Genomic DNA, 68922 nt, shown 5'->3' on the forward strand with positions numbered 1-68922 from the left:
ACCATGTTCTAAGTGCCCTTCCTGCATTACTACCAATGGGACCCTCCTAGGCTCTGCCATCCCCATCAGTTGCTCAGGCATACCATCCCTGCTGACCTGGGTCTCTTGCTCCAGAAACAGGAGCCTATTCTCCCATGGCCAGGCCAGCCTATCTCCCTTGCTCCGGGTGTGATAGCGATGGTGCTGGCAGTTAAAGCTTCAGGTACAAGGATGATGACACAGAAAAGCAGAGACTTAGAGGGAATGAGAGACAGAGAGGTCATGACAAGGACCATTTCTTAGCAAGGATCAAGTGAGGGGCCCCATCTTGCCCCAGGGACAGAGGGAGGCCCAGGCCTTTTCCAGATTGCTTGACTGAGTCTTGTATTTCCTGTGGAAGGGCTTAGGGGTCTCAGGGTTCATGGCTTCTGGGTGTGATAGGAGTTGCAGGGTCAGGCTAGCCATTCTATGAACAAAGTCTCCAAACAACCAGCAGAAGAACAGCCCTGGATGGATATTGGGGATAGCAGTCTGGATACTGCCCGGTGTTACTGGTATAGGGCAGCCCTGATACTAATGGATTGCCTGACTGTGGGTCCTCACCCGCGCGCTTAAAAGGACTTATCAACGCTCTACTGCAGGCACACACGAAAGGTTAATAAAAGGTTTATTTACAAGGGAAGCGCAAATGAGGAAATGTACAGCTCAGGGAGAAAAGTGGGAGACAAAGTTTTAAATGCGTCCTACCCTATCCACGGATCTGGAATCCCAAATGGCGCTCTGAGAGCTGGCCGCGAGCCAGGAGCCATGAAGCCAGGAAGCGAGTGAGAGAGCGAGAGACCCCAAGGCCCACGTGTTTGGTTTTATACCCAACCTGGCTGCTTAACTACACCCTCAGATCCCAGCCACCTTCCCTTTGGTGGTGACAGGATTTGTCTTTCCCAATGTCTTGATGGCTTTGGTCTGGAATGGGGGTGGAGTCCACAAAGCCTGCATGGAATTAGCTGAGGACATCCTTTCCCCCTAACATTACCACTGATGGGACAGTTTGGCTGCAAACCTGGAGGAAGAGGAAAGGAAAGTACCACTTCTGGGTGGCTGCTGTGGGTCCAGCCCTGTTTGGTCATTTATATCCCATGTCATGGGAGTCCACTGAGGGCTCTTTGAAGGCTGACACCCTGTCACTTAGTGGAGTGACCATACCTATAACCCTGGCCAATGTGAGTGAATCCTCACCAGATGTCCATACTGGCTGAGACTTGACACACATCATCTCACCTAACCCTTACTCAGCCCCCTTTCACAGATAAGAACTCAGGATCAGAGAGGTGTGGTCACCTGCCCAAGGTCATACAGCTAGCATGTGACCCAGCCAAAGCATACTCCCAGGCCTCAGCAGGCTTTTCTTAGGTCAGTGACAGGCACGTTATGGAGGCACAGAGGCAAACTCATCTGGACCCTGCCCTCAGTCAGTGAGGTAGCATCCAGAAGTTCCATCATGCAGAATATCTCCAGTCCAATATGGTCCAGACTCTCTGGATCCTACACAAGCCTGTTCTCTCTGGAGCCCTTGGTCCCAGAGTCTATCTCTGGAGGAAAGTTACCTGCATCCTTCCTCTGCTCTTGTCACAGTGTGTCCTGTATAGCCTCAGCCTCTCTTCCCTTCTCTGAGTATAGTGTGCTTCCCTTGGAGTCTCCAGGGAAGGAATATCAGTTGAGGCCAAAGTGTGTTTGTAGTCTCTGAGGTCTTAAGTCAAGAGCTTTGGGCTGGGAAGGTGCCTCATGTTGTCTAACTTAAATCCTTCTTGCTCTCGTACCTGCTGTCCTCTAAAGCAGTTCTTAACAAGGGGTGATTTTGCTCCCGAGGGAACATTTAGCAGTATCTGAATATATTTTCATCTGTCACAACTTGAGGGAGAGGGTGTTAATTTAGTGGGTAGAAGCCAGGGACACTGTTAAATATCCCACAATGCATAGCACAGGCCTACAACAAAGAATTATCTGGCCCAAAGACAAGCACTACTGAGATTGAGAACCCCCAGTATAAAACAAGGTTAGGCCGACCTTGATTTGAATCCTGCCTCTGCCACTTACATCCCTGGGAAAGTGGCTTCACCTCTTTTTGAGGTCATCACCCAAAGTGACACTCAGACAAAGCATGCTCCCTTACTCAGCCAAAGCATGGCCCTCATCTTAAGGGGACTTTGAGGACTGATTGAATTGCGCAGGGCCTGGCACTGGCATCAATGATAGCCATTACTCTTTTCACTTTTCCAAGGTGAACTTTAGAGTGTGTCTGGACCTGGAGCACCCTAAGGATCAGCCTTTCCTTACCCTCCCTCCAGAAGTCCCTGGCACAGGATGGGCCTGTTGTTGATGTTGAGGGAGAGGCTGGGTTGGCCACTGTGGACCTGGAGGGAGGGGTCAGGAAGTTAGTTTGATCCCAGGTGGACAAAGGTCAACTGAAACTCACCTTGCTCACCTTTCTCTCTAGTGCCACCCCAGAGAGCCATGGGGTAGGGATGAAGGGGGCAACCATGACACAAAATGTACTAATGAATATGGTTCCTCAGTTCAGGGAAGTGAATTCACATTGGGGCATCAGAGAGGGGTGGCATAACCAAGAATTCAGGCTCAGGGAATAGCAAGTTCAAAAGTCTGGTTGTGAGGAGAGAATCATAAGGCCTGTTTCCCAAATGATGGTGCTGTGTGACCAGAGGGGTTCAGTTTGGTGGAAGGAGCTTACTTCATTGGGCTGAGGAACAATATCAGGATTAGGAACCTGGTCATTAACTGGGTTTCAAATTAGGTCCTCCTTCCTGGCTATAAGATACCAGCATACCTGCTGCCCTCCAACCCCTGTGATGGAAAAGTTAATTGTTCTCTTTCCAGCCCAGACACCCTCTACCTGTCTTTATAATGAAAACAACATTTTGGGATCCAGATCTCTACCAGGTTTCTCCATCTCTGGAGGTTTCTTTAGACAACCCCCTCTACCAGTCCTGTAACCCACCTGATCTGGCCCTTCTCCCCCAGTTATCTTCCCCAGCCCAAGTTCCTCCCACCTGAACAATGTGGCTGTCCCTCTGCCCCATCCATTCCCTCTGGATCCTGGGAGTCCTTTCTGTTTTAACAACTACCACCACCTGCTCTATGAGAAGAGCAAAGCCCTAGCCATGGCCTGTCTCTGCTGTGAATCTTTTCATCAGCTCAGGCCTCCAGAGGGATTGATCCCTTTTTCCATCCCTGAGCCTCAGCTGGGAAGATCTGATCTGACTCTCCCATCCCCTTAAGTTGGTCTCTCAGGAGGACCAGGAACTCTCTTTGTCTCCAGAAAGTTACATTTCTTTGGCTAATGGAACCAATGGTTTGTTTTTCTGAGCTCTACGTTTAGGGGAATAAACCTCTGGGGTCCCCCTCCCCTGTGGAACTCTAGGCACGGGGGCTACTTAGTGAATGAATGAATGAATTATACCTGACAACCAACTCTGAAAAGTAGCCCAGGGCCTGCCAGGGGCAATGCACGGAGATAGGACAATTGGGGGCAGGAAAGTAGAGTACAAAGGAAATTGGGAAATTGGGGGGCGGGAAAGCAGAGTACAGGGGAAACTGACCAGCCACCCAGGGCAGCTAGAACCTCCTGCCCTGGAGTTTTCCCAGCTCCGTCTCCGGGGCCGGGCCAGGACCAGCCGGCCTGGCAGCGGGCACCGAGGCCGGCCGTGTCTACACCGCAGCCAACAGGAAGAGAAAGAGCCAGGCCGGGCGCGGCGGTCCAGTTGGCTGGTGGGGAGTCCCGGGGCGTGGACGCCTAGAGCTGGGGAACCCCCAGCCGGCGCCTCCCGGCCCGCGAGTGAGAGAGGAGTGATAGGGGTGGAATGGAATGGTCGGGCTCCTCAGCGTCTTCCGCTGTGAAACGGGGCCCCTTGCGAGGGCTGGCGCGCGGGCTAAAGGCAGGCGGCGGGGCGAGGGGTGCCGGGGAAGGCTGAGAGGCCCAGACACTAAGTGCCGGGCGCCCGAGAGCGGGAAGATGGACCCCCGCGCCGGCGGGCGGGGCGGAGCCTGCGGGGGGCGGGCCCTGGCGGGGGCGGGCTCGGGCGGGGCGGGGCCGGCCGGCACCTGGGTGAGGTCGCGCCGCCCCGCCCCCTCGCACTTCCGTGTGCAGCGGCGCGGGAGCGGGAGGCGCGGCGCCCGGATCCCCCGCGCGACCCCCGGCGTCCGCCCGTCGTGCCGAGGCCGGGGAGGCACCTCCCCGCCGCCGGGCCCGTCCCGGTCGGGCGAGCGCCGAGCCCGGATCGCGCGTCCGGAGCCGTGCGGGCCACGGGACCCCGGCGGCCGCGACCCCGGGCGCCTGGCGCTTCCCCCGGAGGTGAGTGAGGGCCGGGCCCCGACGACGCGGGATCCGGGGCGCCGGAGGGCGCGCCGCCCCTCCCCCCCGCCTCGGTTCCCGTTTCCGAAACTGAGAAACTGAGCCGCTGCCAGCCCAAGTCTAGCCGCGCGCCGGGACCCGCCGGTGCCTCAGTCTCCACCCGCGCCTGTCCGGCCCGTGTTCAACGGTAAAGACCGGGGCTCTTGCTCACGTCTGCTCTCGGCCCCGCCGCTCGCCCGTGTGTGCCCCCCGGATCCTCCGAGCGCCCGCTTGTCCCTCTGGAATCTCTGGTCGGTCCATCTGTCCCCAGCCCCTCTGTGCTCCCTGGTCCTTCGCCCTCCTCTTGCCCCCACCGCCCCACTTCCACCGCACCTCCCGCCACCCCCTAGATCCTGTCCTCCAGAAGCCGAGCTCGGGGCGCGCGCTCGCCGCCCCCTGCCCGCCCTGCGCCTCTCCTGACCCCCGCTCCCGCGGGCCGGGCCTCGCCTGCAGCCTCTGCGTCCCTGCCTCGTCCGGCCCGCGCGGCGCCCGCCTCCCCTTTGCCCGATCTCTTCTTTCAGTCTCGGCTGTCTCTCTCCGTCTGTCTGTCCTTCTGTCTCCAGGCTGGGCGTGGCCCCAGCCTCCACCATCCTCTTTCCCACCCTTACCCTCCACCGAGCCCGACTTTCAAACCTGGGGTTTGGTATGAGTGGGGGGATTTCCCTTCTCTGTCGCCCACCCTGTTTGCATGGACTCTGTCTCCTGCTGAGTCGCCTGGGCATGAAGGTATGTTGTGTCTGTGTTTACTTGTGTGCTCTTTGTCACTGTGTCTGGGACTTGCCCCGTGTGTCATTTTTCACATGTATGGCTTGCTTCTGTGTATGTGTGTGTCCCTGATTGCCCCCGAAGCACTGCGTGCCCTTTGCAATTATATATGTACTTTGCCTTGGTGTGTTCTTTGTCACCACACTTCCCTCTGTAGGTGTGTTTGTGTGCCCATGTGTGTGTGTCTGGAGGATCCTGTGTTGCACACTAAGTGTGTGATGGTGGCCCAGTGGCCATAAGTACATTCAAGTTATTTATTGTGGGAGTCCATGCTGTTAGGTTGCCTGCCCACCAGGCTCAGGTGTGAGTTTCTGTGCTCATGTTCTTCCTCCCCCCTCTCCCACTGAGCTGCTGTGTCCAGGCTGAGCTGGTCACCGAGGGAGGGGACTGGTCCTTTGGGTTTCCTCGTTCCTGCTATGGACTGAACTGGAGTGTGGTGGAGAGACCAGCAGAGGGCGGCTATGGTGGTGGTGATGATGGTGTGTGTGTGTGTGTGTGTGAGAATGTGAATGACAGAGCGAGAGAATGAGAAAGAGAGAGGCATGTGTGGAGGTGTTTGGAGAGCTGTACCCGGTGTAGGGTGGTATGTGGGATCTGGTGTGTGGCAGGACTATGACTGGGGGTGAGACCGAGGTGTGAGCTATATGACTGGTGGGACACTCACAGTCTGACTGTATGAAACTGCTAGTATGTATGCTGGGGGAGTAACTGGGATTGTGGGGAACTGAGAGTGCTTGGGCGTGGGTGTGAGTAGCATAGGGGATGCAACTAGGTGTGTGGCGCCTGTGCCCTGAGGTGAAGGCACTGGGAGAGGTGAGAGCCGCAGGGTTTGTGCGTGAGCCTGTGGGAGGGTGTGGGTGGGTACAGACACACTCAAGCCTAGCTCTGGATCCTGGGGAGATAAGGGGAGGTCTCCATTTCTCACCTTCTTTACTCCCTAAAATTGACAGACACTAGAGGCTTTGTAGTGTTGTGACGAAGACCTTGGGCTCTCAACTCAGGAAAGACTTGGGCCCCAAAACTCTCTGTACCTATTAAGAACAAGAGACCAGAGGGCCTCCCCTGGTGGCGCAGGTGGTTGAGGGCAGCGCTATGAAGTTGTCCGCAACCTCTGCAGCACTGGTTCGATCCCAGTTGGCTGGCGAGGGTCCCACATGGCGCTGCAGACCTCTCTTGTGTTGCCCGCTGCTCCCCTCAACAGTGTATTTTGTCAGTCTGCCTGTTCTGTTCCCCGCTCTGTCTCTGGTGCATCTGGCCTGTAGCCTGGTTCTTGTATAAATAAATAAATAAATCTTAAAAAAAAAAAAAAAAGAACAAGAGACCAGAACTAGATCTCTCTGACACTGAGTTTCTTTATCTGCAGAATGAAGGTTATTGTGATGACTAGAGGTTCTGGGTTAGAGGTCCCTTAGCACAGCTTTGGTACCCAGTGAGAGCTTAGCACACGCTAAATCTTATTTGTATACTCTCTTCATTCTTCTGGGAGCTGGGGCTGACAAGCCCAGATGGTCTACAACCCAATTTCCTACTTGCTGTGTATCCACTGCCCTCCATCCGCTTGACCACACTCTTTACTGGGGAGAAGACAGGTGATAGAGACCCCACTAGCAGTCAACTCTGCGTAGCCCACAGGATGCCCCATCCGCCCCCACAATCTCAGCAGTAGTGTTGGGGGAGAGAGGAGTGGTGGTGGGGGTGCTTCAGAGTTGTGACTGTAGGCCACTGACACCATTTAACTGGCACAGCTAATTGGAGTTTAAATTAAAATTAGAAATAATTTAAAGCACAGACAAAAAGATAAAGCCTGAGGGTACCTCAGCCCCCAGGGAGTGGTGATGGGGGTCTTCAGCTGGAGGAAGGCTCATATCTGGGGAGGTGGATCTTTTTCTGCTCTGTAGAAAATGTGCTCAGGCTTTTTCACTAGGAGCCCCAGGGCACCTTGCTGCCTTTGCCATTCCTTCTAGGGTCCCTTGGGCCTCAGCTTTTTCACTGTGTAATGGGCACAACAATCATGTGAGAATCACCTGGGCAAGGAGGTACAAAACAAGGAACAAAAAATGTCACTATTCACTTGGCACCTCCAATTCACTTGAACTCACTTTGCCTGTGAGTTCAGGAACAGGAGCTCGTACACCACATCAGGACATATATCCTCTCCCCTTTAAAGATAAGATCAACCAAGGTTCATAGGAGTTGCCCTAGTTCACATGGTGGTGCTATTGATGGCACCTTAGGTCTCCCAAGCCCATAGGGAAACCTTCCACAGACTGGGGGATTAGAAACAGCTTTCTTGCTATGTCTCTAGGCCTCCCCACCAGTCTCAAAATGCTCTGAAGGCTGAGATACTTAGAGAGAGAGAGAGAGAGAGAGAGAGAGAGAGAGAGAACACACACAGAATAGACACAGCAGATGTCCAGGAAAGTTGGACCCACGGCCTCATTTCATAGAACAATAGCTAAGTCCAGAGAGGCTGTGGTCTCTGAGCCAGATGAGGCTGGGCCAGTCCTGTGTCAGCCATGCCAAGACTGATCGATGGGGAGAGCCTGTTTGGTGGCACCCAGCTCAGCTCTTTTCTCTTGTTCCTGCAGGTTGACTAGGAATTGTCCTGGGTGAGGGTGGTGAAGCTACTTCTCCTGTCCTGTGTGGTGGAAGGCTGCAGGAGGCAGACTACAGGCAAGGGGACCTGGCGGCCCCAGGTGAGAAGAGCCCTGTTATGCAGATGGACTTTGTCCAAGGGAGGTCTTCCTCTTTGGTCCCATCCCCTTTTTCCCAGTGTCGGGCAGGAGCGTGTAGAGCCCTTGGTCTAATTATGGAACCTGGGTTCCCAGAGGAGGCAGCAGTTGCCCTGTCTTTGAGGGTGCCTCCTTTGAGGGTGCCTTCTGCCTGAAACTGGCTTCCTACCCTCAGAAGACTGACTTTGGAGCTCAGAGGCCCGGACCCCTGGTGGTTTGGGGCTAAGGAGTGGTGACACTTTGCTGTTAGAGAGAAGGTGGTATGTGAGCCAAGATTTGAGGGTGGGTGTATCAGCTTTTCCATGGCCCCTTATCCTGCTCCTTGTTTTCCACAGGGAAGCAGGTCTACCCTGGGCCCCCAGTGGGTTGGACACAGAGTTGGCAATGGGATGAGGTCTCCCAGCTCCTGATGCAACTGTACTTTCTTTGGTTCCCCTCATTTCCTCAGCCTCTCTGAGGCCAGAGGAGGGCCTATTAATCCCCCTCCTCAGCCCCTAGATTCATAATGAGCTGGATAGTCTCTAAAGAATGCTAAGGAAGGCCCTTCATAAATCTAAACATTCTTTCCTTTGGCATGATCTTTGCCTCCTTTAGTCCCCATTGCAATGAAAACAGCCCTGTGAGGTACCCATTATATGTCCAGAGCCCACTGAGTGGGCTAGTGGAAGGGGGGATAGTGGAAGGGGTTGCTTAGGACACCTGGAACCTAGGGAGAGATGTAGGGAAGGGTGGCAAAGGTTGTCTTTCCTCCAGAAGTTCTGACCGATCAACACCACCCCCTTCCTTACTGGCTCAGATACCTACAAATCTTGGGCAATGAATCTTGCTAGGGGCTGAGCTCCCTGAACCTAATTCTGGGGGAGGAAGGGGCTAGGAGGTCAGATCCCTCACTATGGGTCTGAGAGTGGGGGTGAACAAAGGCAGGGTTTTCATTAGGTCTTCTGTTTATTCAGCCTACCCCCAAATCTAGTGGGGAGGAGGCTGACTGAGAGCCTCTGCTAACTGAGTTTGGGAGGTTATACCCTCCGAGCGCGGAGCCTCACCCCTTAAGAAGTTCAATGAGTTAGCCTTGGAGCCAGCCCACTTTCAGCTCTCCAGCATCTGCGATCTAGCCAGCATAGACATAGGCATACTCACATAAGGAGGCAGAAGCTGAGGCTGCCCTAAGCCCCCGTGCCCGCAGACTCACGAGTGCCCACGCACACACCAACCGTGTGCACACACATTCACAGGTGTCCACAGGCACGCTCAGACACGCATACACACAGTCATCTGTACACTCAGGTTCCTGTCCTTACTCACCGCATTATGCTCATTCTAGGTCAGGAAGGGGGTTCCTTGGACAGAGTCACCGCCAGCCTGCATCTGGCACAGAGGGCAAGGTTTGAGGTGTGGCTGTGACCACAGGTGTTCCAGGAGGCTGGACCTCACCTGGGCTCTGCCCAGGCATTCACCAGTTATCCAGTCTGCCTGGCCTAGGCACAAGCCTGACCAGTACTTGGCACTGGAGATAGAGGGCATGGATGTAGGGAGGTGCCAGTACTCTTTGTGGCTGTTGTCTGTGGTCAGAGGACCAAGGTGTTTCCAGGCATTGGGGAGCCTATCAGCTCCTTTGTTCTGTGCAGCATCCGTGCCTGGAAGTGGAGCTGCTGGACTCTGGCAAGCTGGCAGGATACTTCTCTTAGGGCCCTCTGTGCACATTCTAAGGCCTGGACCCAGGGGAGAGGCCTATCCATCTGAGGCGTTTCCGGAGGCTCATTTCCTCTGGGCTGCCCAGGAAGTGGTTTTGGAGTAGGACTGACCAGCCCTCTGTGACTCGCCCCGCCCCAGCCTTCCCTGCGAGGGGAGCATGTCTGGCCAGTGGATTAGGCTAACTGTCCAGGCTTTCCACAGCCAGGGCTGACCAGGTCTTGACATTAGCTCAAGATGTGGGGTGAAGGGGGCGAGGCCATGCAGTCCCCTGCAGCCCCACCACTCCAATCCGTCCCTTGCTCCAAACTAACTGTTAGCCTGGCTCAGAGTGTTAGCTCTGGCTGGCATGGCCCTGTGTGTGAGTGGAAGTAACTGGGCTGCATTGCTGTGATTAAGCGGCTCCATGCAGCTGTGTGAATAAACCTGGGCAAGTGGTTTTGGTGCCCAGTACCTCAGTTTCTCCCTCAAAGGAGACAAAAATAGCATCCACCTTGATGGGGTCTGTGGCAGAAATAACAGATCTTGTATGCAAAGTAGTTAGCACGGGACCTGGCACATTGTTAATGCTTAAAGAGTAGAAACTATAGTTATATAAAGCTTTTTATGCAAGTGTTACTGATGGATGTGGGGTTGTTACTGTCTGATGGCCTGGGCACTGGCCAGTGTCACAGGGCCAGGTGGCTACAGAGACCGCTGAGAAGCCAGTTCCTTCCCCTCCCCTCATTCTGCTGCTAGTGGCCGTGCTGCAGGTGGGGAAGTTCTGGAGGTTCAAAAGGCTCCGTGTCTTCTGAGAAGAGGAGCTCCAGGGTGGAGCAGCTGTGCCCACACATTGGCCCAGTCCCCTCCTGCTCTTCTCCCCCTCACTCCCTTTCAGAGGGAGAAAATAGATCTCATGACAAATGGATGCAGGGAAGGAAAGGCAGTTGCAGCTGACTGCTGCCCCCTCAGGCCTCCCCTGGGCCCCTTCCCCTGCTCTGGCCCCCTGCAGGACACTGGGCTTGGAGAAGCTGAAGCTGGCGATGAGGGGGTGGATGGTGAGCCCTCCTGCCAGCTTGCCTACACTTCAAGCCCCTGGAGTCAGCCTTTGGACTGGGGAAGGGGGCGGACGTCTGGGGCTGATGGAGGCTGAGGTGGGGGTGGGGGTGGAGAGCTGGAAGTCCTCACATCCATATAGATACATTCTTGACTCATAACAACTGGTGGCAGGGACCTGCCTATCCTGAGGATGCACAGGAGGTCAGTCCAGTGAGGGTTGGGCTGAGCTTTAGCCTTCACTATGCAGGATTAGGAAGCTAGGGGCTTTAGGTGTTAAAGAGTGGTAATGATGGTGGTGTAGTTTGCTGGGGCAGGGGGCTTGACAGAGCCCGGGGCTGGGAGTGTAAGGGCATCCTGAAGGATTAGGAGCAGAACTCCCACAAGCATCAGGTTTGAATCCTTGCTTGATATTAAGTGGTTGTGTATTCTTGAGCCAGGGACTAGACTGCTTTGAGCCTCCATTGCCTCATCTGTGAAATGGGCAAATTAGCAAGTGGCCATCTGAGGAGCCAGTGTGTATTTTGGGAGAGGGGGAAGATGGAACAGCAAGTGCAGAGCCCCTGAGTGGGAAGGAACTTGTCTGTTCAGGAAACTGAAAGGCACCCTTGTGCCTGGGACAGAGTTGGGAGGGAGGTCATGGGGGCAGGTTGGGTGGGGTAGCCCAGGGAGAGGAGTCTGGGGGAAAATTAGAGGGGAAAAGGGAAATGCTGGAAGCTTGGAGGTGGGGGCAAGAGGAGGAGGTGACTGCTGAGATCTGCTTTACTGTCTTAAAAGGCCATCCAGTTGCTGGGACAGAGGGACTATGTGGGGCAGAGGGACTATGTGGGCCTAAGCAGGCAGGTAGTGAGGCAGGGGAAGTGATGGGGCCAGGATGGGGCAGCGGGAGGAAAGAGAGGACTTTAAGATAGACTGTAGAGGCAGAAATGATAGCATTGCTGGATGAGGCAGAAGGTGTGGATGGAAACATACCCCCCCCCCTATTCACCCTCAGGTGTCTGACTGAGCAACTGGGTGAGCTGGTACTGCTAGGGGATGAGGGGCACTTGCCTGGGGGAACATCAGTAGGTCTGGTTTGCACATTTTTGAGCACCTCTAGAGAGTGATGAGGTTGAGGATGCAGGTGGGTCCATGAACCTGGAGTTTTGGAGGCTCTGGACTGAGAGTGGACACCGAAGAGTCAAGATCCAGCATGTAAAGCTGAATCAGCAAGGGGAGGGTTTAGCAGGCCATGCTGGGGAAGTCACAGAGGCCCTGGGTACAGGGCCAGCCTGGCTGTCCCTCGAAAGTCCCTGCCAAAGTGCCCAGGAGGGCAGGCTTGTGGTGGCTGAGCCACTGTTTTCACAACAACTCCGGAAGCTTTGGATCATGTCTATGGCTGTGTTGGGTAAACAGGCTGAGTGGAGCAGCCAGTCACCAAGGTCTAAGACTGGATCAAATGTCTGCTTGGTGTGGGCTGTGGCACTGGGGGCTGGGCTTCCAGCGGGGGTGGGGTGAAAATAGGAGGATAACCAGGTCTTCCAATATTAGAGCGCGAGAAAGCTTAGAAATCTCCATCGTCAAGGCAGGAAGACTCAGGCCTGGAGAGGGATGGCCAGTGGACTCAGGCTACCTGTGCTCAGTTCATCCTCAGTTCATCCACTCAGCAGACAGCAAAGGGCTGAATGGCTTGAGAGAGCCCTTTACCACTGATATAAAGAAGTTTGAAAGTTTCTAGTTGGCTTAGAGACAACTAGAAATTGATGATGGGGCCAGTAGGGAGAGGGCCAGGTGTGAGGATGACAGTGGTGGCTGCTTCGGTGCCAGATCCTGAACTCTGCACATCCTCCCAGGCAGGGCAGGATCCTGCCCTTTCAGAGATGAGAATGCCAGAGCACCTTGATCCAGCTTGCAGGGCACCCAGTGTGACCAGGGACGCACTCCCAGACTCCTGTTTTCCAGTTCCTCTGTTTGCTGCCTCATGTGGCCCAAGGCAAAAGCCTTAGGTGTCCATCTCACTTTCTCCCAAGCAAGGCGATTATTGTCAACAATCTGGAAAATCTTGGAGACTCTAGGAGGGAGCCTCTGCGGGTGCAGGGAGAAGGGTGAGGTGTGGACTCAGGGCCCATCTCTGTAGGGGCTGATGGAGGAGCCTTTCCCACTCCCAGGAGCTGCCCCATTGGCTCTGTGGCTTCTGGTGAACTGCTTCACCTCTTTGTCAGTTTCTGCAAGTGACTATGGAGGTCATGTGTGAGATCTTCCCAGGGCCACCCCTACCCACACAGATGCAAACGCTCCCTTCTCCAGTGCACCAGGCCTGTGACTGCCACCTGTGACCTCCAGCCTCATCCTCAGCCTCCACCGACTTCCTCCTAGACAGGTGGGCAGGGAGTCAGACTTTGTACTTTGCTCTGGGCCTGAGGAACTTTCTCCCCCTCTCTCAGTGCAGATGTCCAGCCTGCCTGACACCAGCTGCCCTTCCCCCATCCCTCCCCTGCCATTGTGCCCCAGGGTCTCATTTGAACTTTGCTCATGCCAAACCTTAGTCCGGCATATGTGGGTCCTTTCAGACTTGTGTGTTTATCTCCAAGTGGGCCTGCAGTGTCTCTGTGCCTGTGTGTTCATGGTATCCTATCGCACACACTCTCTGTGCTAGAGAATGCACATGGGTGCTATGTCCTGTGTGGTCTGTGTGGGCCCCAGAGGACTGACATGTGAGAGCCAGTGAGTGGAGGTGTTTCTCAGTGTGTGTCACTGAGTCATCTTAGGAGTATGTGTGTATCCGTGGCATGTGTCCAACTGCATGCAGTGCGCCCCGTGTGTAACTGTGTGTTTAGGTTGGTGGGTGTGCCTTAATGTGCACATGTGTGTGGTTATTCTGGGAGAAGCCCTGACGTACCCCTATCCCAACTCTGCATAGAGGCCCCCTTGTCCTCTGTTCTGCCATGAAGGAGCCTTTGTCCTCCCTCAGGTATCTGGAGCCCTCCCTCTGGCTATGCCTAGGGCGTCTCCATCCTAGGGCTAGACTCCAGACTTGTGTCTGGTGTGGGCTTTGCCCCCAAGGAGGTCCCCCCACTACATATGCTGACAAGGGTGGGTCTGAGCCCATGACAGTGAGAGTCCCAAGGTCTCTCAGACCTTGCCATGTGCTCTGACAGGATTGGCCTGTAGCACCCCTGCCTATTCACTGTGCTATCAGGCCCTCCAGCCCCCATTCTATCCCAGCCCCTCTTACTTCTTCCCATTCACTGCCCAAGTGGTATGTGCTCTTACCCTCCCCTGTAATTATGTTTATGTGTCTGTCCCTAAGCAGCCTGACATGTCTTGTCACTGTGGAGCTGCTGACTGGGTCTGAGGAGGGTTGGGGTGATTTGTGACCCAGCTGGGCCCTTGGGATCCATAGCCCTCACTCTATTGTGTGCAGAAGTATGTTGCCACATGGTTGTGTTTTTCTGGGAGGAAGCCTCACATCTTTCACTGATTCTAAGGGTATTACCATCCATTTGTAGTTGCAAAAGTTTCACTCACGCTGCCTGGACCCTATCTCTGATTCCCATTGGATTCAGTGGACTGGGCCTGGCAGTAGGATGGTTGAAAGTTCCCAGGACTGTTATATGTGCAGCCAGGACTGAGAAGACTGAACTAGAGCAGAGACACCCCACCTCCTCCCATAACAGACCCAGGTCCCAAATACCTGCACAGCGTACCTGTGGGGACAACTGGGGTAGGAGAGCAGCTGGCTTCCTGGGGTGTGGGGAAGGCTTTCCCAGGGCTGGCCCTTAGAGCTGTCTAGAAGGGTAGGTAGGAACTAGGGAGGCATTCTGGCTGCGGGAGCAGCATATGCAAAAACAGGGAGCCCGTGCTCATAGAGCCAAGACTTGGGCCAACTGAGGTGTGGAATTTCTTCAAGCAGGAGCCTAGGAGGTTCCAAACTATGGGGAGAATGGTGGGGGAGGAACAGGAGTGATCACAGGTGGGAGGGATCACTGGAGAAAGGGAGGAGAGTCCACGGTTGCGGTGGTTCTGCATGGCTACAGGAGGCGGGCAAGGAGGGACTCCAGCTGGGAGATGAGCTGCTAGTCCTAGGGAGAAGCCGATGCGAGGAGCATCCCCTGCTCTGGAACCAGACTCTGACCTGAGATCACTGCTGTCCTCCTCCCAGGACAGCTGGGCACATGAAGGCTCAGCATGGGCTCTGGTGGAGGGTTCCTGGAAGGGTCTCTTCAGCACTCCCCTCCCCCATTGCCTACCCTCTCGCTGAGCCCATTTTCTGGGTTATGAAACCCCTGTTGCCGCCTTGACTTGCTTCCATCTGGGAAGGCTGTCTGGGGAGGCCTGCTTTCCAGCCAAGGCGCCACCGCCTGCTTGCCCAGCCCATCAGCTTCTGCCACACCCAGCTCTGCTGCAACTCTGGCAGGGCCGGCCCTGCCCCCTTCTGCAGATCACACTGTCTCTCTCCTTCCCTACCCCTGCCCAGGCCTCACATGCCTTCTCCTTCATTAATCCCTCAAGTCCAGTGCAGGCTAGCCCCCAAGCTCCTGCCCAGGCAAGGTCTGCAACCCTAGGAGGACCTACGTACACACCTTGCTGCCCCTGCCACCCAGTCTTGACTAGCAGCCAACTGTACCTTTCTTGGGGAGGTGGCAGGAGCCAGCCTCCAAATGGGGCAGATGTGTGTAGGAGAGAGTTGCCTGGGAGAGTTCATCCCCACTTCCTCAGGGCCTGTTAAAGGGCACCATACCCCAGATTCACCAGGGTCCTCAGTGGAGCTCAACTCACTTTTTTTTTTTTTTGAAGATTTTATGTATTTATTTATACAAGCACTGGGTACAATCAGAAGCGCGGGAAGGTGAGAGAATTCACCAGAGCCAGAGCGGGGAGCAGAACAGACACTGCTGAGGGGAGCAGCGAGCTCGGCAGGAGAGGTCTGTGCGCCATGTGGGACCCTCGCTGGTGGCCTGGGGAAGCTGCGGGCAGCTTTGCAGCCCAGCGCTCAACCACTGCACCACCCACCGGGGAGGCCCTCAACTCACTCTTACTCTGCTCTTACCTTGGTCCACCCCCTTTGGTTTCTAAGGGAGCCTCCTTTTACCTTTGCACATACTTCCCAGGAGCCTGGCCAAGGTCTCTTCTTGTACCCCACTGTACTTCTCTGCCCAGGGGAACATCACTCTGAGGCCGCTGAGGCAGAATCAAATGCCAGAATCAATTGGGGTGGAGGGGACCAGGCTGGATCTGGGGACCAGGGACCCTCAGTGCAGGACCTAGTCCTTTATTTCCCCTCTATACAGAATGGTGGGGGGGTCCTCCCCAGTGGCGCAGCAGTTGACTGCTGGGTTGCGAAGCTGCCTGCAGCTTCTGCAACGCCAGTTCATCCCTGGCCACTGGCGAGGGTCCCACATGGCGCGCAGACCTCTCCTGCCGCCCGCTGCTCCCCTCAGCAGTGTACTTCGTCAGTCTGCCTGCTCTGCTCCCCGCTCTGGCTCTGGTGAATTCTCTCACCCTCCCGCGCTTCCGACTGTACCCAGTGCTTGTATAAATAAATAAATAAATCTTAAAAAAAAAAAAAAAAATAGAATGGTGGTGGGGATGTCAGTCTATAAAGGCCATTACTTGGAGATATTTTTGCTTGTTGGGTATATTTTTCACCTTCAACAAAGTTAAAGTCATCAAACAAGTTACACGTGATGGTTGGGGAAAAATTAGAAAATACATTCCTGTTCCTGCTGGCACCCCTTAGGCCATGTTCCCACCCCCTACCCCTGCTCCCTTTGCTGGGAAATGCTCACGTGCCCAAGTATAGATGTGCAACATGTGTACCGTCCCTGCCCTAGGAGCTGTGACCAGCAAGGTCACTGGTCACTTGGAGGTCGGGCCCCACCCACTGCCCTGGACTGGCTGGGAGCAGGTTTCTATTGCCCCGGAGGAAGGGACCCGCCTGCTCTGGCCCGGCCAGCACTGCCTTTCCTTACCCTTGGCTGCTGGTGCAGGGCAGGATGCGAAGCAGCCCACATCTCCTGGGGCTGGTATCCAATATCATCAAGTCTTTCCCAGATTTTCAGAACTGGACATTAGCCAGAGGGGCTGGGATTTAGGGAGGGGATTGTAGCCGTTCAGGGGCCTGTACCACCTTGTTATACAGAGGAGAAGGGAATCCTCAAGGTCACACCCGTGAGCAGCCTGGAGGGGGGTGGATGGGTAGACTCTGGTCATACACAGGGTGCCTGTCTCCAGATCCCCTACCTCTCTATCATTTCCTCTGTCCTCTTGAGTATGTTTGTGTGTACTATGCCTGTCACATTTATGTCTCCACTTCTACCCGTTTCCCTTTATCTCTTCTTCCTGACATGATATACCAGAAAGAATATGAGCTGCAACATCAGGCAGGGCTAGATTCAAATCCTCTTCTACCACTTATTGGCTTGTGACTTAGGGTAAGACATTTAGCCTCCCTGAGCCTGTTTCCTCATTAGCGTGGGGATAAAGTAAATTAATGTCATTATACAGTTAATCTGGTATGTTGCCCTCAGAAAAAAAAACATCCTTCTTATAAGTGGGGGTGCTGAGATTCACACCCAGACCTGTTTGACTCTGAAACCAGTGCTTTCTGTTCATAGGGCTGCTTCTGCTAGAGGCTAGAACGGTGAACTGGAGAGGCAGAAGAATAGAGAATAGGAACCCATAGGCAGCTGGCACCAAGGAACTGCTCCCCACAAAGCTGTGCGTGGGGTTAGCCTCTGCTACCTCCATGGCCCTATATAGCAGCCATGTCAGGCTGAGCCAGTGGCCTTCCTTTGGGGCCTGTGGGCCCCGGCCTATTTGCATGGGGGGCTATAAATAGTCAGCACACCTTGCTTTTGTGTTGTTTCTTTACCCCCTGACCTTCTCCCAGGTGTTCAGACATTGTGAGTGGGTGAGTATGGCTCCCCTGTGCAGGGGGGATCTGTGTACCAGAGCTCAGTACCTCCCTCAGGGTTGATGAAAGCAATGCATGGGTGGAGGATGCCAGCTCATGGTATTTGTCTCTCTCCTGGGGTCTTGGCAGTGCACTGGAGGAGGTAGTGGTGGTAGAACCTCTACCAGGACCTGTGGCCTAGTTTTAGTATTAGGCAGTTGAAGCTGGGTGACTTGATCCTAGGGTTACTGCTGATTTACCTCAGAGCGGCCCTCACATCCCACTGGTCCCCCTCCTCATGGCGCTGTGGCTCTGCAGCTTGGGGCTGGGACCAGGGTTTGCTGTGGTTGTGGTTTTCCCTCCAGTGGCTTCTAAAGAGTAGCAGCTGCTCTGGTGTGACAGAGAGCTGGAAGGTAGGCCTGATAGGCAGTCTCTGCCCCTCAAGACTGCCTTTCCTCACGCTCCTGGGACTTCTCTGACCCTCTGTCTCTCCATGCAACCCTAGGGTGATCCCCAAGTACAGTTCCTTCTGGGTAACTGGGGGCAGGGGTTGTCATAGAGCCCATGGGCCATCTGGGCTGGGTGCAGGGGGACACAATGGGGAGGAGGAGCTGCTCGCAAGTGTGTGGCACACCCGCTGCTCAAGGTGGGCAACTCTGTGTTTTTGGAGAATTGCTTTTTTACTCTGAGAAGTGGGACCAGTTACCAGGACTGTCTTCCCCAGGTCTTGGATGGATGGGATAAATGCATTGTGGGATGTGAGTGTATTCTGCACTCTGGGAAGGAAGATGCACAGGTGAGAGATGGGTGCTAAAAACAAGAAGGATGACAGTGATAAGAGGACCCCATCCTGAGGCCTGTAGGGTGATGTTGGCTCTCATCCTACACAAATTCTCATCACCCTGACAACCCTTTCCCAAAGACCATACCTCCTCAGGAAGATGGAGTTCACTGAGACCTATAGAGCCAAGAAGCCTGTGCAGAATCCCACAGCTTCTGTTGGTGTCGGAAATTTGGCCAACATTTTGCCATCTGGGGCTCCCTGCCTGCTCTCTTCCATGAGCCTGGCCCCCTGCAGCATATTTCTTTGTCCCAGCCAACCTTTCCCTTCATCCTCCAAAACCCTGAGAAAGGCTGTCAGTACCCTCCCTGCGCTTCAAGCTTGTCCTGCTGGGAAGCATGAGGGTGTGCTATGTCTGCTGGGGTTGGGCTCTGGGCATGCTGACCAGTGGGAAATGTGCTCTGGGCCCTCCTGATCACTCTAGACCCCAGGGAGCATTCACCTGGATGTCCCATACCTTGGACCCCCCAGGCCAAACAGGAGGGGCATGATATCCTTTCTGCTTGAGAGTCTGGGACACTTGCCCAAATTCCTACACATATTCCTACCAGGCCCATGCAGTGCACTTTGCACTTGTAAACTGAGAGCCCACCGTGTGCCACCTGCTCACAGGCACACACATTTCCACAACTGTGCAGTCACACCCACATGCATCATCACACACACCTACATGCACGCTCATGTGTGCTCCAGCCCCAGAAGGAGCAAGCAACAGCTCCCTGTCTACCTAGAGGTAGGGGTTGGGGGAGGGGGTATGGAGGGTTGGGGGCTGACCTTCCTGGTCTCAGGCTAAAGGCTTTGGGACCCACACTCAGATGTGAGCTTGCACCCCAACTCACTCCCTCTGAGTTGTAGCGAGGCCCTGGCAGGGGACATTGAGGGGGTCTGCCCCACTTGGCCCCTGCCTTGTACTCTGGCTGCTGGCCTCAGAGGACTGGCCGGGCCACTGGGTTGGGCTGCAAGCTGAGGTTAGTGTTTCCTGTGAGCTCATCTGGACAGGGAGCTCCCGGCAGACCCGGCTGCTTCTCTAGCTGCCTTGTGGAGGAGCCGGGGAGCCATTCTGGGGACAAGGCGCATGTTGAGTGTGCACACGTGTGTGTGGGGGACGGGGTGCATGTCTGCATCCACCTCAATGTGGCTGATGTTCAGGAGGGAGTGAACACATATGCATATGCCCCTCAATGCATGTTCATTCAACCTCGGTTACAGAGGCGGAGCCAGTGTCCATGCACATGTATGATGTGTTCATGTGGATCCACCATATGAGTGTCTTCCTCCCAGACAACCTGAAAGACCCTCATGGTCATCTGTAGTGATCCTTGATTTGAGGGACTTTGAAGATCGATGAATTGTGTGACTGACCTGCGTGGTTTAAAAAGCACATTCAGCATGACGTTAGACATAACATCACTTTTTATCTGTGATAACAAAGAGCTAGTGTGCAAGTGCAGGCAACCTTCTGGGTGGTGAGGGGCACCTGATCCCAAGGGACCTGGATTCAGAAGGTCAGACCCACTGGCAATGGGCTAGGAGCAGGGTAGCAGGGGTATGGTGGGGAGCATTTTCACTGCCCTGCTCCTGGACACAACAGTGCTTAATTAGTGGAATCCCAGGTTTAGGGTCTGAGCTCCTTCATCTTTAAAGTGGGGGTGCTCATCTTAACCCTACTTGTCAGCCTGGGTAGAGTGAAAAATGAATTCAGGAAGGCTGCAAGGGCAGGAGAGGCTATTGTCTGCCCATGTGGCAGGCACTGTGCTCAGCACATAGTAGGTGTGCCGCAAACTGGGTATTAAAGTTGATGTTGAATGACTCCCCAAATGAATGACTCAGGGGTCACAGACTCATGCTTCCAGGTAGGTTTTGGAGAGTGGTGAGGGAGCCTCTGGCCTTGAGTAGATTGCCAGGGGTACCCAACAAAGTGGGCAGCTATCTCAGTGCCAGCCAGCTATTTGTGGCATGACGCAAATCCAAACATAAGACACTGATAGCTGGGACTAGTGCTTTTCAAACACCACATTGGCCAAACTCAATGCTGTGAGAGCCCCAGGAGAATCAGGTACCCTGGCACCTCCCATGGCTGGTCCTGCCCTGCTGACCAGCTTCACCCCTTCTGTCTAAACAGCCCCGCTGCAGGACCCAACATGGCGCCCTTCCTGCGCATCGCCTTCAACTCCTATGAGCTGGGCTCCCTAGAGCCTGCAGATGAGGCAAGCCAGCCCTTCTGTGCTGTGAAGATGAAGGAGGCACTCAGCACAGGTAGGGCTGAGCCTGGGCCCTGGTGAGCCAGCAGCAACCATGGGGCTGGGAATCCGGGCCTAGGGGGAAGCACTGGAGGGGCCATGCCTTATTCCTCTAGAACCCCTGAGGGATCTTTTCCTCACCCTTGTCCCTGCCCAGCACAGCTGTGGGTACAGGACAGCAGAAGCTACCAAGTGCCTATGGGACCTCTGCACTGGGTGCTTCCCCAGCAATTCCCATGTTCCTGTCTGTGCCAGGCCCTGTATTGGCACCGAGGACACTGCCACGCTCCTGAGCTGACTTAGCTTTCCCTCCTGGGGTTCATTATTCAGGTGGGAGAGCCTGACAATGAGTTCTGTGATAGAGAAGCCGTTAGGAAGCACTGTCTCGGACTGGAGTCAGAGAGATCTTCCTGGAAGAGGCAAACATTTCATGCCATTCTTTCTAGCTCACCCCCTTACCTGGTAACCCCCTGGCTCATCCCTTAGGTCTCAACTGAGCTGTCCCTTCCTCCAGGAAATCTTCCCTGATCCTCAGGCTGGGGCAAGCTACCCAACCATGTGGGTCTAGAGCCACTTGCCTCTTCAGTCTCATCATAGCTGTGGTTTAATATTTGTTTGAGGGTTAAATTGGTTCATGTCTCTTAAGACGACAGGCACCAGGTTTAAGTTCTCTTTTTGCCATGTTCCTCACCTCCGATCCCTGTGGGACCTCTCAGCCTGTGTTCGCTGGGTGAATGTGTAAGGGAAGGTGGTGAAAAGGAAGTGGGGCTGGAGGAAGAGGGTCACAGGAAGAGGGAACAGCAGGAGTGAAGTCTGGAGGTGGGACCTAGCAGGGTGTTCTAGAGGAGCCACTGCAGTTGTGTGCTCTGGAGTGAGGCGGGCTGGGAGCAGCACACAATTACGAAGGCTGAGGAACAGAGACTTGGTCTCAAGGACACTGGGCAGCCACAGTGGACCCTCAGGAGGGGAGAGATGGGCAAATTCTATCAGACTGGTGGTGTGGGAAGCCCAGAGAGGGAGGGACAGAAGGGCCCTGGCCCAACCTTGCTGCCCGGCCCCATTGCAGAGCGTGGGAAGACTCTGGTGCAGAAGAAGCCCACCATGTATCCTGAGTGGAAGTCGACCTTCGATGCCCACATCTATGAGGGCCGTGTCATCCAGATCGTGCTGATGAGGGCAGCTGAGGAGCCAATGTCCGAAGTCACAGTGGGTGTGTCTGTGCTGGCCGAGCGCTGCAAGAAGAACAACGGCAAGGCTGAATTCTGGGTGAGGGGCTCTCGAACTGTGGTCCCATGTAGGTGTGTATGTGAGTGCATGTGTGGGCAGCACAGTGAGTGAACACTGCCTCAGGCCACCGGTCCTGCTCTAGGCGCTGGTACAGCCCAGTTTCAGATGAGATTGGGTGCGTTCAGGGTGGTATGGCCGTAGACCAGCCTAGTTTCAAATCCCAACTCTGCAGTCAGTCGAGCCCCAGCCTTTCTGAGCCTTTGTTTCTGAATCTGTAAAAAACCCTAGCTCTGGGTCATTTGTCTAACTGAAATGAACAACTGTACTTGAAGAGTTTATTGTAGTACCTGACACACTGGAGGTGCTAAATCAAGCTGTCTTCCTTAATGTAGCTACTTTTTCCTCCATTTAGTTCTGTAAAGGTGGGTTATGTGCAATGTCAAATATTTCAGATTATATGAAGGGTAACACCAGGCACCATGTCCCCTCTCAGAGGCACATTTCATTCCCAGTTCTCTCTGGAAACTTCAGATATTCCAGGCCCAGGCTGCCATTGGGGAACAACAGTTAATGATCTTCAACAGCGAGGAGTGGGAGGAAGTAAAGACTGTGGCCCACCCATTGGCATGCTGACTCTGAACACGCCTGCGGCTGTGTCCCTAGTGCAGAGCATTCCCCTCCCCCCCAGGATTACCTGTGCCTCCTCCAGCCCGAGATGTGCTCACTGGAAAAGATTCTGTAGCCAGTGGAAAGTCTGGTCAGCCTCCAGTAAGGGGTGAGGGCTGGGCCAGGAGGAGAAGCTGACCCAGGACTGCACTGACCCTTGGCTAGTCAAGCAGAGATACTTACTCATTGTCTCCTAAGGGGTGATGTCTGTCACCAGGCCTGGGTCCTGGGGATGTGAGGGTCTAGTCCTCAGAACCAGCCTGAGCCATGTGAGGAGACTACATGAGCAGAGCCCCTGACATAGACAGGACATCAGCAGGGTGTGTCTGTGTGTGTGTGTGTGTGTGTCTCTGCATGTGTGAGGGGAGAGGGAGGCTTCATTCTAAGATCTGTTAAGGGGGCAGCCAGAGGTAGGGTGGGGAGTTTCCCTTCCCACTCTGTTCCCAGGCCATATGGCCAGGCTGGGTGTGGGCTGGATCCTTTCACTTCCCCAAATGTAATAATACCCCGGGTAGGGGGGCGGGGCTCACGGGCGGGTCCCTGCTCACTCTGGGTTGACAGTTGTCTGGCTAGACTGCCAGGACTCCCTTGGCCTTGGGGGACCAACCATGGGGGCGGGTTCCCAGTGGGCCTTGGCCTGGGCCCGCCCTCATTGACCCCTACCTCTACACCCCTGTAGCTGGACTTGCAACCCCAGGCCAAGGTGTTGATGTCTGTGCAGTATTTCCTGGAAGACATAGGTAAGACCCTCCCTACCTGGGCTGGGATGTACATTTAGAGATTGGAGCCAGGATGGAAGTTTAGGGGGCCACCCTGGGAGGGATTACAGCGGGGTTGCCTTCCCAGACCCTGGAGCTTAGACTGACTTCACCACTCCATGCGCCCCAGATTGCAAGCAGTCAATTCGGGGTGAAGACGAGGCCAAGTTCCCAACAATGATCCGCCGAGGAGCCATCAAACAGGCTAAAATCCACTACATCAAGAACCATGAGTTTATCGCCACCTTCTTTGGGCAGCCCACCTTCTGTTCTGTCTGCAAAGATTTTGTTTGGTGAGATCTGGCTGTGCCCACTGAGGGTGGTGCTGGGGGCAGTGTTGGCAGTGGTGCTCCCACATCCAAGCATTTACTCCTCCTTCCATAAGCTTACCCTCTCTGGGATTTGCCTTTCAGGGGTCTCAACAAGCAAGGCTACAAATGCAGGCGTAAGTGTCCCCACCACTCAATTCATACACATGTGCCACTGGTGCCCAAGTACATTCACAGGAAAGCCTGTGTCCCTTGTGTTGGGACTGTGTGTCTGGACCAAGGACTCTTTGCTTGAGTGCACACTTGGGACATTTGCACAGCAGAGTGTATGTGTGTACAGTAGCTCTGATCAGTGAGTGCTGGGACAGGCTTGTTCCTGCTCATGAAAGCCAGTTTGCATATCTCTTCCCAATTCTTTGTGTTCAGTGACATCAGTTTGGTAGCCTGAATTGGCCACAGCGGAGCCTTTACACAGAGATCAGCCAGTGCTATGGTCCAGGGCTCTTTGCCCGCACTACACATGTGCTTCTGTTCAGAGGAGTGCATATCTGGGTGCACGCATATGGCATGCCTTCCTCAGCTATGGTGCGTGCATGAGGCCGTGTGGGAAGGTGGTTATGAGCTCAAGCTCTGGAGCCAGATTACTTAGATTTGATCCTAGCTTTTCCACTTCCCAGATGTACGAACTTGGGCCCTTTGTGCCTCAGTTTACTCATCTATAAAATAGGGATAATACAGTCATGGGGAAGGTCAAATGGGATAAAATATGTAAAGCTGATGTGTGACAGGCTCATGGCCGGCATTCTATTTAAGAAGGCTATTGTCATTATCTCACGTGCTGAGTATGTATGTCTAGGTGTCTTTGTGTTGGGGTGTGTCTGTGCTCATGTGTGTGACAGAGAACTTAGGATCTTTTTGCTATCCTGGGCATGGAAGAGGGAAAGAGGGACTGGGCTCCCTGCTTCTAGTTGAGCCTTCCCTGATCTCTGCTACCTTCCAGATTGGCCTGTCTTCCCTGCCCCATCCTTTCCAGGCCCCGCCTGCTAGGGCTGGTCCAACAAGAGAAAAATCAAGCTCTGGGCCCAAGGCCTTTGTGGGGCAAGGGTGTGGGCGGTCAGGGAGAACTGTGGCTTTGTATAGAGGGCTGGACTGGGCCAGTGAGCGCCAGCTCACAGCCTCTGCCCCTCCCGGTGTCTTCCCATCCCCCTCCTGCTTTTGCCTCCTCAAGAATGCAACGCTGCCATCCATAAGAAATGCATCGACAAGATCATCGGCCGGTGCACTGGCACAGCGACCAACAGCCGGGACACCATAGTGAGGCCCTGGGCTCCAGGGATCAGGGGGGTTTGGTCAAGTGGGAGGGATTTGGGCTCTCCCCACCCCTTCCCAGGGGCGCTCGCCCTTCCTCTCTGATTTTCTTAGTCTTGTCCTCTGACTTGGCTCCTTTGGCCCCTGGATTTCCCAGCTCCCAGTGACGCTGTCTTGGGCATCTTGTAGAGAATCAGAGGCTAAAGAAGCTGGCATGTGACCCTGATTTGTAACCCTCCCTCCCACCCCTCAGTTCCAGAAAGAACGCTTCAACATCGACATGCCGCACCGCTTCAAGGTTTACAACTACATGAGCCCCACCTTCTGTGACCACTGTGGCAGCCTGCTCTGGGGGCTGGTGAAGCAGGGATTAAAGTGTGAAGGTGCGTGCCCCTATCTTGGGATAGCTGTGAGGGTGGAAGGACCCTCCCCAGTGGTGCTCCAGGTAACTAGCACTGCCTTTCCCCCTCGCTCAGGCTTTTCATATGGTTGAGGCTGGGGTGGCTATCCCCACTGGCATGACCGGCCTTGCCATTTACCCACTCTGTGACCACTGGGCAGGTGGTCCCACCCCTCGAGCTCAGTGTGCTCAGTGTAAAATGGGGTAAGATTTAAAGTAGGACCAGGGCCTCCCTGGTGGCCTAGGGGGTTAAGTCTCAGTGCTGTTACCACTATGGCCTGAGTTCTATCCCTGGCCAGGGAGCTGACCCACATTTAGCGCAGCAGACCTCTCTTGTCTTGCCCATTGCTCCTCTTGGCAGTGTATTGCAGTGGATCTGCCTGTTCTGCTCCCCACTCTGTCTCTGGTGAATCCTCTCACCCACTGTACCTTGGCCTACATCCCAGTTCTTCTATGCAACAATTAAAGGAAAAAAAAATAGTAAAGTAGGACCCAGACTTACTGAAGGGCCTGGCAGCAGAAGGTGCTTGGCCTAAGCCCTGCCACAGGCTAGAAGGCAAGCCGCCTTCACAGACCCATCCCTTGGCCCCACACTTCACTGAGAGATGAGAAGAGATGCCCAAGGGAAAGTCACTTGTCTGGGTTGTTCCAGGATTCTTCGAAGGGCTTAGAATTAGGCCCCATATGTTCTACTTTCCTTTTCTTCTTTATTTTTTTTAAAGATTTATTTATTTATACATATAAGAACTGGGTACAGTCCAGAGCTGTGGAGGGTGAGAGGACTCACCAGAGATAGAGTGGGGAACAGAACAGGCAGCCTGAAATACACTGCTGAGGGGAGCAGCGTGCGAGACAGGAGAGGTCTGCTGTGCCATGTGGGTTGCACCCTGGTCAGCTGGGGATCAAACTCATGCTGCAGAGGCTGCGGATTGCTTCATAGTGAGGTGCTTAACCCTTTGTGCCACCAGGGAGGCCCTTCTTTTCTTCTTTAAAGAATGAAAGGTTTGAGGAGCTCTCGATGTCTGCAAATCCATTGATTCATTTTTTTCAAAAGATGGAAAACCCAGTAGATCCACCAAAGCCTTTTTTTCTCCTGCTCTCTCCACCCCTCCCTGCCCTTGGGGCCTGATGGCTGTCCAGCGGTCCCTGCTGGACAGGGCCCTGATGGCCTGCCTCTCCCTCACCCCAGACTGCGGCATGAATGTGCATCACAAGTGCCAGAAGAAGGTGGCCAACCTCTGCGGCATCAACCAGAAGCTCTTGGCTGAGGCATTGAACCAAGTCACCCAGGTGGGTAGGCATGTGGGAGCCCCATATAGAGGATAGCAGGGCAGGGGGTGGGAAGTGTCTGTCAGAGTTCACACCCCCTCCTGGGGAACCACAGTAGGGAAGTTTATATCCAAAACCCCTCTTCTAGAAAATCTAGTTCAAGAATTAGGCAGCAGGGCCTCCCCTGGTGGCGCAGCGGTTGAGCACTGGGTTGCGAGGCTGCCCGCAGCCTCTGCAGCACCAGTTCGATCCCCGGCCACCAGCAAGGGTCCCACAAAAAAAAAAGAAAGACAAAAGAATTAGGCAGCAGCTTATTCTCATGAGAAATGGGATATTCAAGCAGTTCTTTACTTGAGGGTGAACCTAGAGGACTGCAAGTTGGTGTAGGGGGTGGTATGGGGGGCTCGAGGGATGCCACTGAACTGTAAGGTAAATCTTAGAGTCAATGACAAATGAAGGTAATATAAATAAAAATCTTTTGATTAAATGGTTGGGAAGTTGGTAATCAATTTACGAAGCTTCCCTTTCTAATCAGTGCCTTCCAGATGATCAGGGTGTCCTGTGCTTCCAGAAGTGTGTATATGCATGTGCACTGCTTGGGAGTGGGGGTTGTTCCAGACTGTCCCCCATGGGCGTTGAGGGTAGAGTTATGGATGGTTGAAATCCTCCCCCTGGTCTGGGAGTTCTGACATTGGTGTGACCAACTGGCCCCCCAACATCCTCCAGAGATCCTCCCGAAAGGAATCAGAGTCAGAGCCTGTTGGAATCTACCAGAACTTCGAGAAGAAACCAGGAATCTCTGGAGATGATGGCCCAGGTAAAGCTGGGCCCATTTACCCCCAGGAAAGTCCCCTCTCCCCACTAAGGTCCAAGACGGGACCCCATCTCCCTCTGCTGTTGAGTGAGACCTAAGAGGACGTACCTCTCCTGGAGAAGGGGGCCCCTTCTCTCTCAGCCTCCTTGCCTCAAACTCTTTGGGCCTCAAGAGAGGGGAATTGGCAGACAGAGACCTGAGTCTTAAGCACCATCTCTGCAGACAGTGCAACCTACGGCAAGATCTGGGAGGGCAGCACCAAGTGTACCATCGACAACTTCATCTTCCACAAGGTCCTGGGCAAAGGCAGCTTCGGAAAGGTGAGGGGCTGCCTGGCCCCGGGGTAGCCCCAGGGACCCGGGCCCAGGAACCCAGGGGCCCCTGCTTCTCAACTAAGCTGGCTTCTTCCTGGTTGGGTGCAGAGGCTGGGAGTCAAGTGGTGGGACTGTGGTACCCTGACCTTTGGCCTGACCTTCCCTTGCTTAGCATTTTCACCTACCGGCAGGTGCTACTGGCGGAGCTCAAGAACAAAAAGGAGTTCTTTGCTGTCAAGGCCCTCAAGAAGGATGTGGTTCTGATCGATGACGATGTGGAATGCACCATGGTGGAGAAGCGGGTGCTGGCGCTCGCCTGGGAGAATCCCTTTCTCACCCACCTCTACTGCACTTTCCAGACCAAGGTGCCCAGCTGCCCACTGTAATTGCCCCTCACTTCCCCAGGGCAGGGCCACGTCTTCTACTCAGGCTCTTGTCCCTCCACAACCCATTTAAGGCAAGGCTGTGTCCCCATCCTCAGTCTTTCCAGGACAGGATCATTCTCCTTCCTCATCCTCAGGGCAGAGTTGTCCCCTGCTTCCTACTGGGGCTTGCCCCTGGTGGCCATCCTTTTGCCTCTGCTCACCACCCTCCCCACCCCAGGAACATCTGTTCTTCGTGATGGAGTTTCTCAATGGAGGGGACCTGATGTTCCACATCCAGGACAAAGGCCGCTTCGAGTTGTACCGTGCCACGTACGTGAAGGCCCTGTCAGTCTGCCTTTTGTCCCTTCTTCCCTCCCTGGAGAAGCCAGCCTGGGCTACAGCTGGGGTTGGGGAGATTCAGGGTTACCTCGGCCATCCCCACCAAATGGGAACCCATGGGTGGTAGGGGGCTCTGGCTGGGAGCACAGAATGGACATGCCAGATCCTGTCCCCTCTTTGGGCCCAGGGCAGGCACCCAGGTGGTGATCCTGCATGACATAGGACCCTGGTGTGTGCATCCCCAAGCTGAGTGTGTGAATGTACACAATGTGTACTGCAAGTACACTTCTGTCTGCTTTGGAGCTTTTCTTTCCTGATTTCCTTCTCTGGTATGGCTGCCAGTCCCCACTTGCCTAATGCAAGATATGCTTGATCAGGTCCAGGTTGTCTGTGGAGTTATTTACAGTATTTCCTGCCCCCAAGCATGGGGATGAGGGCCCAGGGAGAAGCAGAGACTGGTCAGCAGAAATCCCAGAACTCTTTTTCTTTTTTCCAGGTTTTATGCAGCCGAAATAATCTGTGGACTACAGTTCCTACACAGCAAAGGAATCATTTACAGGTGTGGGGACTGGGACCTGGGGAGTTAGAAGGGGAAGCCCCAACCCTGCCATCTCCTCCAAAAGGCTCTGGGTGGAGGCTGGCCGGCCCAGCTGTGGCCTCATCTCCACTTGGAGTCAGCCTTTAGTTGGGTACTTGCCTAAACCTCCTACTCCATTGCTAGAATTCCTTGTGGTCCCTCAGCTGAGGCTGGCATGGCTCCAAGGCTAGGAACTCACTGCCCATACTCAGTGCCATTGGTGGGAACACTGCACTGACTGGCACAGCATCTGCCTTCCTTGAAGCCATCGGAGCATCTAAGCTTCCACTCACGCCCTTCAGGGCAGTGGTGTCCCGTGCTTTCTATTGGGGCGGGGACTGGTTCCACAAATTCTCGCCTAATAAATGATGGTCCCTTCCCACAGTGGATTACTATGCATCCATTCAAAAACTGTGCCACACTCTGTTACTGATGTGGGATGATGCTGAGATTACGTTGTCAAGTGGAAATCCAATCCGCGAGGCAGCACATACTGAATGTGAACATTCAGGGTCAGGATGTGATGCATGTTGTAATGTGCTTGTCCATGCCTAGAATCTCTCTGGGGCCATCAAGGTTAATAAAAGATGGACTTTGCACTCTTTACCCTTCTTAGTACTTGTTCCAAGTGCATAAATTATCTAGCCAGACAACTGACTACATAAAAACAGACATGGTCCTTGCCCTTGTGGAGTCAAGCAAATCTGAGTCCTGGGGCCACTTGGCCCGCTGACCAGCTGAGCACATTTGATGCTGAGCAGATTTAACCCCTCTGAGTGTCACTTTGGATTCAGGAAGTAGGATGGTATGTCCAGCATGGAGCACACAGTAGGTGGCTTACAGAAAGCACTTGGTTTCTGCACCTCTTTCCCTTCCTTTTCTTCACACTTGTGTCCTCCTGGGGAGATCCTAGACTTATGGTACTGAAAATGGGGCCATGGCGTGGAGAAAAGGAGGGAGGTTGGCCCTTGATGACTCCCTTTCCCATCCCCTCCCCTCAGGGATCTAAAGCTGGACAATGTCATGCTGGACCGGAACGGTCACATCAAGATCGCTGACTTTGGGATGTGCAAAGAGAACATATTTGGGGATAAGCAGGCCAGCACCTTTTGCGGCACCCCTGACTACATAGCCCCTGAGGTGAGCGGGTACCCCCTGTCCACCAGCCGGGTCGGTCACCTTGTCTCAACAGGGCAGGGCCAGGGAGGCTTCCCAAGGATGGTGATGTCCAAGCCAAATCCAGGAGGACCAGGGCTCTTGCATGGGGCCCCTCTCAGCTCTGCACCCCTTCTCCTGCCCTAGATCCTGCAGGGTCTGAAGTACTCGTTCTCCGTGGACTGGTGGTCCTTTGGAGTCCTTCTCTACGAGATGCTCATTGGCCAGTCCCCCTTCCATGGGGATGATGAGGACGAACTCTTCGAGTCCATCCGTGTGGACACACCACATTATCCCCGCTGGATCACCAAGGAATCCAAGGACATTCTAGAGAAGGTTGGAGACCCAGGGGTGACTGCTGGGGCAAGGATAAGCAGACATTGGGTCTCAGGAATGCCAGGAGCTTCCTATCCCTGGAATGGCAGCCTCACTGATGCTCTAGCCCTAGCATATTGGGAGGTATTGCTTTGTTGCCTCATTCCCAGGAACTTCTCTCTCAGTACCCTACACTAGTCGGGCATGATGACAGAGTGAGGAGACAGGCCGAACCTAGGTGAAATTCTGGCCCTGTCTCCTTGTGTGCAAAATGAGAGAACCTGCCTCACAGAGTTGGCGGGAAGAAAACATAAGTATGACACTCAACTGAAGCATCACAGAAAGTTTGCTTACTGGCACAAAGTTTGCTTTCTGTGCCAACCAGAAAGCAAACACTCAATAAATGGCCAGCTATTCTCTTACTCCCTAGGCTTACCAGCAGAGTCCAGGAGGCCCTGCTCTATGGCCTTTTGTCTCAGGGGGCATGGGAGCACAGCAAGCCAGAGAGGATGCCTTTATCCCAGACTCTGTGCCACTAGACTGACCTTGACTTGCCTGGACACCCCTGGGCCCACTTGGGGTTTGCTGAGGCTCTGATTTCCCATAGCCCTCGGGTGCTAATTGGAGCTCCTGTTGGGTTGCAGCTGCTTGAAAGGGATCCAACCAAGAGGCTGGGAGTGACAGGCAGAATCAAGTCTCACTCCTTCTTCAAGACCATTAACTGGACTCTGCTGGAGAAATGTGCATTGGAGCCGCCCTTCAAACCCAAAGTGGTATGTGAGCCTGCTCCTCTGGGAACCACCCACTTACTGTGATCCCCCACCGTCTTCTGGATGTGCTCCTCTGTTGCCCTGCCTCCTCCCCACATCATTTACATGCTTTCCTTCTCTCTCTTCTCCCAGCAAACCTGCTTCCCTGACCTCCTAGCATATTCAGTCACAGCCTCTGCCTTGTATGCTCACCCTTTTCCTCAGTCAGTCAGTTATTCAACAAACATTGTTAACTGTGGACCCAGCCTTTCTTTCACATACACATTCCTTAGAGTTTGGCCTATACAGGGGACTGCTTCAGGGATCAGAGTTAGGGCCTCATTTCCTTGCTCCATCTATCCATCCAATCCACTTTCCAGTAAATGTAGGAATTTCTGAGTGCCTGTATGTGCAGAACGCTGTGCTGGGCTATACAGCAAAATAAGATGTTCAGTCCAGAGCTGGAGGAGCCCCAGCTAGTTGGGGAGATAAGAAACTTGCCCCCTGATGATCACTTATGATATAAAACAGCAGTATGAGAGATGTCACAAGGCCGCACATGATCTGTTGACCTTGGGAATGTCCGTCAGCAGGAGCCTGGGGTGGGTCTGAGAAGGAGCATGTGGTAAGGGAGACCAGGGCAGGCAGAGGGCAGCTGGGAGGCTTTCCAGGTAGAGGAGGGATAACACAATGGCCCAGTATCTGCAGAGGCCACTGAGGGGCTAGCAGGAGAGCAGAAACAGCCTGGACTACATGGCCTTTTCTGACCACAGTTTTCGCTCCCACTCCTATTCTTTGCTTCCCCTCCTCCATCAGGACACACTGTTCCCAGGGCTCCATATTTGTGCCTTGAGGCTGTAGCGCTTCCCTACACCAGGGATCCAAAACTTAGATGCCTCCCAGGCTGGGCACGTCATGTTTCTAGTCTCTGATTTTTGACACAAAGAGGGATAGATTGCTTTCTCTGCACTAAGAAACTCGAGGCAGGCACGATGCTCCTCAGCCTGGCAGTGGGAAGTAGTGGGGCTCGTGGCGAATTGTCTGAGGGAACTTCAACACCCAGACTGGATGTTCTAGGAAACCAACCAAAGGCTGCTCAAAACTCAGCACTTCCAGATTTCAAAAGAAGCCAAACATCTTTATTTTTATGTCATATTACCTTATTTTTAAATATTGGCTCAAAATCCATTAAATCCCAGTGCTAGTCCAAATAATTATACCTGTGAGCCCAGTTTGACCTGTGGGCCACCAGCCTGAGACTGCTGTCTGTTACCATGTCATTGTATCCTCAGGAGACTTTTTCTTTGAGCCCAGTAGTAAATATTTTAGGCTTTGCAAGACAGGCAGTCTCAAAGCAGCTCCATATGATGTGTCTATGTATGGGTAAGGCTGTGTACTAATATAATTTCATTTAGGGACACAAATTCCAATTTCATTTAATTTTTATATATCATGAAATATTATTCTCCTTTTGCTCTTTTCCTAAACATTAAAAATGTAAGTCTTATATCTAAGTCTCATAGGAAAATAAGATAAAAATGTGAAAGTCATTCTTAGTTTATGGGACCTACAAAAACCAGGTAGCCAGTAGGCTTTGACCCATGAGCTATGGATGCCAGAAACCTCCCCAGGAAGATGCCCACCTTTCCTTTCAAGCCCAGAGTTGCCTGCCCATTTTATTCACCTCCTTGGGGTAACAGCATTGGGCTTCTAGCTGGGGCTGCTCTCAGTCTGTAGGGAGAGGGTCCATGTTCTGCTCTTACTAAGGACAGTGGCTCTGACCCCACCCACCCCAACAGGCATTCTGGTCCTGGGGGCAGGTCCCTGGAAACTCAGGAACCTTCTCAGGAAGGCCATCCCTTAAGTTCATTCACTCACCCCTGCCCTCTGCCCACAGAAGTCCCCTGGAGACTATAGCAACTTCGACCAGGACTTCCTGAATGAGAAGCCACGCCTTTCCTACAGCGACAAGAACCTCATTGACTCCATGGACCAAACAGCATTTACTGGCTTCTCCTTTGTGAACCCCAATTTTGAGGGGCTCCTGGAAAAGTGAGGTAGCCAGACATGCCCTCCAACCTACGCTAACCAGAGAGCCTGGGCCAGCCAGCATGGACATGACCTGCCCACCTACCTGGGGCAGAGCAGGCTGGGCGCCCCCTTCATTGATACCTGCCCACCCTCAATGATAAGCAACTGAGTGACTATAGTGATTTCTGCTGCTGCCCCTCCCTTACCCCCCAGAGGACTCTCGGCTCTTGTCTGGTTGGGCTTTTATGGTACTTCCTCTGTGAACTGTGTGTGAATTTCCTTTTCCTCTGTTCTCAGAGAGAAATTGTAAATCCTGTGTTTCATTACTTGAATGTAGTTATCTATTGAAAAAAATATATGTATATATATATGTGCATGTATATATATATACACATATACTATAGGCTGTATATATTACTCAGAAAAAAATGAGAAAACTGGTGAATTGTTGATCTTTTAAAAAAATTATATATATATGTGCATATATATATATATATATATATATATATTCACCAGTAGGTTCCTTTTGTGTATCTAAATAAAGACCACATAGTACCCAACCTGGCTGTCAGGACACATTTGTCCAGGAAGCTGGTGGCTTCTCCTCCCACTCTGGCAGCTCTGTCCTAGAAGCTCTCTGAGCTGTTAGCTGCAGACAGACCCCTGGGCTTTCACGCCAGTGTGTCTGTGTTTATGTTTCCTCTGGCTCTAAGGCCCTGGGCCTAAAGCAGAAGGCTTTTCCAGGTGGCTAAAGGGAACCCCAGATGTGTGTAGGGAGAGATGGGAGGGGGTAGGACCATCAGTCTGTAACAGGAGGCTGAGGGACCTTTCTGGGAGCACAAGACAGAGGTCCTGGTGGGAGGCATGAGCTATAGCTTAGAGGCTAGCCCAGACTGAGGAGGAGCTCAGGGTGGAGGAAGGAAATGCAGCTCAGGCTTGGGGCAGATCTGGATTTAGATCTCAGAATAGCCAAAAGACATGGGTATGTCACTTACCGTAAGCCCCTCTGTTTCCTTGTCTGAAATGGGGACAAGCAAGGCCATGCTAGATGTAATTGCACATCTGTTTATCCCTGTCCTTGCCACAGAGAAGGCTGTCTGAGTTCTAGAATCTAAGCGGTGCTGCTCTCCTCTGTCTAACTGGCGCCCACCTTTCCTTCCTATTCTTCATCTCCTGTCTCTCCCCCTCCCCATTTCTCTCTGGGGCCCAGACTTCCAGCTGGGGCCTCTCTCTGGCCTCTCTGATACAGCCATTCCCCCTTCACTCCCCCCTCCATCCTGTGTCCTTAGAGGTGGGCCAAGGCACCCCCAGCGCCTGATTGGCTGGCCCTGGTCCTTTGGGCCAAGCAGCTGGCTTCCAGCAAGCTCATTTTTCTGGGCTGAGGCACAAGTTTCCACAGAAGGGGGGGAAGGAGGGTGATGAGGTGGGACTGGGGCTGGCCCCAGGGGAAAGGGCTACATGGATGGGGGGACCACACTCCCCAGAGAGACCAAATGTCCCCTCCTTCTCTCCCTCTGCTCTCCTCTTGGGAAACATATGAATCCCTGCTCAGAGTATAGCAGTGAGAAGCCCCAGAGGTGGTGCTTTGTCCTCTTGGGCTCACAGTCAGGTGAGGGACACATGTTATGGCTGTGCTTGGGGGCTCTGGATAGAGTTATAGAAGCCCAGAGGAGGTGCCAGGGATGCTTGTCCCCTCCCTCTGCCAATGCATTCATAGGCCCCAAAAAGTCCCCTGGGGCAGTCCAGAGTGAGTTTAGAATGAAAAGATGGCTGGTGTTTGAATCCAGAACCTCTTGCAATTCTGAGGCAGTCTTGCATCCACCCATTTAGTGTCCTCCTGTGAGAAGGAGGACGGGGGAGGAAGTTTATCAGCTAGAGGCAGTGTAGGGTGGTGGGAAGAACAGGGCACCCAAAATTGGGAGCTGGGCCTTTGAGTTCCACCCACATACTGTGTAACCTGCAAGAGTTTTTTTTTTAACCATGCATTTTTCAATTTAAAAAAATTGTTTATACCACCTTTCCTTTGCATCTTTGAGAGTTACACGTTTAAACATGGAAGGCTCCACAAATTTGTGTGTCAGCCTTGCACAGGAGCCATGCTAATTTCTGTATTGTTCTAATTTTAGTATATGTGCTTCCAAACTGAGCATCACAAGTCTCTATCTGGCCTCAGAGCCCTCATCTGTAAAATGGATCATTAATCCCTTCTACTTGGTGGAGATCCTGGCTCTGGAAACCCCTTAAGGACTGATGCTGGGTACCCCTTTATTCTGGGAAAGGATAGAGGCAGGCCCTGGGAGGCCCACCTCCAGCAGCCTGGGCCGGAAGCAGCTGCTGGGGACACTGCCAAACTGCCTGGGAGGCTGTGTGACTCCAGGCCTGTTCCCAGAGTTGGTAGGCGCCAGGCTTGACCCAGTGGCCTCAGGAAATGCCTCGTGTGGCTGGGCCCAGAGCCACACTTTCACTGAGAACTGGGGGTCTGAAAGTAGACAGACTGCCTTCCCCGACACACACCTGCCAAGTAGGTGTGCAAACAGCAGTGAGCCTCGCCTTCACTGCTAGGACTGGTTAGAGCAATGTGCCCCACCTGAAATGCATGCCAAACCTCACACTCGGTGCTGGGCAGGGTTACAATAGCACAGGAGGGCTTTGGGGCAAGAGCAGGGCTCTACTGTCTGTGGCACTGGGTTCAAATCCTATTTGTCCCTATTTGTGTGACTGCAGTGAGGGACAACCTCCTAGAGCTTCAATTTCCTTCACTGTAAAATGGTGAGAATTGTGCTGTTGCTTGTGCACTAGGATGATGTCTGAAAGCATAACCCATGGCTCAGGACACAGCAGATCTTTAGTTAACAGCAACCACTGGGATCCCATCCCTCTGATGGGATGATTGGAACATGCTCAGGACAGCAGGTTGCACAATTGGAATCCTGGGGCCTTCTGACTGGGCAGCAGGAGGGCAACTTGACAGTTGCCATTAAAACCTAAAAGGCTCTCATCCCAAGACCCCAGGATACCCCTTCTCAGGCAGAACTGCCCATAGTCTCCAGTAGGCTGGCCCAAGATGCCCACCACTGCATGGGAAAAACTGAAAGCAAGCAAAATGTCCAGGGAGCTGGTTAAGTGCTCGTCTGATGCAGAAGGTGATATAGAGCCAAGAGATCCAAGAGCAAGCTAGAGAACCAAAGGTTCAGAGTGATCTCTGTGTGCCATGTGCTTGCTATTAAAGGTACCCAGAGGTCTGGGGGCACAGGGTGAAGCTAACGAGATGAAGGAGGAATGAGTGGGTGAAGGGATGAATAGACTACCCAGACCACAAGTCCCTTTAAGACTGTGCTCTCATTCAGTGCTGATAACATATCCACTCTGTCAGGTTGTAAACAGCAGGTCTCAGCTCTGACTGTACATTGAAACGTGATGCCCAGGCTCCCCGGGTATAATTAAATGGTGCTCTCCGGAGCACCTCCTCTCCCTCCCCTCCCCATACACACTCTCTCTCTCTCTCTCTCTTTCTCTTTCTCTCTCTCTCTCTCTCTCTCTCTCTCTCTCTCTCTCTCTCTCTCTCTCTCTCTCTCTCTCTCTCTCTCATGTATTTTTAAAACCTACAGCAGGGTCCAAAGTGCACCAATACTGACAACCAATTGGATGTGATCCAGGTATCTACATTTCTGAGCAAGCCACACCCTGGAACTTGAAGTCACCAGCCATACTGCCCAGCCCATGTGTGGGAGGGCCACCCTACCTCCTATGCTTGGTCCCCTAAACTTGGTCTTAACCCCTGCAGGAGCGTCAACCACATGCCAAAGATTGGTTAGGGAAAAGTTGCCTGGGGCTGGGCTACAGCGCCCTCTGGTGGTTAGCCAGCTTGCCAGCGCTGCGGACCCACATTCCAGGAAGGACACACTGTGTGCTCAGGTACAGTGTTGGGTTCTTAACTCACACCGTGTCATTAGTCCCTGGTGAAATATTTCAGTAAGGAGATGCTAGAGGGTCATTTTGCATAGGCTCAGAGACACAGAAGTTAAAAATCTAAACAGCTCCCCTTGCATTAAGAGGGTCTCTGGGTTGCCTCAAATCTCCTGGCATCCATCCCAAGGTTACAGTCACATTTCTCCAAACTACTCCTTTTTAAGGTGTGAATTACCTATATGAGCTGGGAGGTTCTTGTTTCCACACAATAAGGAGGTGTGCAGCATTGGGAGAAGGGGCACTCCCCGGGTCTCTCAACTGTAGCCCCAGCCTTTGGAAATGTGATGCCCATACCCAAATTCAGCTTTGTAAGTGGCCTTAGACGACCCCCGATTTCTTCTCTTTCTCTGCTATGAAATACATGCTGTGAAGGCCCTGACATGTGGTGTTCAGCCACATTACACCCTGTACAAAGCCCAAAACCTGGGAAAGTTATTCTTCTTCTGAGAGGGGAGCTGAACTGTTGATATCAACTGTGGGGATAGGTAGAAACTCGCGCTGTGGGTGGGGCGGCAGTGATGGGCTCTGTTCTGAATTCATACGTTCCTTCATGGAACAGGTGCCTGCTCATGCAGGAGATCGATGGACATCTCGTGGAACTATCACCCCACAGGCACGATCCTCTCACTCACCGTGTGGGGCTCAAGAGCTTGTGACAGTGACACTCTGATCCAATCCTGTGCTTGATGTTTCCCCTGCGTTATCAACAGCAATTAATCCTCACAATAACCCCATGAGGAAATGACTGTTGGTCTCCCCACTTTACAAATAAGCAAACAGATGCTCTGAGCATTTAAGGAGTGTAGGGAAATTGGAGTGGCTCGCCTTCCTGCCGCCAGCCTTTACAGCCACCACCTGTGGCCTTGCTTTCCTCCCAGGTTGCATTACCCCCACGTGACATCATGTTGGTGCAAAAAGTGCTTGGGAGCATGAGCATGGGGCACACACAGATGCCCGGGGCCCAGAGGCTTGAGTGCAGGGCAAGAGTGCCTTTGATTACAGACACTTGGGAAGAGAAGCTGAAGAGCACGGGATGTGCATACAGATAAATGCAGACACCTGGCAGGGGATAAGGAGAGGCTGAGACCACCATGTGAGAGGGAGACCAATGCCAGAGAGCAAGGGATAAAAGGGAAGCTATACAGGGGCTAGTGGGGCTCAGTTGCTGCCTCCCTGCCTGCTGGTGTGCCTGTGTCCGGTCCCCTGTTTCAGCATTAAAGATTTGTCATATCGGGCCTCCCCTGGTGGCGCAGCGGTTGAGCGCTGGGCTGTGAGGCTGCCCGCAGCCTCTGCGGCTCTGGTTCAATCCCCGGCTACCGGCGGGGATCCCACATGGTGTGACAGACCTCTCCTGCTGTCCGCTGCTCCCCTCAGCAGTGTATTTCTTCGTCAGTCTGCCTGTTCTGTTCCCTGCTCTGGCTCTGGTGAATTTTCTCACCCTCCCATGCTTCTGACTGTACCCAGTGCTTGTATAAATAAATGGATAAATCTTTTTAAAAAAAAGAGATAATTTATAAAAATTATTGCCTTATATTCCTTACTCCCAAACTTCTTCCTTGCCTTCAAAAAAAAAAAAAAATTTGTCATATCTCACAAGAGCTCCAAAATTCTCTTCTCGTCTGCCCGAATTAACAATGAACGTACTTGGCCTGGGATGGTTGCACAATGACAACTCAATGACTGAGTTGGGGACTCCCTCACCATGGGTTGATTTGGCTCCATAGTGATGTTTCCAGCAGACCCTAGAAGTCTCCTGGGATTGCTCAGGAGCTGTCCCAGGAGAGTGCACTGGTTGCTTATTTGCCCTGGTGGCCGGAGGCCCCTGCATGGGGAGGGTGCGCTAGGATGGGCTGCAGCTGACTTAGGCCGGAAGGAACCTTGCACATCATAAATCTCCAGTGGGAATCTCCATGAAGTCACAGTGGGAAATGGAGGCCAGAGAGGGGAAGGGGCTGGACCAAAGTCACTGCTGCCCCTCTCTCTCATCTCCCCTCCCTCCCTCTGGCATGGGGCAGAGCCAAGGGTAAAGAATAGATAAAAGCAGGGAGGAGGCTGCCAGCCCTGCCTTGTGGCATTAGCAGTGGCAGGTAGCCAAAGCTCAGGGACATCAGAAGTAGATGTCCTCCAGCTGGTGGGTAGGGGAGGCCCACCACCCCAGCTGAGGGCTGGGACCCCATTCAAGAACAAGGCAGCTTCAGCAGGCCACAGCCTGTGAGAAATCTGCCAAGAGTGGTATTGGCAAGCTCACAAGCAGTGAGCTACTTCCTGGGTTTTAAATAATGAGTTCAGAAACAATTCAGTCAATTAGACACACTTGCATCAATATTTTAAGTTAAAAATAAAGCACTTCACAAAAAGCATGCAACGAAAGAAAAATGGTTCTTGTTGGTGTAATTGTTCTTGAATGCCCTGTTTGGAAATAAGTTTTATCTTTAAACCCTGGCTCAATTTGCAATAGTGTGATAATCGAATGCCCTTGTTTCTGTTGGCCCGGGACTCACGGGCAGCCTAGCACACCAGGAGGTGCTGATGGTCAAACCACGGGGCATGGGCTTGGTTTCAGATTTGGGTCTACACCTGCTGGCTCCATCCCCAACTGTTGCTTGCCTCGCTGAGCCTCAATTTCCTTACCTGAAGCTTGTATCTAATAGCGTTGTTAGGAAGTTGATGCATGGAAATCAGTGCAGCTGGACACACAGTGCTCAGGCTACATAAGGGTTTTGTTTTTTTTTTTTTAAGATTTTTTTTTTTTTCTACAAGCACTGGGTACAGTCAGAAGCGCAGGAGGGCGAGAGAATTCACCAGAGCCAGAGCAGGGAGCAGAGCAGGCAGAAGGACCGAAGCACACTGCTGAGGGGAGCAGAGGGCGGCAGGAGAGGTCTGCGCGTCATGCGGGACCCTCCTCTGGTGGCTGGGGATAGAACCGGCGCTGCAGAGGCTGCGAGCAGCTTCACAACCCAGCGCTCAACCACTACGCCACCGGGGAGGCCCAAGGTTCTTATTCTTAATGCCATAACCATTTTACATGTCTTCGTGCAAGTGTGCCTCCTAGCAGTGTCACAAATATGAGACAGGGCTAGACCCAGGCTAGTATCATCTGGGCACCCTGTAGAAAGAGTACACCATTTTCCTGGGATGAAGATCCCTGGATGGTAAGCCAGGAGCGGGTGCCAGACCCAGAAGAAGGGTCCTATACCTTCTTATGGGCTTTGGACTATTAGCCAGCTGACAGCAGGGAAATATGTATTTGATCATGAATGGAAGTGAGTCTCGTGTGGTTTTAAATTATGGAAAAGAAAATTTGAATGTCAGAAGCCCCAGTTCTTGGCACAGATTAAAGTCAAATGATCTGAAAGGCAGTAATTACCACTGTCACGAATTGCTCAGCAACTGAAAGAGCAGAACTCCTGATGTGTGGCCCCTTTTCTGTCCCTCTCCATTGGACTTACAGTCCACATTGAACTCTACCTCGCCCCAGAGTGTTCCATGGACAGAGCTGGAGAACCTCCCCAGGCCTCCAGATGTATCTCCTGCTGGTAGCATCTGGGGGTGGATGTACAGGTTGCACTGGGGTTTCTTAAACTGCTACTAAGGTAAGAGATTGATGACTGGACTATTCTAGTATATTTATGGTCCTGACCCTCAAATGAAGATTCCTCAGGCCACTCGAGCTTTTAGTGAGCACTGTCTGCAGGGACATTGTTGGGGACATTGCAGGATGGTAGAACATTGGTGCAAACAAGGAACCAGTCTCCTGGCCTCATGGAGGAGACAGGTCTGCCAGCTGACAATTACCACACAAGGGGTGCTGGGATGGGAAGGCACCCACCAGGGCTGTCGGGGCGCAAGGCAGGGGCTGGCTCTGCTTGGAAAGGCACCAGGGACCGGGTGGGAGGGGGCGGGGGAGGGGGAAGGCCTCCTGGAAGAGGAAACATCTAATCCTCAGATGGAAAGAATGAGTAGGTCTTAGAGTCAGAGGGGGGCAATTCGACAGCCTTTAGGGGTGCTAAGTCCTAGGGTTATCAAGACTAGAGAAAGTCTTGGTGTCGACATCGAGAACATTCACTGCCCCACTGTTTGTATTGTGCAAAGCTGGAAACAACCTGAACACCCTCAACAGGAGGTTAGATCAAGAGGAGAATCTGAAAAATACAAGGAAAAGCATTAGAGGTTCACAGAGCTTGGTGGGGGTGAAATCATGGGAAGCAGAAGCAGTTGGGAAAGCGGTAGCGGTTTTCCTGCCGGCACCAGAGGCTGCAGCCTGAGGCCAGCGCCTTCCCCAGGCCTCAGCGGGAGTTTCCTGCCGGCTGCCCAGAGAGCCGTCTCCGGGCAGCAGCGAGGTCGTCCCGCAGCCTCCAGGACGGCGTGGGGAGGCCCAGAGCTGCGGCGCCGGGCGGCGGGCCGGGTGGGGGCCCATGCCTGTCTTCCACATTTGGCCTAAATAGTAGACTGGACCACGGAGATGCCAAGTGAATGAAGCAGCTCTTTGCAGCTCATTAGTTAATTATTCAGCGCCAAATGGACTGATTGGTCCTAAAATGGCCCAATCAGTGGCTTAAGACTTGAAACTTGTCCAATCAGACAGGTCTCCCTGGGGTCGTGGGGGCGGGGCCTTGAAAGGGTGTGTGTGTGTGTGTGTGTGTGTGTGTGTGTGTGTGTGTGTGTGTGTGTGTGTGTGTGTGTGTGTGTGTGTGTGTGTGTGTGTGTATATATATATATATATATATATATATATATATATATATATATATATATAAGGCAGGGCAGGCGCGCTCCGGGCTCCTGAGGAGAAAGCCTTGCCCGGCCGCTGGCCTCTGCAGAGAGAAAAGACGCAGAAGCGCTTGGCAGGGGCCAGGCTGCGCACCTGCCTCCCGCCCTGCCCTGACGGGGCAGCTCTGGGCAGGCAGCGGGACGCTCCCGCCGGCTTCTCACTCAAACCCGCTGGTGCCTGTGAGGCGCTGCTCACAGGCAGCAGCTTCTGGCGCTGGCGAGGAAACCGCCTGCGCGGCCGCTGCTGAGCCCGCGGTGGGGGTCAGTCTGGGCCCGGGCCTGAGGAGACGAGTTACTCTGTCCTTAGCTTTATGTGGAAAACCTTTCCAAAAAGCCGAGGCTCTGGCTCTTGCCCTGACTGCGGGTTCCCCAGGCTACCCCCGTGTAAGGACGCGGCCTCCATTCCTTGGCCCAGTGCGCTGTTGTTCATGGGCGCGACATTTCCGCGACCCCGAGCCGGCCAGAGGCTGGAGTCAGGGAAGCAGTTGGGGCAGGCGGCCCTGGGAGAAAAGGCCTGGGTGCTGCGGGCGCAGGACGCGAGGGCCCCTCAGCTGCAGCCCTGTTCCTGCGCGCCTGGGGCCAGGCGTCCTGCGGCCGCTGCGGGGCAGCGGGGGAAGGTGGGGCGGGCCTGCCTCAGCCCCAGCCTGCTGCGGACAGCTGACCAGAAGGGGAGCACACTCGCAGAGAGGGGCGCGGGGGTGGGGGGACACGGGTGAGAGGGTGGGAGAGGGGGAGAGGCGGGCGGGAGGGTGGGGGAGAAGTGGGCGAGAAGGTGGGGGAGGGGCGGGCGAGAGGGTGGGGGAGGGGCGGTGAGAGGGGGTGCTGAGCGCCTGAGGCTGTGAGAGGTCGCTGGGCCACGCATGTGGGGGTCCTTAGGGTGTTCCTGGCTGGAGGCCCGGGTGGTTGTGCTAAGCGGGGAGCACGTGGCCTCCACTGCGTGACCAAATGCGCGGCCCCACGTGGAGGCGGAGGAGCGGCCTTCCCGAGCAGCCAGCTGTGCGCAAGGCTGCCCTAGCCAGTGGGGAACCTTTTCCCGGAGTTGGGGGAGACACAGTGTAGGGTAAGGTAAAAAATCAGGCTTTTCTGCCCTCCCGCCATCAGGATAGATGAGGGAACCCTGTGATCCTGGGTGCATGCCTGATGGCGGGCACCTGAAGTGGGCACACCTGCGCTAAGACTGTGCTTTTAAGGGCGGCGTCACAGGGACGCCAGAAGCTGAAAGAGAAGCCCTAACGCCCGGAGAGCCCAGATAGAGTGAAGATTTGCTGGGGGCTGGGAGGACTGCCAGCCTCCCAGCCCCCCAGCACCCCTGCCTGCCACGTATCCGCTGAACCCCAATAAAAGACCTGCAAAAAACCACTGAGGACTGCGACTCCTCCTTTACCCGGTCTGCTGGACGGAATACCTGCCCCATGTTCATTCCTGACCCCTTACACACAGCCTGGTCAAGGGGAATGGGAAAGCTGCGTTTTTCTGAGGGAAATAGAAAACGAGTTTCAAGAGGAAAAGTTTGCTCCTTAAATTCTCAGTGTTCTTTCTGCTTCTCCGACTGGGGGAGCCCACCCAGGGCTGCGCTGCTGCTCCCACACAGGGGAAGGGCGCGCCTCACCTCAGGCGCGTGCAGTGTGATTTTCTCACACCTCATCTTACTCAGAACACTAAGGCACAGGAGTACAGACACGGATTGTGCCCCAGACTTAGAACTGAAACAAAACTGCCGCCCCCTGCCCTCCTTGTTTCGTCTGCTTTCTTGGTGTGTGGAGATTTTCTCTGCGACATAGGCCAGAGGTGCTCCTCCTCTAGAAAATTCTTTCCCACGCTTTAAAGTTTCATAGACAGTATCTGCTCTGAGGAGCTGTAGGGTCAGGAATGGGCACAGTGCAGGTTTCCTGATCCAGCAGACTGGGTAAAGGAGGAGTCAGAGTCCTCAGTGGTTTTTTGCAGGCTTTTATTGGGATTTGGCAGGCAGGGGTGCTGGGGGGCCGGGAGGCTGGCAGGCCTCCCAGCCCCCAGCAAATCCGCACTCTCTCTGGGCTCTCTGGCGTTCTCTCTGCTTCTCTGCTCTCGGCTTCTGCTGGCTTCCCTGTGACGCCGCCCTTAAAAGCCCAGTCAGCCCAGGTGAATCCCATCTACCTCTGCCCACACCCTACTCCAGGTGCCCGCCATCAGGCATGCATTCAGGACACAAGGATCCATCATCTATCCTGATGGCGGGAGGGCAGAAAAGCCGGACATTTTCTTTACCCTGCAGGAGCCTTCTGCCCAGTTTCCCCTGGAATGCTCTAGGCCAACATACTCCCGCAGGCTCACTATCGATTAGGGTGGAGGGATGAGGAGAGTCCCAGAGCCCTCAGTGGATTTTTCAGACTTTAATGCTCTCAGGGAACCGGTCAGGATGCTGGAGGCAGGCACCAGCGGGCAGGCAGGGAACCGAGCCTCTCAGCCCCACGAATCTTTATGCTCTTTCTCTGGGCTCTCTGGTATTCTCTCTCTCGCTCTCTCTAGCTCTCGTAGTCGTCGTCTCTTCTGTAGTCACTCTGCTCATCCTCTGCGGCCACTGCTTTCATCCCAGCTTTTTCTTTTTAAAGATTTATTTTTGCATACAGGAACTGGGGTACAGACCAGAGGTGTGGGGGGTGAGAGGATTCACCAGAGACAGAGCGGGGAACAGAACAGGCAGCTTGACCGAAGTACACTGATGAGGGGAGCAGGCTGAGTCAGGAGAGGTCTGCTGCGCCATGTGGGAAGTACCCTGGCTGGCCAGGGATAGAACTCGTGCTGCAGAGGCTTGCAATAGCTTCATGGGCTGTGCTTAACCCCTTGTACCACCAGGGAGTTCCTCATCCCAGCTTCTAGGCACAGGCGTGCACATTTGTGCATGGGTGCACACCCATACTTTGGGCATCCTCAATCAGGCACACAAGCCCCACGCCCACGGTCCCAAGTGCCTTCTGCATTAACGTGATCAGGGCCACAGGTGATGGCCACAGAAGCTAGTAGCAAAAAATCCTGATTAATTCATTTACCTCACACAAACTTTTGAAATCCATCTTTGCCAAGCTCTGTAGCTCAAGTGTGGTTTTCTTCCTTTTTTTTTTGATAAGAGCTTTATTGAGATATTCATATGCCAACAACTCACTCACCTAAAGTAACAATTCAGTGGTATTTAGTAAATTCAAACTATAGTCATTTGGGGTATTTTATGTAAATGTAATCATACAATAGGGAATCTTTTGTGACTAGCCAAAGCATTCCTTCTCACACTTGCATATTCCATCATATAAACTTACCATGATTTATTTATCCAAATAAATGATGAGGAATTTTACCTTAAAGCTGGAGTGAAATAAAAGGATCTGTGCCATTCTGCATTTAAAAAAAATAAACTAAAAACAAGGTGAAACTGATGAAGTAACAGTTCTCAAGATAGTAAACCTCAAGGAATGAAGGGCAGCACTGAGAGACGGGAAAAAAAGGAGAGCCCTATGATTGCTGGGCCTTACTGCCTAGAGCCAGTGCCCAGGCTGAGGCATAGGGAGGGGGAACCTGACGGGTGTCCAGTGTACTCCCTACGTTGAGGAAATTCAGGCAAGAAAATGGGGAGGCCAAGGTGGCTACAGTTCCATGCAGCCTGCTGGAGATGAGAGAGCTGCTGGAGATGAGAGATCTGCAGGAGGGCCTCCTCTAGTACCCTGCTGAGTATCATCAGTGTGTGCACATGAGGGACCACCCATGCCCAGGGACAGAACTGCCAGAGTGGGTTAGAGGGAACACTTCTCAGAGCTCAGGCAGTTTTGGGAACAGTGCCTACTCCAGCAGCCAGACTGGAAAACCTCAGGACTCAGGGTCATTGTGTCAAGTTCTGTTCTGCAAATGTCCCGGGATGGGTAGGTTCATCATTGGTTCAAGCAACTTGAAAGAGAAACTTGGAGGCCTTGATATCATCTCCACAGATTTTTTTTTTTAAAGATTTATTTATTTATTTATACATGCACTGGGTACAGTCAGAAGTGCGGGAGGGTGAGAGAATTCACCAGAGCCAGAGCGGGGAGCAGAGCAGGCAGAAGGACCAAAGCACACTGCTGAGGGGAGCAGCGGGCAGTAGGAGAGGCCTGCGCGCCATGTGGGACCCTCCTCTGGTTGCCGGGGAGCAGCTGGGGATTGAACCCGCACTGCAGAGGCTGCGGGCAGCTTTGCAACCCAGCGCTCAACTGCTGCGCTACCTGGGAGGCACTCCACAGATTTTGAAATAGTACACAGGGGAAACAAGCCAGCAAGGAGACAACAACTTGGGCTCCTCTGTGTATCCCTATATACGCTTTCTTCTCTTAGGCGTTCTCTGACCCTCTCCACTGCACTCTGCCCCATGGTCCTCTGCCGCCTCCTGTCCTCTGCTGCCATGCCTATTTGCCCAGTCTCTTGGCTGAGGTGTGCCCACTTACATATGCCCAAACCATACTCCAGGTGTCCATCAGGCATGCGTGTAAGACCATAGGTGTTGATCATAGATTCTAATGTCAGGAGGACAGAAAAAAACTGATAACTTTCATTCACCCTCCAAGTACCCAGAGGATACTCTGTCTGAGCAAGTCCAGAGATATTTATGGGACTGCAATTAATTCCAGCACACAATCAAGTAAAATTCAGTCTGGTATCCAATAAAAAATTACCAGGCATGAAAAGAAATGAGAAATACTAATAAATTGTAACTAACCCAGAACCAACACAAATACTAGAATTAGAAGATAAATGGGCCTCCCTGGTGGTGCAAGGGGTTAAGCACCGCACTATGAAGCAATCCGCAGCCTCTACAGCATGAGTTTGATCTCCTGCCGGTCAGGGAGCTACCCACATGGCACAGCAGACCTCTCCTATCTCACCCGCTGCTCCCCTCAGCAGTGTATTTCAGTCAGTCTGCCTGTTCTGTTCCCCACTCTGTCTCTGGTGAATCCTCTCACCCCCCACACCTCTGGCCTGTACCCAAGCTCTTGTCTGCATAAATAAATACACCTTTAAAAAGAAAAGAATTAGAAGATAAGAACATTAAAAATAACTGTATTCCATATGTTTAAAAAAAGTTAATTGAGAATAGGCAAAGCACAGGATTTTTAGGGCAGTTAAATTGTTACCGAACAACGGCCTCAGTTTCCCTCAGCCAATAAAAGGAAACTAAGTTTGAGGAAAAGGAAAGCGGTTTTATTTGTTGACAAATGAGGAGGGAGGCAGACTCTTGTCCGAAAAACCACCGTCCTCCTCTTTGGCAGTGGGCAGGGGTATTTATACAGGGGGAGATGGGTAGGCATCCACGAAGGGGAGGGGGAAGGGGTCCGCACAGAGACAAGTGGGCGCCAGCTCAACAGGGAGATGGGTGGGTGTCAGCTCATTCATCTTAAGGGAAGGGGAAGGTGTCAAGGCACAGAGACGGGTGATCGCCAACTTGTTTTCCTTAGGGCGAGGGGGAAGGGTCTACAGGGAAACCGGTGGGCGCCAGCTTTTTTTTTTCTTCCCAAGGGGAGGGGAAGCTGCAACAAATGGGAAAGACAAGTCATCAATCCTGTTAATGCTAGATAAGGGGAATTGCAAAAAATGGGGGAAGACAAACTTGTTAACTGTATCAGAACTATGATGGTGCCTGCATGTCATTATACATTTGTACAAACCCATGGAATACACACTACCAAGAATGAACCCTAATATATGTAAACTATGGACTTTGGGTGATAATCATGTGTCAACTATGGACTTTGGGTGATAATCATGTGTCAATCACTGGTAATCAATCGCAAAAATTTCTCAGTTGCAACTCATATACCATCCTAGTGGGGGAGGCTGTACATGTGGGGGGTAGAGTATAAATGTGAACTCTTCTACTCAATTTTACTGTGAACCTAAAAGATTTTTTTTTTTTTAAGATTATTTATGCATACAAGAGCTGGGGTACAGGCCAGAGGTGTGGGGGGTGGTGAGAGGATTCACCAGAAACAAAGTGGGGAACAGAATAGGCAGACTGACTGAAAACACACTGCTGAGGGGGGCAGCGGGTAAGACAGGAGAGGTCTGCTATGCCATGTGGGTTGCTCCCTGGCTGGCTGGGGATCAAACTCATGCTGCAGAGGCTGTGAATTGCTTCATAGTGCAGTGCTTAACCCCTTGTGCCATCAGGGAGGCCCTGAACCTAAAAGTCTTTATGTTTGTTTTTTTTTTTTAAAGTTAAACACAAACATGAACAATGTTAAAAAAAGACCTAGAGATAAAAATGTTGATGTCTGAGATGAAATATAAATTGGATGGGATTAACAGCAGATTATATATTGCAGATACAAAGATTAGTAGCAATAGAAAGTATCCAAAATGAAATACAGAGGGGATAACAGTAAAAAAAAAACAAACCAATGAGTTGTGGTATAATTTCAAACAATCTAATCTATTTGTTAATGAAATTTCTCACAGAGGAGAATACTTGGTAGAGGAAGAATAATGGAAAATATGATGGCAGAAAATTTTCCAAAACGAAAACTCTTAAACCCAAGAATCCAAGAAGCTCAAGAAAACTCAAGCGCAATAGACACAAAACTACACCAGAGTACACCATAATTAAATTGGTAAAAAAAAAAAAAAAAATCAGCAATAAAGAGAAAATCCTAAAATCAGTTAATGAAAAAAGTCATGTTACAGATGAACAAAAATGACAACAAATTTCTCTTTGGAAGTAATGCAAGTAAGGAGACAATGGGGCAAAGCTTTAAAATACTAAAAGAGAAAAAAAAAGCACAGTGAACCCAGAGTTTTATGATCAATAAACATCTTTCAAAGTGAGGGTGTCATAAAGAATTTTTCAGGTATCCAAAGATGAGATGACTCAGCTCCAGAACCTCTAGAAAATGTTGACAAGTCCTGCAGGCAGAAGGAAGTTATTCCAGATGGAAATACCAATCTACACAAAAGAACAAAGAATCCTGGAAATAGGGACTTCATGGGTGACTGATAAAGTAACAAAGCATCAGTGACCTGTTATCTGCAATTGCAGAGGCAGGCAAATTATGTCCAAAGGTCACACAGTTGAACATGCAGAAAATCGTCAGCAAGGCATCTATGCATGAAACTTTCTCAGCCACCATAATGATGCTGAATATAATCCATGCAGGTTAATGTATAATTATCTGGTACTCATTTCTCAGTTTACCCACTTTGTTGAACAGACATCTGTGTGACATCACCCTGTATGAAAAGAACACTGGACCTGGCTATGTGGTGAAAATAGAGATGCCAGAAATTGGTCCAGTTTTAAGGATTTCACAATCTAGAACAAATTGCCATAATAGAAGTTAATAAAGACCATTGCCTTATGAAAGGGAAAAATACAGAGGAGGAAGGGAGAGGTTTTTCTTAATCAGAGAGCTAAGGAAGGACATTTCCTAGGTAACCCTCCAAAGCATTTAGAAACACTTAGTTTTGAAAGTCTGCATCTTATTGTCTGTTGGCAACTTCTGGTTAAAATATTATAATTTCTTCTTCATTCCCCTAACTTTTGTTACACTACTATGTCTGAAACTGGAGGGAGGGAACAAGACAATAGGATGGTGAAGCAGCAACGTGGAGGAAGATAGAATTCACCATCTATATATGTAGATTAACTATCTCCAAAGTGCAAGTGGTCTTGGGAATTATGATTGCATTTTGGGCTTGCGTGCAGATTTTTCAGATGTTGGGGGAAGATATGAACAGACAGTTCAGTTTGGGAGGTTTAGGAGCCTGTGGAAAATCTGCTTAATTTTATATATCAAGTACTGAGGTTTTTTTCCTTTTGTTTTTTCTTGGTTTAGTAAATCCTTTTTTTTCCTTCAATAATTTAACCTGTTTTTTGCTGAGGAAAGCCACAGAAAAGTACTGTTTGGGGTCTTCTCCCATTCTGTTCATTAGCCTGGTTGGGGAAATCATTGGCATGGAAGGTATAAATTAGGTTTGATTCACCTTTGGTTTCCTCTTGGCACAGAAACTGGATAGTGCAAAGTATTCAATTAAATATTGGTCTGAGAAGGATTTTTTTTTTTTTAAGATTCCTCTTCCTGCAAAAGTAAAATTGGAAGTCTTTTCAGGCACCATGCTAAATTAATGAAGTTAGCATTCATGGCTAAGATGTTCCTCCTCCACCATCACCATCACCACTGTTTTCCCCTGTACCTTCTCATCACACTAGATGTTTGCTGTTGCCCAAATAGGCTGTGCCCCACTCCTGGAAGGCCCTCACCCACCCCCATGCACACACAGTTCACTCAGTTAAAACTCAATCTATACACCTGAAGGCTTGGCCTAGAAGCCACCTCCTCCCAGAAGTCTTTTCTGATTGATTTCCCCCATTGCCCCCAAACTTTTTCTTCCTCCCCATTTGGCCCCCTTTTTCCTTCTATTGCCAAATTGACCTGCATTTTCTATACTTAGAATTCAGGCTGGGGAGGGGTAGGAGAAGGGAGGAAATGGGAAAGACAGTGGAGGAACCGAGAGACGCTATGGCTGACTAGGGCCAGGAGAGGGATGGTTTCAAGTGAGGCTGGTGGGAGGGCAGGAGGAGGTCATGCAGGGCCTCAGGCAGAAGGAATCATGGGGGGAGGCAAGGAGGTTTTTGAATAGGAGAGTGCTCTATTATAGAGGGCGCTTCTTCTTTTTTAATTAAATTTTTTTTAATTTTTATATTGCCCATACAATTGCACCCCCCTTATTTTGACCCCAATCTCTCCTTTCCCCACCCCCCCTCCATAGTGTGTCTCTGGTTTATAGTTGTTTGTTGATTTTGATTTTTTATAGAGGGCTCTTCTGCTGTGTGAGGAGCTGGGGGAGTGCTGGTAGAGGTCAAGAGGCAGCTGGTCATTGACTGTTGCCCTGTCAGGGCACAGATGCTGGAGGTGTAGATGGCAGCAGAAGGTGGCACATTTGGGATCATTTAGGAAGTGAAATCAATGGGAGCAGGAGCTATTAAGAGAGTTCTGTCCAGTCTCATGGGAGTGAGTCAACTGCCTGAAAGCTTCCTTCTTGACCCAGCACCTTGCAGTTTTGGTGCTGTGTGACTAGCTGAAGGCACCTTCAGTCTAGAGTCTCTGGTCCATGCGCCCACCCTCCCCGTCAGGGTGGGCTTAGGCTTATCCTCCATGTGGGTCACTACCTCCTAGGCAGTTTGGAGCTCTGAGGGTGATGGGGAGATGGACTGGATGCTGGTGTGTGGATCTCTAGACCAGCTAACATGAATTTCCTGGTGGGGTCTAAACTGCCCTGCCCCCAACATTGTCTATCCCAGTTCCCGAATGGGAGCAGAACGCTCCTGTCACCTTAGTCTGTAGAGGCAGCAGTGGAACCCCCGATCCCAAAGACAGTCCCGGAAAATCCCCTGCTCTTTTCTGTCTTGCCATCTAAACCATAAGCTCATTCTTCTCAAGGCTGTCCCTGACCTAGACACACTCAGTGTCAAACACAGCACAAATACAGATCCTGTGCACACAACTCTGTTCCCCAGCTGCCCCCACCAGTTTTCCATCCAGAATCTAGCTCAGAAGAAACTTTTCTTGTCCTTAAGGCTACATCTGGTGACCATTTCTCTGGAGTGGGCAGTGTGGTCACTGGAGGCCTTAGGCAAACGTCCATTTCCACTCTTGTCTGTAAGATGGCTCCATTGGGAGAAGCTGGGTGAGGGGGTCACAAGATCCCTATATGTGTTTTGCAACTTCTTGTGAGTCTACAGTTTTTTTTTTTTAAGATTTTTTTAAATGACAGATCCACAGAATGGGAAAAAAATATTTGCCAATTGTGAATCTAATAAGGAATTTATATCGAGCATATATAAAGAACAATTTGACTTGGTTTGGGCTGCTATACACATTACCTGAAACTTGAGTGGTTTAAACAATTGTCATTTCTCATAGTTCTGAGAAGTCCAAGATCAAGGTATTGGAAAAACTCAGTATCTGGTGAGAGTCCTCTTCCTAGTTATGTCCTCACATGGCCTTACCTTGATGTGTATGCCAGAAAGAGCTCTCTGTCTCTTCCTCTTTTAAATGGGCCTATCCTGTCATGGCAGCCCCACCCTCAGGATCTTATCTAACCCGAATCACCTCCTAAAGGCCCCACCTCCAAACTCGATCACACCTGGGATTAGAATAAAAAGTATAACCCAATTAAAAAATAGGGGAAGTGTCTGAAATGTCCCCAAAGATGTACAAACGGCCAAAAAGCCCAGGAAACGACATTCAGCATTATCCATTGTGGAAATGTGAACCTAAACTATAGTGAGACTTTAGATGACTGTAAAAAGGCGAGGGCAGCGCCAGCCCGCCTGTGACTATGCAGATGCCTCTCTTCTTTCTCTTTTTCCTAATAAGCCTGTCCTTTTAAAATGTTTTTTTTAAAAAAAAAAAAAAGATGATAATGACAAATGTCAGCAAAGATGTGGGAAAATTGGTGTACTCACACATTGCTGATGGAAATGTAAAAATGGTACAGCCACCAAACTCTTGCAGTGCCTCAAGATGAAGCAGTTCCCAGCAGCCCCACTCCTAGATGTGTGCCCCAAGAGGAATAAAAACATGTTCCCTTCTCAGCCCACTAATGTTTATAACAGCATTCTTTTCATGGCCAAAAAGGGACAAAGAGTTCAAATGTCCATCAACCGATGAATGAATAAATAAAATGTCCATACAATAGAATAATACTTGGCAATGAAAAGAAATAATGTTCTCATACACCATGGAGGAAACTTGAAACCATTACAGAGTAAAATAAGTCAGGAACCGAAAACCACACCAAACATGTTATTGTTTATATGAAATGCCGAGAAGAGACAAATTGATACGACACAGAAAAGAAATTACTAGTTGCCAGGAATTGAGGGAAGGTGAAGTGGAATGACTGTTACAGGGGACAGGGTTTCTCCGGGGATGATAAACAATTCATCTGGAATTGATCATGGTGGTGACTGCACAGCTGTGGCTATATTAAAACCGCTGCAGGGTGGGCTGAGATAGACCTGTGTAGCATGTGAGTTATAGCTCAAGCAAGCAAGTAGCCAGACACATGGAGCCAGTGTGGAAGGCCAGGGCCCTTTCTACGACTTCTTAGGCATTATGACCATCTTCTGAGCCATCTGCCTGGCATTGCTCTTAACGGTATGAATACATCCCTGGTTTTCACTCTCACCTTCTTAGAAGGTGCTGTCATTCTTCCCATTTAACTTATGGGAAAACCGAGGCTGTGGCGGTGACTCTCCCAATGACACAGAGGGGGTGGGAACTCAGACCTGTTAGTGTCCTGGTCTGCAGAGCTTTGTGAGTCACCTCCAGCACTGCCTGCTGGGGCTCAGCTGGCTGCTGCCTCACCTGCGGGACCAGGGGACTATGAGAAGAGATCCTCCTTCCTGTTGCCGAATCACATGGGTGGTTGTGTGGTAGCAGGAAGAAAAGTGGTCTCTGGCCTCTCCTCTCCACCAATTGCACTAGGAGGGCCTTTCACTGGCCCCAGAAGTTTGTTCTCAGTCTGTTGTGGGGGCCAGCTGACCTGCTGTCATTGCCCTCCTTGGGCCACCTCCCACTAAGCTGCCTAAGCCTCCAGACTTGGCCAGGCCTTTCTGGCTGGGAGGTGAGGCCAAGGAGAGCCTCGGGTAATCTGTCCTGGTGTCTTATCCTCCCTGGCCAGGGGCTGAGGGAAAAGCGAGTTTGGGAGCCCACGAGGGCATGGCTAACGAGCCTTCCAAGCACATTTTGCACTGTCTTCTCAGCAAAAAAGAGACAATTTCAGGGACTTACTGTGGCCCCAGGGCCCCTAAATGTTTCCTGTATCCTTGCTGGATCAAGGAATATTATCACCCCCCCAACCCCAACTCCCACAAATCTTGACCTACTCCCAAGCAACTGCCTGTCTGATTTTTGTCTTCTTCACAAGCTGTGGGGGCCTGTGGGCAGGCTGGGTGGCAGAAGTTACCTCTGCTTCCTGTCAGCCAGGGCTGACAAAGACCTGGGGCCATGGTTATCCAGTGTAGGCAGGTCTGGCAGGTTCATCCCAACACTTGCAGGTCTGGGGCTGTGCCCATAGCTCAGGTGCCCTTTCACCACCATTGCTTCTAGAAATTAATCTACATGGACCTGTAGGCTCCAGGGAACACAGGTAACTTTGCTGGTTGATAACCAGGATCTGAATTCTGGGCTGCTCCCTCCACACTCCTCAGTGTTACTGTCCACAGGAACCAAAGCCCTTCTTCAGGGGTTCTAGAGGCTGGGATATCTGGAATCAGAGACCTGGATTCCAATCTTTGGTCTGCCCCTAAACTGTGCTGGGGTTCCTCTGGTTCTTAGTTCTACCTCATCTGTAAAGTGGGGATAATCCTGTTGTGAGGACTAAATGAGGTGTGTACACAAAAGGCATTGGCTTGAAGTTGTTCTGTAATGTCACCTTCACCTCCAGCTCCTACTCTTCTCTGTTCCAGGCTGGCTATTGCCAAGTCCTCAGCCCAACAGCCCTCTTGCCCACTGCTGTACTGGGTTCCAGGCATCACAGCACCAAGGATGACCACTAGGTGGTGCTCACCCCAGCTCCTCCTCCCAGGTCTGCCACCTACAGACCTTCGTGGTTTACTGCCGTCTTTATTTTGGATTACCTAAGAAAGGACATCTTAATTATGCCAGAACCCAGAGCTCCTGGTTGAGAAGTATCCTCCTCCACCCCATTTGTCCCAGGCAGGAGCGTGGGACAACTCCTCTCCTTTCCCCTCCACATGGACTTCCTGCAGTGCAGGAGCCTCCAATGGACTCCAGCTAATGCTAGAGCCTCTTTGGAAATGGCCTTGTCATATGCAGGCCCAAGACTCCTGGTACAGCCAAACCTGGCCAGGTGCCTGTTTGCTGACTGGGATTAGACCGCTCATTCTCTAGATTTCCAGGTGGGCAAGTGGTGATGTCTACAAATTAAGTCTCATCCCCTCCAAGGGCTCTGAGGTGTCGCTGGGGACCCCACAGTGGCAAGGGGTGTTCAGCGCTTTCCAGGAACTAATTTATCCTACGTCAGCGCAAGGTCTGTGTGGCCACAAGCAGTGAGCTCAGGGGATAAGTTGTGGTCCCAGGTGTGTGGGAGCCTGGGATAGCAGCTGAGGATGGGTGCTGGAGCTGGGTCCACAACCTCTTCAGTGATGTCAGAACTCCTGGTCAGCTGTCAAAAGCTGAGCCTAGGCCCAGACGTCTGCATTTTAACAAGCTGGGGGAGATGGCTGTGCACATGGCTATGGAGGATTTTTTTTTATTGATTTTTATTTATTTATGCATACAAGAACTGGGGTACAGGCCAGAGGTGTGGGGATGAGAGGATTCACCAGAGACAGAGTGGGGAACAGAACGGCCAGATGCACTGAAATACACTGCTGAGGGGAGCAGCGGGTGAGACAGGAGGGGTCTACTGTGCCATGTGGGCTAGCTCCCTAGCCAGGGTTCAAAGTCATGCTGCAGTGACTGGTGATAGCTTGATAGAGCTGAGACTTAGTCCTGTGCCAGCAGGGAGGCCCTAAGGAGGATTTCTGCTCCTCAGTGCTGGGTAGGAACTGGAACTGTTTCTGACTCCCTGCAGCTGATGCGAACCTGAAGGTTTCCTTCCTTCCCTGTGCTTCTTTGAAACTATGGTTGAGGGCATGAAAAGGAGAGGACAATAAGCAATCAACACTCCTCAAACCAGAAGGCTTCTGCATGCGGGGTTGTGGGGTCTTCAGAGGTAAGGTGGTCCTAAGGGGCCCTGGATAGAAACGCCTGGGCTTCTCTGGGCCAGGCCAGCTGGGGTAAGGCAAGCGGCATGCCGTCCAGTGTCACCTGGAGGTACTGGGCCAGCAGCAGTGGTGGTGATGGCAAAGGCCTTGGGACACCAGGGCCAAGGGTGTCCACCTCCCCAGTCCCCCCTCCACCCTTCCTCCCTAGAACCATCATCGGCAGTGTCCACATCAGAGAAGAAAACATTTATTTCAGGGGCCAATTCATTTTTCTCAAAACATATATTTACGCCGCCTCAGTACACCTCAGAGCACCTTTGCTGGAAACTCAGGAATGTGCAGCACCTTCACCCCATGCCCTCCTAGGCCTTGGTGACAAGGCCCCTCACAGCTTGTGCAATGGCATCCTTGTCAATGCCAAACATCTTCAGCAGCTCAGCCGGCTTCCCGCTTCTTGGTACCTGGTTGACAGCCAGGCGGGTGACGGTGATGCCAGGCTCACCCACCACCGCAGAGGATACTGCCTCCCCTATGCCACCTGTGTAAAGGAAAGCAGGTGAATCAGGGCATGTGGCCTCAGGGAGGGCAGGGTGGGCCCCAGAGTCCCTGCTGGGCCTTGGCCCTTTGCTGTCCTCTTGAGTGTATCCCCTTACCCAAGGATGGCAAAGATGCTACAGCAGACATCACTCGTCACCATGGCACTTTTTCCCTTAACCTAAATGTGGCCTCTGAGTCATCCTCTGGAGGGTTGTCATCTATGGACGTGACTGAGTCTAAGGCCATCTCTTCCCTTGGAGGAGGGGGTGGACTGTGCTTTCAGGGGCTGCTTTCTGAAGGACTCGTGAAAGGCAGCAACTGTGTTGCTTTCTCAGTTTGCTCCCGCACATCAGCTTAACCATAAACCACCTCAGAGACACAGCTGTCTTTTCCATTCTGAACAGGAATGTGTACTCCTCCTTGGCTTCCTGGGTGGCGAGGGCTCCACAGAGCCATTCTGGGCAGCTGTCCCTGCCCCTGCCCAGCCCTACCCCTGGCTCTGCCCCAGTCCCACTCCTGGCTCTGCTTCAGTCCCGTTACCTTCATAGTAGTGATCCTCCACCGTGAGGATCCTGCCCTTGGTAGCACGGGCACTGTCAAGAATGAGTTTCCTATCCAGGGGCTTGATGGTGAAGGGGTCCAGCACACGGATGTTGATCTTATCTGTGAGGGGGGAAGAGCAGGGGCTCAGCTCAGGGGAAAAGGCTGGGCTGTGGCCCTTTGGCAGGCTCCTGGAGGGGGGTCAGGGGCTGTCCTGAGAGCTGGCACACAGCTCAAGTCCAGCCTGTCCTGGGGGGACAGGTATCCCCTTGGTCCCATTGTGGAGCTCATGTTTGCCAACCCGAGTGGCCTGTCCCCTTCCTCCACTCATCTGTCCTCTGGCCCTGTCCAACCCACCATTTCCTGGGAGCCTCCCTGGCCTGATTTAAGAGCATCCGGGGCCTGGGCAGCTCCCCTCCATCCTCCCAGGATGGTTCCAAGTGCGTGATCCGAGGTAAGCAAGGGCTTATGGGGCTATCGGGAGGGGAGCAGTGGCTGCAGGCATGAGGGTGCCCAGCAGATAATCCTCTCAGATAGACAAGCCAGACGGCTGTGCCTGTAGACAGCCTTCCACCTGGCTCTCCACCAGCCTCTTCTAGCGCCTCAGAGCTTTGGATATGCTGAGCTTCTCTGTTGTTCCTCAGTTCCTATTCACCTCCGAGGCCAGTTTCCTAAGGACCCCCTCGCCCACCCTCTCCTTTGTGCTCGCTGAAATGTGACATGGGTAGTGTGATGCTATTGCACGGGGGGCTGATACCCGTCTCCCCAGAGCAGCTAACATCTGTGAACTCACAAAGACAGTGATGCCAGGTCACACTGATTTAATCCTCAGGACAGCCCCATGGAGAGGATGACAGTGTCTCCATTTGACCAGTAGGGAAACTGAGGCATGGTTTATCTGTGACTTACTAAGCAGCACCCAGCTGAGTGGTGACTCAAGCCCCACTGGCAGGCTCCACAGACTGGTCTGCTCATCAGGCTGAGGCACCACAATGCTAGGAGCCCAAGGCAGGGACTGTAGCCGCTGTTGCCCCAGGACTCCTCACCTTTCTTCAGGAGGTCAGCAGCAGCCAAGGCCTCGTGCAGCGTCACCCCGGCCCCAATCACAGTCACCTGGTCATCCTTGCTCTTCAGGACCACCTGGGGGTGACAGGAGGGGGACAAGTGAGGATAAGGGGCTGGTGGCCTTGAGTGGGCCCCAACTTCAGGCCTCTCTTGACGGGGTGGTCTCACGAGGGCATGAGGTACACTGACCTTGGCTTGTCCGATCTGGAAATCCTCATTGTTGTTATAGATAATGTTGTTTTCTGGGCGGCTGGTCCGAATGAAGCAGATGCCCTGGGACGAAACAGTAACTAAGGATTACAGGATGTAGCACATCCAAAGTCTTTCTAGAAAAGCCCTCACTTCCCACCTGCAAACCTCCTGTACCCTGTCTGCCCCATCCATGGTGGTGCCTGCAGTCACCCATTCTGGCTGCTTCAGGAAAAGGACTTTCTTGCCCTCTGTAGCTGGCACCTCTCCAAACACTCCTTCAGCTGGCCCCAAGCCCCAGACAGAGAATGACCTTTCTTCCAGGAAGACGTGCCTCCGAATGGGGCCACCTCCTCAGAGAGCATGAGTGCACACCTGTCCAGTCTCTGGCAGCCAGGTTGCTCAGCTTACTCTTTCCGTCTTAGAGAACCCAACTCAGGGAGGGCAGGTCAAGTGCTGGAGTTCTCAGTGGGGAAAGATGCAGTGATCAGCTAGACAGGTCTGCCCCCAGGGCAGGAAGGTGCTGTGTCTTTCCTGGCAATTTAACTTGTTAGACTGGTCTACCTAGCTACAGACTCAAGGGGAAAGTAAGCACCGCTCTGGGGCAGCAATGAACAGTCCATGCCTACAGCTGGCACACCCCTTCCTGTCCCAGGCAGAGCTAGCGGCCTCCCCAAGAATGAACAGCCATGGGACTGACCTTCGTGTTAGCTGCCAACTCCACTGCCTTCTCTGTAGAAACCCCATCACTCGGGTAAAAGACAGTTGACATGGGGATGGAGCGAAACATGGCCAGATCTTCCAGGGCCATCTGTGAGGGCCCATCTTCCCCTGGGGTGTGGGAAGTGATTTGTTGAAGTAAGACATCCAGGGAATGAAACCCAGCCCCACCCCCGCCTCCTCTCCTGGTTCAGGAGCCCAGAGATATCACAGGTGAACACATCCTGGCCCCAAGTAAACGCACCGATGGAGACGCCACAGTGGGAGCCACAGAGGTTGATGTTGCTCTCGGAGATGGCTGCCATGCGAATCTGGTCGAAGGCCCTCGTGTAGAATGCTGCGAAAGTGCTGCAGAAGGGGACCGTCCTGTCGCGTGTGGCACAGCCTACGGCAATGCTCACCTGGATGGCAGAGCAAGGCAGGGTCAGCCCCAGGTGGGGAGTGGGGGCTCTGCCATCCTGTCAACCACTAATTGTCCTCCTCCCAGGTGGTTTCTGTGCCCCCACGGACTCTGAAGTCCATTTCCAAAAACCAACTCCTTTGGGATTTGAAATAACCATCCCAAAAGCTCTTCTAGTGTGACTTTCCTGGGGAACTTTTCTCCTAGCAACAAGCAAACCTTTCAGAGCAGTCTCGTAAGCACATAGACTGCCCATCCTTCCGTGCCTCTGCCAAGCACCCTCTGCCCTCCTCACTGTGCCCACCCCTGCACCCCCAGCCTGCCCAGCAGCTCTGACTGGTTCCAACCCACCAGCTGACATGAGCCCTCCCTCCCCAGCCCCCACACCCTGCGAATTTAGTCTGGACCCTCCAACTGTCAAGGCTACAAGCCACAGAGACAACATCAGGTTCAGATGCACATGGAAACGGGCAGGCTCCAGAGGAAGGAAGTGCCCTGTCCTCAGAGGACTGTGAGCCGTGTTGGACTTCTCAGTCAGGGGGTGCAGATGTCTTGAAAACCAGGACAAAAAATTGTTCCTTATGTCACAGCCTCAGTTCTGGACAAGGGGCAGCTGATCTGACTTCTTGCATGTTGGGGGCCCAGAGTTTCTCATTTTAGTACTCCCAGGGTGGTGAGGTCAGAGCCTTGTGCACAGAAGGGGCTCAGGAGACCTTGGTTGCATTCTGCCCTCCTCACTGCACCTCCAAGCCTTGTACATCTGCACCTGGCAAGGTACTCCCTGGCCCTACCCTTAAAGGGTCAGTGCTGGGCCCTAACTGTTTCTGTGGTCTCTCTGGACTGGAATACACCAGGCATTACCTACTTGGCTTCCCAAAGGAGCAGGAGGGTTTCAGCCCTGCCCCTGCACCCTTCAGCCCTGCCTGCGGTTGCAGCTGGCACCCACCATGTTCTGCTCGGCAATGTAGCACTCAATGAAGCGGTCTGGGTGCTCCTTCTTGAAGAGGTCTGAGAAGGTGGAATTCTTGGTGTCCCCATCCAGTGCAATGACACGGTCACTGCTGTGGCCCAGCTTGGCCAGGGCCTGCCCGTAGGCCTTGCGGGTGGCTATCTGCCAGGAGGAAAGTGGAAAGTGCACATTGTGCCGGGCCCTGCTTGGCCTCTAGGGGGAGCCATAGCCTTTATAGAGGAAAAGGAGACCAGGTAGGAAGAGAAAGCCCAATAACCCACAGTTTGCAAGGAGGCCAAGGGGAACTTGTGTACAATGAATGCCCAGAGCCCCTGCAGCCCCTTGCATCTTGGAGTTGTCTCACCTACAAAGATGTCCTAATATCCCAATTTCCCCACCCTTATCAGCCCACTCCGCATGGAATATTCCACTGAGAGCCTGGGAGTCAAGCCTGATGAAGGTTGAATCATGGGTTACACCAGGCCTGCCTAGCTATTGCCAGGCCTGGGAGACCTGAGTTCCAGCCAAGGCCCTGATGGAGCAGGGATTGGGTAGGACGCAGCACCCCCGGGCTTGGATCCCAGTGGCTGTGTGCATGCCCTCTCTAAGCTTCTGCAGGTCAGTAATTCCAAGCTGGCTGTCCCCATGAAGGAACTGGTGGGAATAAGAGCTTAGGGTTCTTCCTTATCCTGAGGTAATCCCCCTTCTCCCTTCCCCATTTGGAGGTACATCTTGGCCCCAGCTTTGGGGAGCCAGAGAAGCAAGGCAATCCTACTCTAGCTAGTCAGTTCAAAGACATGAAGCCCCGAGTGTGTACCTTGTCTCCAACTTTGTAGCTGGGCGGGGTGGCCATGCGGATGTTGGCGATGTTCACTGAAGGGGCATCCTCCTGTGGAGGAGTCGCCAGGATCTTCTTTTTGCTTTGGATCTGACTGTAGATTTCCTGGATGATCTGATCTGCCATGTTTTTGGGGAGGGGCTTCCCATGCCAAGATTCCTTATCTTCTATCCCTGTCAGTCAGAGGAAGGCAGAGGGCCAGGTGAGATGGAAGCTCCCAGGAAACTACTCTGGGATCCTGGCCTTCACTGTGAAAGACAGGCCTCTGGGGAGGGGAAAGGAAGATGGGAGTTGTGTGGTCACAGGCAAGCAGAGCCCTGCTCTGGCAGTGAGGCAGGGAAGGCTGGGAGGAGGATCGTGGTACCAGGAGTCTACATGTTCAATGTCCAGTGAAGAGCCCCCAGAACTCACTGTGGGGAGGGTGGTGTGCTGCCCCTTCCATTTCCCTGGCATCTCCCACTTCTGGGCTCTCCTCAGGGAGCACAGCCTCCCCAGCACTAAGGCAGCCAAGGGCTGCCACCTCCCAGACAGGACCTCAGAGGTATGCCACCCCCCGCCAAGCCCTGTGCCATCAGCCCCAGGGTCCAGTCCAGACCTGTGATCCCACGGCCCTTGAAGGTCTTAGCAATGATGGCTGTTGGCTGGTGCTTGGCTTGGCCAAAGGCCTTGCATAGCTCCTCCACGCTGTGTCCGTCCACGATGATGGCATGCCAGCTGGAGACAGAGGGGGCAGGTGAGGGGCAAGGGCCAGGCTTGAGGGCCTCCGGCAAGGAGGGTCGGGTAGGGGGAAGAAGGGAAGACTGCCCTGGCTCTACTCCCAGCTGCAATCTGGAAGAGCTGGAGGAGCCAGGAAACAAAAATGTTCCCCCTTCCAATTTGGGTTTTATTTTTTCTTTTCACATTATTTTACTTCCTCTTGTTTGCCTTTCAACACATTTTCCTCCTTTCTCTTTCCTAAGCAATTCACAGCTTAGTTCATTTATGGCCTTTTTCATTCCTGATCTATTCATTTCCTACTGAAAGCTACCTTGGAGACAAAGCACTGGGCTTGGAGTGTCTGCTATTAGACTCCTGATGAATTTTTTGGCCCAGTTGTTACTCAGGAGGAACATCTGCTCTCCCCACAGATGCTGAATGTGGTGCATGCTGTTATAAAATGAGCCAGGTTGTCAAGCGTGGAGGGGAAGCTCCTGGGACAGGGTAGCCTCTTCTTTAAAGCCAATTCCTTTGGGGGCTCTCTATGGCATATTAGCAGTACTAAAAATAACAGCTCCCAAGTACTAAGGGTGCACTGGGCACTTACATATTAACCCATTTTAGCCTTGGCATAGCCCTACAGGTGGGCGCTGTTGTACCATTTAACAGAAAAGTAAATCAGGACACTAAAGGGGGAGCAACTTGCTCAAGCTCCACAGAGCAAGTCAGTGATAGAGCTGGGACATAGGAATCTGGCTTCAGAGCCACACAGCTGTAGACATAGCCTTCAGGGACATACTGGGGTGACAGTCCAAGTCCCCAGCACCAAATGGCCTTGGGAAGGTCCTTGAGGGCTCTGTGCCCTCCCTTGTTCAACAGAGAGAGTGCCTCCTCCTCACGTTCTCTCCTCATAAGGTCAGTCAGAGATAACCTCTGCTGTGTAATCAGTACTGCAATTCAACCTCGACCTTCCCAGGTCATTGGCTCATCTGCTGGGGCAGTCTTGGAGGCCCCTCGGCCCACAAATCCTGCAGAGCCCCCACCCAGAGTTCTGTCAGTCTTGTCCACCAGGTCAGTGCCCCGGAGCCTGTGGTTCCCACCTGTGGAGCTGCTTGTATTTGGAGTAGGGGAGGGATACTGAAATGTGGGCCCCTCTGGCTGATACCCACTGGGGCAGACCTCCGATCTTTGCAGTATGTGGGGAAGGAGGAGGAGAGGTCTGAAAACCTAATCTATTTCACTAGGGCGGGGCCTTTTCCTCCCCAGGCTGGCTGGGGCCAGGGCAAGAGGTGACCACAGGACGGACGCTCAAACCCCCAATACTACACATTGATTACCTTCACAAAGCAAGACTGGCTCTCATTATACATCTCCTGCCCCTTCACCCAAGAATAAAGTGCGGACATGTGAGATAATGTTATGTGTACACTCTGAGCATTAAGACATACTCCCTCCCACCCCCAATAAAGGAACTTGCTCAGAACCAGACCATAGTGCACAACTCCACGGCAGGGCATAACTGCCACGTTAAGTCCAAGTGCCCAAAGTTTGAAATTGTGAGTCAAATACTGAATAAGGGAGCCCTTCTTTAGATGGGCCTCAACCTCCAGTACCTGCAGGACTGCCACGGTGGCTCCCATGCTGTGAGGGAGGGTGCCCAGTCCACAGCCTCGTACATACCCAAAGGCCTCGCAGCGCTTCTGGTACACATCCACCTGGTGCTGCAGCGGGGCGGGGTCGCTTTGGCCCAGGCGGTTGATGTCAAGAATGGCGACGAGGTTGTCCAGTTTGTAGATGCCTGCAAAGGCCATGGCCTCCCACACGGAGCCTTCTGACAGCTCCCCGTCACCCAGCATGCAATAGACGCGGTAGCTGTGGATGGGGGGTGCTGGTTGGAGGCTGGCCACTGTCACCTGGGCCCATCATGCTCCCAACCAGTCCCTCCCAAGGAGGCTGCCCTGTGGGTAAAGGACCAGCCATATACACTGGGCAACAGGCGTGCAACAGTACTGTCAGCTCCCTCTGAGGAAGTGGCTATGAAGGAAGTTATCAGGAGCTCCAGAAAGAGGTACTGGCTGCCAAGTTACTGAGCTCCAAGATGTCAGGTCATTAAGATCTAGAAAACTGGGGGCTATCGGTGCAGGAGGAAAATAAGCATCTCAGGGCTAGGCCTCAGATGCAAGAATGAGCATTACAGAGGGGACTTAAGGTCTAGAATTGGGGTCAGGTCTCCCAGGATGGGCTCTCCCCCAGGCTATTGTTCCTGAAACCAGAGCTGGGCCAGGCCTTTCTCCACCCCAGGAGCCTTGGCCCCTAACATAGGTGACCCCTCAAGTGACTGTGACGGTTGGCAAGATGGTATGACATAGTAAAAGGCACAGAACTCAGGATAAGTTACCCATTGACCAGAACCTTCCTTGGTCCCGGAGGAAGGCAGGGCCAAGGAGAGCCATTCAGGGACTCTGACAATCCCATCCCTGGCTATGAGGAAAGGGGGTGGGCTAAAAGGCAGCAGGCATAAACTGTAACCCCATTCAAAGCTGGTATGTGGGACCTAGGGGCTCCAGCAGGGTTAATGCCAGGCCCTGTGCTGAGTAACTCCTCCAGTTAAGGTGTTATTCCCAAAACATACAGACAAGGAAACAGGCTCAAAGATAAAGGGAATTATCTGAAAGTAATCTCTGCTGAGTGGGGATTCAAATACAGGTCTGGCTGCCCAGCCCAGACTGTCAACTTCTTGCCATCTAGGAACACAGGCAGGACTTGGAGGACCCTCTTTCCCCAGGGGCAGAGCTCCAGGGAGAGAAGCTGGTGTCTACGTGGGCTCAGAAAGGGGCCAGGTGCCCTTCTGCAGGACAAAGCCCTCAAGCTGGCAGCAGCCGAGTGCATGGGGCTCAAGCCTTCCTGTTGCAGGCCAAGGCTGGGCAACTGAAGAGCAGGCAGGACAGCCACGGCGCAGTCAGCATGACTCAGCACCTATGCCGGCCAGGGCAGGTTCTGTACTCCTCTTGCCAGATGCCCAGTGTCTTCCTTTCTGTGGCCTCTGCCACATGAGGTCCCTGTTTCCCTGATCAGGAGAAGAAGATCTTGGGACCTGTACTTTGCAGCTTAATTTAAGCTGGGTCCTGCACATTGCCAGGGGTCTGGGTCTGGCACAGTAGCTTCCCAAAATGACTTATCTGACAGGGCTGAGCCTGAGGCATGTCGGGAACAAATGGGACTTCCCCAGAAAGGAATTCTAAGGAAGCAGACTAGCCGCCCTCCCTGACCCACCCCACTTCCAAGAAAGTGAGACTATGGCAAGGGTGGAATCAGCATAGGCTCAGGCCCAGATGGCTTTCTGGGATCCTGGGAAGATAGGAAAGAGGACCTCCCAACTCCCCAGAAACTTGGATGTAAATCTGTGGCTCTGTGGCTCTGTATCATCTGAAGCTATTCGATCTAGGGTAGGGACGGCAAATGGCCAGTTATTAAGTACCTCAGAGAGATGGGACCCTAAACAGTGTTTATTGCAGAGGTATTAGGGAAACATCTCAAATGTCCCAAAACAGGGTCACCCTAAATGGGTCACAGCATGGAGACAAAACACTAGGCCACCATTAAAGCCAACCTTTGACAATTAAAGTCACGAGAAAATGTTCAGTGTTTACAATTTTCTAAAAAACATATGTAAAATTGTATAAATAGAGAGATGACAAATTTGTAAGTTTTTTTTGTCAAAATATCATGGAGGAAATATATTGTTACCAAATACCTAAATATATTGTTACTAAAATGTAAAAGGGAGAGGTGGTTAAGAATAAGGAAAATGCTCATTTCTTTTTAATACTTTTCTGTATTTTTCAAGACAAGCAGGTATTTTATAATTAAAAAAATATTTAAAAGAGAAATGAAAGAGCCAATGTGGTGTATGCTCCCTGGTTAATGGTTGGGGAGACAGTAACTGGAGGTTGACCTGCTCTATCAGGATGCTACCTTGGGGAGCATGGCACAGCCTGATAAGTCATTCCCTTCTCACCCACCTCACCACCCCATGGTGTGGAGGGCCTGGGCCTGGGCCAGCCCTGGCCCCAAGCCACCCTGGCTGCTGGGAACCCAGCTCCCCACACTGACTTGTTCTATTACGTTAGGGTCAGGAAATGACCCTTCATAGAGAATTATTTCAAGCAACTGTAGGGAATAATTAACTCACATCTCTGGTTCTGTGCCAAATACAACTCTTAAACATACATCCCATTCTTTGTGACTTTCTTCACTTCAGGGTCAATCACTTCTGGCACAGCTGAGCTGGGCCCCACGGCTCAGCCAGGACTGAAGGTAAGTCCTGTGCAGTTGAATGATACTGGTCAGACGGTCTGCAAGTCCTCCCAGCCCCAGCCCACCTGGAGTGCTGTCTTGGGCCCCTGTCCCTGGGGATCAATTTGCACACAGTAGGCACTCACTGCGGTGTAGCATCCAGTCAGGCTGTCCTCAGTGGGCCCCGAGTCACCACCACACGCCATGACTGCCCTGGCTGTGGCCCTTCTCCTGCCACTGAGGTGGACTGTAGGGCAACGGGGAAGCCAGCAGCTGCAGAGCAGGGCCTTCCCGCCACCTGCAGGTCAAGCTCCAGCAGCCCCCTCCTCTAGGCAGCTTCCTGGCGCCTCACCAAGGAGCAGGGCTCCCCCATCATCCTCTTCCTCTCTCAGGCCCCTCACAGCAGCCTGGGGACTATGAATACGGCCTATGGATTCACTCCTTGGGTTCAAATCCTGCCTCCCACACTCACTGGATGACCTAGGCAAGCATTGTGCCTCCGTTACCTCATCTGTGAGAGGGCAAACATACTGATGCCACCACCCAGCCCACAGGGGGCTTATCAAGGTGAAACCGATAAAGTCCTGAGCACCAAGCAAGCACAGGCCCTCAAATGGAAAAGGAAAGAAGGGACCACGACAAGTTCTTTTCTTAACAGCCTGCAACCACCGCCCACCCATCCTACAAAGAGACCTGTCCACAGGCCAAATCTCACCCGAGTAAACAGCCTGTGGCTGAAGTCTGCATGGGGGGCTCTCACCCAGACCCGCTGGGCCTGGGGTAGCAGAGCTCTGGTCAGGCTGCTCACCCTCCCATGGCAACTGCAGTATTTGTTTCTTCCTGGCTAACAGGAGGAGGCCGGGATGCCCAGAACTCTCCGGAACATACAATCCTCCTTTCCCAAGATAAAGATAAGTGACTAGGGTCTGGGCCTGGGGCTCCCAAGACTTCTAGAGTCCAGGCACCAGGCTTAGAGTAACACAGGAATTGGTCAGCCAAAGAGCATGGGCTTAGGAGCATGGGCTCCAGGTGCGAACCTGGCCCTGCAGTCACCATCAAGGGACTCTGGTCAGGTCCCGTCACTCCTCTGAGCCCATTTCCTCATCTAAAAGGGGACTTCTGACAGCAGTCTCACTGGGTCTCTGTGAGGACAAAACAGGTCACTATGCATGTTACACAGCCTCATCAGGCAAGAGGATGGGCCTGGGGCCAGTGATTCAGGCTGGCCCTCCCCTCCCAAACCACTGAGGATGGGGTGGAAAATGGGGTTATTACCTGGCTTTGTCAAAGTATTTGCCTGTGTAGGCCATCCCACAAGCAGCCCCAAGGCCCTGGCCCAGGGAGCCAGTGGCCACATCGGTGAAAGCTTGTTTCTGTAAGACAGAAGGCTACAGTTACTCACGGGGAAGAGAAGGAAACCGTGATTCCCTAAAGTGGCCTCCCAGCATCCCAGGGTGCCCAGTCATGGCAGCCCAGCAGCACAGGCAGGGTCTGCAGGAGGCTGGGCCCCAGGGTACGACTCCCCGAATATGACTTCTCAGTTCTCCAGCAGCAACTATGGGTGTGGTTCCAATCCTGGCTCCTCACCCTGGAGCAGCGAGAACTCGGCTGGATGGGGACCTCTTTGGGTCTCACCCTCATCTATAAATTGAAGCCACTTGGTGGCCTACTTCACACAGTGGTTGGGAGAATTTGTGATAAAACTGAGAGAACATTTGGCTCTTATGAGTGCCCAGACTGGTGGGTGATAGTTTGTATAGTAATCCATGAACTCCAAACATCTGCAGGAATTAGCACCTCAAAAAGTAAATCCCTTCACTTGGGGGGTGGGGAAGATTGGGGGGGTATAACCACCATCCTGTTGCAATCCCCTTATGTATTTCCTGATGAACCTCTTCTCCTGAGTTGCATCTATCTGGCCAGGGAGGGCATGGAAGGGTAGTTGGGTGCTTGGTGCTTGGGGGGAAGGCCTCCCTGCAGTCCCCCCAGATCGCCCTTGGATGGGGCCTTCAAAGGCACTGCCCTTATGCACCAGTTTGGGGTGAATACAACATACCCTGAAAACCTCCTTCCTTCCTCACCCCAACACACTCCTCTACCTTTCAACACCCTTGGCCCCTTAGTGGGTGCCCTGCCCCTTCCCACATGCCTTGGGAAACAGGAAGTGGAGACAGAGCCCTGTGTGGCTCCTAGTGGGGTACACTTACCGGGACGGGGTGCCCATCCAAGTCAGAGCTAATCTTCCTCAGATTCAGCAGCTCTGCCTCAGGCAGGAAGCCAGCTTCAGCCCAGACAGCATACAGGATGGGAGCTGCATGGCCCTGTCATGGGGTGGGTGGTAATGGGGCATGAGGCTCAAGAGGAGCTGATTCTTGTGGGGTTTTCCCATAACATAGTGCCCTGCTGAGCCTGCTGGCCAGGGGATCCCTTTCAGGGCAAAAAGCAAGTGAAGGCCACTCCCCTCTATTCATTCCTCTCCAGACCAGTGTTCCCGCAGCCAAGGCCAGCGGGCACCAGGACAGGTGCAGGGGAATACAGCTGTGAGGCCAGACAGCCAAACCCCAGCAGGCGCCTGGCCACTCTAATCTCTGGTTTCTGGCTAGTGAGTGGACTTGGACAGACTTCTAAGCTCTCATGCCTCTCCCAAGAGTCCAGGCCAGGAGCCAAGTCTGGGAACAGGTGGATTTCAAGGGTCTGTAGCAAAGTTTGTGGCTGTGATTCTCATGCAGTAGGGCTGGACATGGTGCCCCACCCAGACCCTGCTGCAGTGGCTCCTGGGAGGCAAGTTGTGGCTCAGGTGGTGCGGGCCTAGCACTAACAGACACATGCAGAAAGCCACAAAACTATTCTCTAGTCCTGCCTGTCAACACCCAAAATGGGTGGAATGCTTCCATTGTCTTGACTCGGGTTAAGTATACCAGCTGGACCAACACAGAGCAAGACAATGGGCATGTGGACAAGCAACTGAGACAGGCGGGCTGGGACTGGGCTTACACTGGGGGCAGGTCTCCTTGGAGATGACACATGTTCAGTACCTTCTCACTGCTCCAGAGCCCACCTACACCTAGTGCTGGCAGGAGGCATGCTCGGTTCCTACCTTGGAGAGCACGA

General features: G+C 52.6%; 2 protein-coding genes, 1 long non-coding RNA gene and 1 other non-coding gene across 7 annotated transcripts in view; 1 reads left to right on the top strand and 3 right to left on the bottom strand.

The window, feature by feature from the left end:
• Positions 1-4328: 4328 nt before the first annotated feature.
• On the top strand, positions 4329-33582 carry PRKCD (protein kinase C delta). 4 transcript variants are annotated; one of them, XM_037530628.2, is made up of 19 exons: positions 4478-4532; positions 7738-7845; positions 20443-20576; positions 21627-21826; positions 23133-23193; positions 23342-23504; positions 23625-23656; positions 24709-24794; positions 25042-25171; positions 26378-26478; positions 27184-27274; positions 27494-27591; positions 27777-27950; positions 28189-28280; positions 28786-28848; positions 29868-30006; positions 30169-30357; positions 30981-31109; positions 32983-33582. In XM_037530628.2, exons 3-19 carry the CDS (start codon positions 20462-20464, stop codon positions 33139-33141), a joined length of 2022 nt encoding a protein of 673 aa, XP_037386525.1. In that variant the 5' UTR covers positions 4478-4532; positions 7738-7845; positions 20443-20461; the 3' UTR covers positions 33142-33582. The 4 variants fall into 4 exon arrangements, with proteins under 4 accessions (XP_037386542.1, XP_037386525.1, XP_054550613.1 ...); XM_037530645.2 differs by lacking the exons at positions 4478-4532; positions 7738-7845 and adding an exon at positions 4329-4345; XM_054694638.1 differs by lacking the exon at positions 7738-7845 and having other exon boundaries at positions 4481-4532.
• On the bottom strand, positions 19454-22930 carry LOC129145681 (uncharacterized). The gene is made up of 3 exons (XR_008551608.1): positions 22637-22930; positions 21661-21792; positions 19454-19682 (listed from the first exon to the last, which is right to left on the bottom strand). It is a non-coding gene; the product is annotated as an uncharacterized LOC129145681 (long non-coding RNA).
• A 1580-nt stretch (positions 33583-35162) lies between the features above and the next one.
• Positions 35163-35266, bottom strand: LOC119237725 (U6 spliceosomal RNA). Its single transcript, XR_005123377.1, has one exon. It is a non-coding gene; the product is annotated as a U6 spliceosomal RNA (small nuclear RNA).
• A 20578-nt stretch (positions 35267-55844) lies between these two features.
• The window catches only part of TKT (transketolase), a 23037-nt gene continuing 9959 nt past the window's right edge, over positions 55845-68922 (bottom strand). Inside the window, exons 2-14 of the mRNA XM_037530654.1 lie at positions 68909-68922; positions 68019-68132; positions 67087-67184; positions 63196-63387; positions 61415-61533; positions 60799-60992; positions 59979-60143; positions 58877-59033; positions 58613-58743; positions 57913-57996; positions 57705-57798; positions 56659-56781; positions 55845-56119 (exon numbers count right to left, since the gene is read on the bottom strand). The exon at positions 68909-68922 is cut by the window's right edge and continues 104 nt beyond it. Of these exons, the coding sequence (XP_037386551.1) occupies positions 55944-56119; positions 56659-56781; positions 57705-57798; positions 57913-57996; positions 58613-58743; positions 58877-59033; positions 59979-60143; positions 60799-60992; positions 61415-61533; positions 63196-63387; positions 67087-67184; positions 68019-68132; positions 68909-68922 (1661 nt within the window). The 3' untranslated portion in view covers positions 55845-55943. The remainder of the gene's footprint in view (positions 56120-56658; positions 56782-57704; positions 57799-57912; positions 57997-58612; positions 58744-58876; positions 59034-59978; positions 60144-60798; positions 60993-61414; positions 61534-63195; positions 63388-67086; positions 67185-68018; positions 68133-68908) is intronic.

Source organism: Talpa occidentalis, unplaced genomic scaffold (genome assembly GCF_014898055.3).
Source record: "Talpa occidentalis isolate TD23 unplaced genomic scaffold, MPIMG_talOcc4v2.1 talOcc4.10, whole genome shotgun sequence".
NCBI lineage: Eukaryota > Metazoa > Chordata > Mammalia > Eulipotyphla > Talpidae > Talpa > Talpa occidentalis.

Coding starts and splice junctions, on each gene's coding strand:
- PRKCD (XM_037530645.2), top strand. CDS start 20,462: ATGGCGCCCTTCCTGCGCATCGCCTTCAACTCCTATGAGCTGGGCTCC. Junction 20,577..21,626: donor GAAGGAGGCACTCAGCACAG/GTAGGGCTGAGC, acceptor GCCCCATTGCAG/AGCGTGGGAAGACTCTGGTG. Junction 31,110..32,982: donor CGCCCTTCAAACCCAAAGTG/GTATGTGAGCCT, acceptor CTCTGCCCACAG/AAGTCCCCTGGAGACTATAG.